Source organism: Alligator mississippiensis, chromosome 4 (genome assembly GCF_030867095.1).
Source record: "Alligator mississippiensis isolate rAllMis1 chromosome 4, rAllMis1, whole genome shotgun sequence".
Lineage (NCBI taxonomy): Eukaryota > Metazoa > Chordata > Crocodylia > Alligatoridae > Alligator > Alligator mississippiensis.
In genome coordinates, this window is record NC_081827.1 from 150,683,335 (window position 1) to 150,754,896 (window position 71,562).

Genomic DNA, 71,562 nt, shown 5'->3' on the forward strand with positions numbered 1-71,562 from the left:
TCTCAAAGATCTGTGCCAGGGGCTGGGCTATGATGCTTGCCACCTCCTTGAGTACCCTTGGGAGTAAACTGTCAGGGCCAGCTGACTGTGTGGCCTCAGCTAATTCCCTGTCGAACTCCTAGTCAAGGTCTTGATCTTGGGTAAAGGTCTGTAGTAGACTGCCACCATAGTCATCCCTGTACTGTGTTCCCCACGGATTTTCACACAGAGGGTCTCAAGTAGTCCACCCTGGGCGCCAATGTCAGCTTGCAGGGACATGGAGCTTTCCTTGACATAGGAAGCTACACCCCCACCCCTTCTATCCTCTCTCTCTCTCCTGTACAGGGTATAGCTTTCTATACCCATGGCCCAGTCATGGGCACAGTCCCACCATGTCTCCGTTAACCCTATGACATCATAATTATTTGTGTTAACCAGGAGGACAAGTTCCTCCTCTTTATTCCCCAAGCTCCAGGCATTTGTGTATAGGCATGCAAGTGTCTCTTTGGGGGCCCTTGCCTTGTCTACAGTTTTTTCCAGTGCTGAGGCAGGGGTGGTATCCCTTAAGTACCTTAGTCTGCTGGCTTTGCAAGGGTTGCCCAGTGGGTCAGCAGTGGCAGTCATCCCCGCTTCCCCCCGCAGGCTTAGTTTAAAGCCTCATGGAGAAGGTCAGGCAGTCTGGCTGAGAAGAGCCTCCTCCCCACCAGAGAGAGATGGAGGCTGTCTCTTTCCAGGAGCTCACTGTCTCTATCATCAAAGAGTGGACTGTGGACATAGAAGTCAAAGCCTCCCCAATAACGCCAGCGCCGCAGTCTTCGGTTCACTACTCACATCCTCCTCTCCCACCTCAGCCTGTAGCCTGAGACTGAAAGGATCGATGAGAACACCACCTGTGCCCCCAACCTCTTAAGATCCACTCCCAAATCCCTGTAGTGCTTCATGACCCAGCTGGGAGAGCTCCAAGCCATGTCATTTGTGTCCACACAGATAAGGTCAAGGTCCTACAATATGGTCAAGGAGGTGCATGATGCCAAATTTGTTAATAGCCAATGTGTACCACACAAGTTCTAACTTGTTGTCAGGGATGCCTTGGAGGGGGACAGACTGCCGGTGATGGTGCCAGTACCACGAACAAGTTAATGTCAAAATGCGGAAGGTGGTGGACTACTTCCACCGGAGCTTCAAGCAGGGGAAGATGCTGTGGGAGAAACAAAAAGAGCTGAACATCCCACAGCACAAAATCACTCAGGATGTGGAGACTTGGTGGAACTCAACATACCTGATGCTTGACAGGCTGCTGGAGAAACAGAAGGTCATCCATGAGATGGCCTTGCTTGAGGACATCGGGATCAGCAGCCCCCTGAACAGAGCTGAGTGGGGTACCATCTCCCTGCTCTTGCTGGTCCTCGAGCCCTTCCTCGAGGCTAGTGAGAGCCTCAGAGCTGCTGATGCCTTCCTTAGCCAGGTGATCCCCATAGTGAGGGAACTTCAGAGACAAATGGTGAGCTTGCAAGGGATTAGTGTTCCTGGATGGGGCAAGCCACTGTCACCAGACGTGTAGCCAATGGTGAGACAGCTGAAGGACGGCATCAGGAAACAGTTTGATTCCTTGCGGTCCAGTATAGTCCATGTGCTGTCAACCATGTGTGACCCCAGGGTGAAGGGCACCATATTCAGCAGCCAAATGCTGAATCAGTGGATGGAGGTGCTGGTAAAGAAAGGCAGGCAGGAAGAATGGCGGAGGTGGGGGGATGTGGAACAGGAGGATCCACTGTCCCATTCCAGCATGCCATCCACCAGCCAGTCTTGTCCACCAGCACAGGCACTGCCAATATGGGGTAAGGGCATGGCTTCTATGGCGGGGTCCAGAGCCACCAGACCCGACCACCAGGCAGGCTTTGTGGCCTCAGCAGGGGCTAGTATGCCTGCAGTTTTGACCCCACTGTGGGTTAACAGACACACACACACACACACACACACACACACACGACCTCAATTTTGCATTCAAGACCTTGAGGTACAATTTCCCCGAAACTCCTGCACCTATCTCATTTAATCTTGGCAGGCTTCATGCCCTCAGAAGAGGCTACCATTCCTGCAAGTTTCATCCAAAGAAGGCCAGAAATTACAAAGGTATAGGCTGTTTTGAGCTTCCCCATTATAGCCTCTGGGCAAAACATCAAAACAGCGTCGAAACAGCAAAACTGTTTCGATGAAACGAAATGGAACAGTGGTTTCAAGTCAAAACAAAATTCGAAATGAAACGCAGTTCCGTCTAAACGTCATAACGCAAGTCAAAGTGGAACGGTGACGTTTCGCACAGCTCTACAGTGGATAACATGATGTATAGTAATTTGTGCTCCATTGGGAGCTACGGTCCAAGCTAGAACTCGGGACTGGCTCTTTTCCAGTGGCTTGTGTCTCACCTAACCATAGCTCTTTTCACTTTAGTCTTCCATCCTGGTCCTCATGTCCCTCGCTTGGTGTCCAGGGGTCCAGCTTCAAAAGGAGGGCTGGAGACAGATTGGGATTATGTCTAACCTGTGGGTCAGGGGTTAGAGCCCTGCTTCTTGAACTCAGGGTGATGCAAGTTTAAAGGCCCTGGACTGGAGGCTCAGACTCAGATCTGATCTCTCCAAAGTGATAGCCTAAGTAATTTGGCTCTTGGGGCTAAAATATGGAGGAGTTCTCCTCCGCCCTCAATTCCAAACCCACTACTAATGGGCTTCATTTTGTGACTTATGCATGTAGACTGGCTGCACATAGCCATGCATCTGACTCCTGTATAACTTACTGAGCATACATGACACCTTGTCATATGCTTATGGGTCCATACTGCACAGGCGATGGTGGGTAACAGAATCTCAGTGCCCAGACACCAAAGAGGCCAGTTTCACAGTTGGAAAATTGTCATTTAGGTGCACACGGGGAATGTAATTCCAGCCTTCCTATGCCTCGGTTACACATACGTGACTTTCATTTGTTCTATTCATCACCTGTTTCTTCAGTATTCCATCATTTTTTAGCAGCTCATTGTGGTGCTTTCCCAAGAATGGACTGGCCCATTACCCATCCCAGATGCTACTGGGACACCTGAATCACCCGGGGCCAGGCTGACTCATACTGCCATTGATCCAGGTCGGTGACACTGTGGCACCAAGTGTAGTTACTTCCCCAGATGACCTGACTCTTTCCTGCCAGTTCACAGTCACACACAAGTCTCTGTCCTGTCCCAGTGCAGCACATGCTTCTCTGCTTCTTCACCTGCCCCATTCAGCTTAGGAAAGAAGAAAAACTTAAAAACCTCCCACAGCTAAACAGCTATAGGTAGTCATTTCCCATCATTTAGGGCTCGCCTATAATGTGGAAGGAGTGTGTCAGGGCTCTGGGGTGGACTTGAGCACATTACAACCCTTCCCTGACCCAGCTGAGTCCTCATGCATGCACTAGGTGTGAAGTTTCACCATTGAAGCTGGTCCAGACTCTTTCCAAAGACCTGCTGGAGGGGGCAAGGTCTTGAAACCAGGTACCAAAGAATGAGCTTGGAAAACGTTCACCGACTCACTCCTAGACAGGAGCATACCTGTGGATAGGGTTTGGCAGGGAGAGGTGGGGGTATGATTAGGCCCCTGGGGCCAGGGCACTGTGAAGAAGTAAGACAAAACTCACAGCATGGAGGGCCAGCAGGAGCTGCAGCTGAGGGTCTGGAGCGAGGGAGTCCACAAGACCTGACAGAATCTCTGAAGTGGAGTTGTTTAACAGAGGACACAGAGGAGGGCCCAAGGGAAAAAGAAAAACAAAACTACAGCCGCAGGTAGAGCCTTCCTGCACATGGGGGATACCCCAAAGAGACGGTGAATGGTCATAGGGGTGGAGGGTAGGCTAGTACATAGCAAAGAATGGACTATGGGATTTTTTTGTTTGGATTATGGTGATTGGGATGTTGAGCACCTGATCATGAGTAAAAGGGACATTACCAGAGCCTGACAAGAAGGCTGAGATACTTTTCTGTGTTTTTTTTTTGCTGTTTCTGTTGAGTTTCTTGAGCACAGGCCAACACCGGCCCCTGGAAGGGTGTACCCAAAAGAGGCCCAAGGACACCCTGGGGCAGGGGGCCAAAAATAAGGCCACAACAGGCAACACTGTGATTGGCTGCAGAAGAATATTGTGAACACCATCTAGAGAGCCTAGGCTGGGGTAAAGGGGAGGTTTTGGAGCCCCACAGAAGTAACAGGGATCAAGACGAGGCAGGATCACCATGGGCAGTGCCTCCCAGGAATATATATGTCATCAAAGTTGTGGCAGGAAAGAAAACAAGAGATCCATTTCGTGGCAGACCAGGTGATCCAGAGCCAAGGTCCATCCTGTCGCCCCCTGTAGGGAGACGAGCTCAGGGCAGTGCTATAATACCCTTTAATACCTACAGTTATCACAGGCACATTGCTACCATAGTTCTGGCAAGCCATCAGAGATATGGGAACACTTGCTTGCATTGTATTATTTATTCAGTTCTTATCAAAGAGTTGTTTACACATGGCTTGGACCCCAAGTACCTGAGCACGATGAGCTCCTGCTGATCTCAAGGAGATGTGGGCACATCTTTCCAGACTGAAACCTCAGCCCCTCTCCGGAACATACTCATAAAGCGTACACTTTTCCTCTAAAATAAAGTTTCACAGCAGACTCATGTTGTCTCTGTGGTATGGATTTGACCCTCACCTTTACCGTCTGGAGGCACAGGGATGTCATTCCATTCAGGCTCCTCCCCGCTGTAGTAATCCTGCTGGAAATCCCCACGGGAAGTTTCCTCTGCAAGAACAAACACTGCCCTCAGTTTCCCTTGGACTTGTCCATTTCTCCAGAATGCTCCAAGTTCCCAGGAAACCCTTCTGCCCTGGACCTATGGGTCTTTGCAGTGGAGTGCAACGAACCTCTCAGAGTGCTCTGGGTGGAAAGGGAAAGGTCATGGTCATTGGTAAAAGAGGACTTAGTCCAGGTTCAGTTCTTCCTGAATAACTAAGGATACAGCCCTGCCCAAGTGTATCCCATATTGTTGGGATCATGTGTTTTATTACAGCCAGGATCTGTGCAGGATCTCATGCAGACTGGAACGTAACTTGGTCTGTATGCTCATGGCAGGGTGGCAGGGGAGAAAAATTTTGTCCATTGATCTGGATTTGCTCAGTGATAGACTTTTCAATGCTCAGCACATTATTCCTTGTGCCGTTCCCAGCCCTTCACTGACACACAAGGAGTGTCTGGATCTGACTACCTATTCCTATCAAGAGGTTATCACAGAAAACTTTGAATGCTTTCTTAAATATGACCCAGTTCCACTGTCTCACCTTTGTACTGGCCCATGACCTAGAGGACATCCCCAGGAAACGGATTCTCCCTCTAGCTATGGGGCTCCGTTTCTGGGCTCTTCTTTGCCCCATTACCTTGCGCTGATCCAGGATCATTTCCATCTTTGCTGTCCCCAGTGTAATACTGCAGCTTCATCACAGAGTCCTCTGAGTAGGAGACTGGAGGGTGAGAGACAGTTTGTTATCCACCTGGAGAGGAGGGAGCCCACACAGCAGAGCAGAGCAGAGCAGAGCAGAGCAGTGGCTTCAGTGGGAAAACGATTCAGATGCCCTTTGACACGATGCTCCTAGCGATGACCTTTCCTGACCCATACAGAGATCTGCTCCCAGGCTGCAACATGGGCAGGGGAAGAGGAACACTGCCTAGAGTTGGGACAAGTGGAGTGTCTGCTGAGAAGGAAACTAATTTCCAGAGCTCCTGTAACAGGTTGTTCTCACCCCAGGCCCAGTATGCACAGCTGTCCAGGGCTCCCAGGACTTCAAAGTTATGGGTCACCATGGGAAGTGCCTTAGGTCTTTGTTATGCATTAGTGTTAGGTGGCTCAGGGAGCTGTTAACCCCCAGATTGTCTACACATTAAAACATGTAAACTACTTGCAAGCACCCTTAGGTACCTTTAATTTATGCCACTCCAGGGCAGGTTAATCCCTGATACGTGTTACCCAGTTTGTGTTTTTTGAATGTGAGGTCTGTGGCAGAAATGCCACCGTCGGTGCCCCTCTCCAGAGACCTGTCTCAGCCAGCCTGGGAGGCTGGTGTTTCATTCCTCAGGGTGGGGATCTCCCACCTGGTCTACATGACAAAAGCCTGGCGCCTGGGAGGCGATGCTCTGGTCACCTGGGCAGGGGGGAAAGACCCGGCCCTGCGCGGGCCCAGGTAGCCAGGGATGCTGGGGAGATTGGTCGGCTTGTGGCCAGTATTGGCAGCTTCGATTGGACTGGGCTGCTGAGGTCAGAGAGGTTATTTAAGGGCTCTGTCCAAGAAGAAGGGGCAGTCAGCCATTAGCCATTAGCCATGCGGTCATCCAGGTGAATCTGAGCCTGGCTCTCTCCTCATCACCGCATGCTCCAAGAGTGCCCTGCCTTCAGAGGATACAACAACTACCTCTGGACAATGAGAGTGAGTAAGCTACTAAAGATCCGATTAGATATTTAGTTTCAGTAACTCAGATGCGTTTAAACGGCTACCTCAGCCACCCTGGTTTGCTCTATGGGATTCCTCTGATATTCCTGTAAGATTTCTATGATATTGCTCTACCTTTTACCCTGTTTTCACCCTACCCCCTGTAATCAATAAAGTTCTCCTTTGTGACCGGTGTGGGAGACTTATTGAGGGGTGGGTCTAAATTATGCCAAGGAGGCCACTTAGGTCTGTGGACTAAGGGAGACTTTCCTAATAAGCCCCTGACTTGGGGAAGTGCCCCAAGTGCTTGTACTGGGTCTAGCACCCATTGGACGATCAGGCCTGTGTTTTCCAAGGTGCGCAGAGCCAGAAGTGAGTCCAGAGCCTTGGATGGTGGCAGCGGGACCCCCAGGCTAGCGGGTGTGCTCCAGGGAAGGGGTCGGCCGGACGGGAGGCACCCTAAGGGAGGCACTCGGAGCCTGGAAGGTGTCGGGCGCAGGGAGGTGGGCGGCTCAACGCAGGAGTGCCCCCTACTGCCCCGCCACAAGGTCATTGCCCAGAGATAAGACACCCAAGTTGCATACTCCAGCATCCCAGGATGCAGATTCCCTTCCCCATTCTTTGTAGAAAACTTTCCACTCCCTCAACTCTCCTGCCCAGGGCATGGTACTGGCACCAAGCCAGCTCTTTGTCCAGCACCTGGGAACATTATGTGGCCAGGCAGGTTGCAGAGCACAGGCTAGTCCAGGATGGACAGCTAAACGGTGTGAAGTGGGGAGCAAGGTAGGGGCCAGATCCAGGTCCCCATAAAATGGGGCTTCCCTCCTGGGGCCAGCTCCCTGTGAGGTAGGGCTACCCAATCCAAAAGCAAATCCCAATTCATTTATGCCTGAGACTTTATTTAATTTACTTAACTCTTTATTTATTTTTAAATTATTTTTTCTTGTATTGCTTGTTTTAGAGGCTTCATTGGCTGGCTGACTTCATTTCACCATCCAGCCCCAAGCCACCATTCCCATCCACTGCTGCTTTACCGGCCATTTCACTCCCCATCATTAAACTCTCCCACTTCTACCTCACGCTCCTGCCAGCATGACCCGATCTCTCCAACCCACCTTCACGGAGAGCGGGCACAGAAGCCTGTCTTGGCTCGCCAGCCCTCTAGCGGCAACTCTCAGCTCTGCAAGTTGGGGACAGGCAAAAAAGGTTTTTAACTCAAATGTTTAACTCTAACTACACTAACACTGATCAACCTTTGAGAAACTTAAAGTGTAATGTGTCACCAAACCCTTAAATACTTGCTGTGTGTTGGCAATGGGGCGCACAGACCTGAGCAACCAAACATCTCAAGCTTCTCCGTCATCAGGTTATAATCAAGCTCTTCATACACAGCGTCAGTTATGGGGCCTGAGTATCTTCCAGAGGCTGAAAACAAGTGGCAGGTTTCACACAGGGTCATGGAAACAGGAAATCTTAAGACAGGAAATATTAAGGGGTCCTACCGCCTTTCCCTTTGGAGCTCAGCTGAGCCCTATAGCACACTTCTAATGCCTTGTCCAATTTAAAGAAAAATATCCAATGTGGTACTGACCAAGCCTATTCAAAAACTTCCCTCTGGAAACCATTACATGGGCTACTCCCCTGTTCCAAAATCTTGTCATACACTCAGCCTAAATCTTTCCTATTTACTACCATCATAAGACTAACCGTTCACCAATTTCATGTAGTTGGAAACTGTAAATATATTCACACTTCCACCCGCACACCCAGATGCACACGTGCACCCACTTGCGAAATGCAAACATTGACACTGGGTTCTACTGAAAGTTATAAACTAGAGGTTGCAATAAGGGGGAATTGCCAACCCTCATTCTGCCAAATGTAAGAATTTTGTCCCCCACCTTCCCTTTTCCACCTTTTGTTTTCTTTGCTCCTTTCTCTTTTCCTGCCAGCTGATTTCCTAATATTTCCTTTCCTCATGGTATCCATCCCACTGATCTCTCTCTTCATGAACACCTCCACAAGTGGAGTGTCTAGCAGTTTTCCAAATACAAACCCAAGATAATATTTTTTTGCCATGATTTCCCATCTCTTTAATCTCCCGTGAAATCTTGCTTTGCCTTGCCCACTCTTCTGAGCTTGCCCCAGTTCAGCTTGGTTTGCGTATTTCCCGTGAGCCCTGCACAACTGTACTGCTCGGTCACTGATGGTAGGATTGATTTCACAAGCATGCTGGATCTCCCTCTCACAGCTCTTCCAGCATCCTCCCCTCCTCAGCTGTACCTCCTGTTACCTTCCAGGCCTAGGTTGCATCACAGCTCTGCCAGTGGCCCTCCCTTCACCTGAACCTCCCTCTGCTGATGCAGGGGCTTTTTTCCACAGTGAGACTAAAGAGGACTCACCTCTGCGCAGTGCCCTGGTGCTTTGCACCTGTCCCCCCAGCATGATCAGACCAGGCAGAGCAGGGCCCCCAGGACAATGCAGATGACAATGGGCACCATGTCTCTCCCACCTGTCAGAGATGGGCGCTGAGGTGGTTCTGGAAGAAAAGGAACATGTAACAGGCAGAGACTTCTGGGAGAAGCAGGGGGGCACAGGGGAGAGATGCAGTCTCTAATTTAACCACCCATGGCATCAGGTTCAGGGCTGAAACTCAGGCAGTCTGTCATGGAGGCAGCTGTGCTAGGAGCCACTGGACAGGAATGGCTCCTGCTCAGCACCCACTGCAGCTCCCACCCCTGGTAACAGTTTTGGTGGACCCCTCACTCCAGGAGTTGGAGCTCATCCTTGCAGGGTAGAAACAGATGTTGTCTTTGTGCCCCTATGAAAATGTTTATAGCATTGTAGAGGTCAAGCCAACATATGTCCATAGCCCTTGCTGCACCACAAACGTCCAAAAGTTGTAGCCACAACATCACTGAGCTGAGCTTCCTGGTGGCAGAAATCTTTTAGGTTTATGGTGGGAAAGCGTGTGCAGTTTCCCAGTGTGGGGCGGGCAGAACAGCCAGTCGAGAGGCTTCAATGGCTTCATCTTCTTTACCCCACTTTCTCTCACTGTGATCTGGAGATTAAGACCCTGAGTGTGCAGGGTGCAGCTGCAGAAACCACAGCACACAGCAATTTATCAACATGAGATATGAGCTTCCTTGAGGAAGGCCCAGTCCAGGAAGAAAGTGGTTTTCCTCCCTCTTGTTATTTTCCCGCAGATTATATCACATCTAGTAATGCAACTGTGATGAGTCTGCTAAGCAGTACACTACCAGCCCCAGTAACCCTCTCTGCTCTGCACATCCCCCTCCCTTTGAGAGAGGGAGGAGAATCTCAATGCATAGACCCCGAGCCAGGATGTTAAGTACAATTAAAGCAACTTACTATGGTCCAAAAGTGGGAGTTAAAACTTTCTTCTGGACTCATGCTAAAGGATCCCCACATCCCGTCCTTCCTACTCCCTGCCACATCAATTTTACCCAGGTCCCCTCTGCAGAATGGAGAGTGTGTGCTTGTAGCTTGAGAGACAGGGATTTATGCTTCCCTGTGTGACACGCTGGCTCAAGAACTACAAGTCCCAGAGTCCTTTGTGCATTTAGATGGAGAGGGGAGCGACAAATCACCATATAACCAGGGACATAGATCCCAGGGACAGTGTAAACCACAGTGTTGCTGGTAGGATTTACAGGCCCCGAAGTGAGTAATGAGTTAGGCCTGGTAGTCTATACTTTGCACAGAGAAGAACTTAAACAGGGATAGTGTTAGTGCCTGGAAGGAAAGGACATTTCTTTCCCTCACACACACACACACACACCCCATGTCTGGCTATAAATACAAAACAGGCAGCCAGAAACATAAGGAGGTATAATAAAGGGAACTAAAAGGAGCTAAAGGACACCGATCCTCCAGTTTTGCATAACAGACAAGGTCTGTCTGCAGTCTGGCTCAGGCAATACACTAACTAGGGAAGTTGATGAACATAAGCCATACAGAAATTATTTTAATGTAGAGATTGTGTCTGGCAACTGATGATGAAGAAAAGTTGCCAGATGCATCATTTGTCTCCAGTCTAATGCTTTCAAAATACTGTCAGGTAATGTCACCATTAGCACCAGTACATTCATAAGAAGGCTTACAAAAAAACAGGAGAGTAGTACCACTCTATTTGATTCATTCTTTTTCAAAGACCCAGGCTTGTGGCCTAAACTGATAACAGATTGTGGCTGTCAAAAAATGTTCTTTCTGGTGTCCTGATTTTTGAGGAAATGTGGAAGCTAGCAAAGTCAGTTCCAAAAGCTGTTGGTGGGCATACATTTCCTGAATTTCTTCTCAAATGTAAGATTTCCAATGGAGAACAGCTACCAAGAGACTGGCTTGTTTGGAGTCCTAGCAATCAAGTGCTGTCTTGTTTTCCATGTTGGTTACTTTCTGAAGGGAGACAAAACAACACAGTATGCTGGCAAAAAGTGAAGGGTATACACCAAATGTGAAAAAAATGGCAAAAGCTATCTAATAAATGTTCTGAACATGAAAGGAGCACAGAACATAGAACTTGCTCCTGCCAGTGGGAGGGATTAGAGCAGTCACTGCCAGGTGGACATGGAGTGGACAGTGAGGTTCAAAAAAAAATATTAACCGAAGCAACAATGTGGAAAGAAATATCGGAAAGATTGTTGGATGTTACCTTATATCTTGCTTCAAGAGGTTTAGCAATCCAAGGAGATAATGCTCTGATAGGTGACCCACACAATGGCCACTTTCTTGGAACTCTTGAGCCAATAATAGCTCATTATGACAACATCACTCGTGGCCATTTGGGCAAAGCAAACACAAGCAAACAGAAGGCAAAACAATGCAAGGACAGGCTCATTATTTCTCATGGGATAGTCAGAATGAGTTTCTTGAACGATCTGGTAAGAATGTGCAGAAGGCCATCCTTGTAGAGAGGAAATGGCCATTTATTATTCTATTGTGTGATGTTATTTCTTATGTCTCTCACCAAGAACAACACGTGTTGATATTCTGATTTGTAGTTCACAACAAAGATACCAGCACATTTAACGTTGAAGAAGGGTTTTTTGAGTTTATCAACTTTAATTAAAAAAATAGAGAACAGATAGCTGAAATGCTAATTGCCAGCTTAAAGCATCATAACACTTCTCTTGCTGACTGTAGAAGTCAAGGTTTTGATAATGGATCTAATATTTCAGGGAAAATAAAAGATGTTCTGGCCTGCACTATGTCCAAAAATGAACTTGCTGTGTATTCTCCTTGTGTTTCCCATTCACTAAATACTTTAGGAGTTAATGCTGTAGCAGTGTGTACTGAAACATTAACATTTTTTGGTTGTGTGCAGCAAGTTTTTCAACTTCTTTTGTTTTTCAGTGTTAGCCCTGTGAGGTGGAAGAGTATAACAGATAAGATACACTACTCACTCACTCCACTCTGTGTCAGACACACATTTGTTCGACAAGCTTTAGTTCAAGTATCCTGCCACCATTTTTAAGTGCAGGGACATGGATACACAAGACATAGAAGACTGCTGGAGTGCAGCAATTGCCATGCTCCAGCAGACTTGAGTAACTGCAGGGATGCTCTGGAGAATCCTTGATGCTCATGTATACAGAACTGAGAGCAAGAAAGTGTCTGGGCAACAGCCCACCTTGCTGTGCCTCTGGCCTGCTTGGGACTCCTGAATCTGAATCCAGTGTTTGATCTTGGCTTGTGACTCTCTTCTCTGGACTTTTGTCGTGTACTTTTGGCTTGCAGTGCCTAGACCTTTTTCTCTTGGCTTGTGCCATTGCAACACAGGTTGCCTACCCCAACCACCCACACCCTGGCCCCTCAAGCTGAGCATGATGAAAAGTAGCATGGTGCCTGGGGCGTGAAAACAGAATAACCCATTTTGTGGCTAGGAACACATGCTCACTCTCTCCAGGTCTTGATGTCTCACAACTGTTGACTTGACACATGTCAGATCAACGTTTGGGATACCAATATCACGGTTAGGCAGGAGGGTATGACGCAAAATTATATACACATACCAAAACTGCACATACAACAGTATGGGTTCACACAAACACATTCACATACATGCAAACACACACTTCCGTGGCTGCGTGTTGACACTAGGCGGTGTTTGGGGTCACTCGGTGGTGGGATTACTTAGGGTCATTTGGCTCCCCAGGGTTACTCAGGGTAACTTGGTGGTGGGATTATTTGGGATCACGTGGTGCCCCAGAGTTACTTGGGGGTGAAGGAAAGTCCAGGAGACAGAGGAGGTGAAAGAGCAGAGCCAGGAGATCAAGTCAGGGCAGCACAGACAAAGCTGAGCCTGTCAAAGAAACTGGGAGGAGCAGCAGAGAGGTGAGGTGAGGGGCGGTGGAGGAAAAATCCAAGAGCTAGACAGTAAAAGTCAGAGGAGGAGGAGGTTGGGAGGTAAGAAGCTGGGAGACGGAGAAGCTGGAGGCTGCAGCGGGCAGAGAGAGAAGCCGGGAGACAAAGATGCCAGGAGGTGGTGAGGGTTGGAACCAGGAGGTAGAGACAGAGAAGCTGGGAGGCTGCAGGAGACAGAGCTGGGAGATAGAGAGGGTTGGAGCCAGGGCTGAAGCCAGTAGGCAGGTTAGGATTGCAGAGTGCTGGGAGGCAGAGGGCAGAATTGGGGGGAGCTAGGAGACGGCAGGGGTTAAAAGATCAGAGAGCCAGGGAGAGAGAGAGAGGTGGGAGGAAGGTCAGAGGGGCAGAGAGCAGAAATTGGAGCAGGGCCAGGAGATCAGTAAGACTAAACCCAACCTGGGCTCAAAAATAACAGTTTTATTAAACAGACAACACACTATACAGCTCGCGACGTTCTTGGTTCCCAAACACACACACGCAAACTCTCCCACATGCTCAAGCAATGGTAGCAGGAGAGGAAAGGCTTAATGGAGGGATTGAGGTCAAGATGTGCAGAGACAATGCTCAGGACCCTTGCTTTGCGGAAGGTGGGTGATAGCCAACTATCCCAGGCTGAGAGCTGATCCTTGATGGCCAGTTGGGGTCTTCTCCAAGGTGTTGTCCAGAGGGGGTCACTGGCAGGGCCTCTGGGTGGGTAGGTGGTGTGGCATAGTGCTGGTCCAGATGGAGAGGGCATCCAAAGGAGGTCACACTCTAGCATCCCTTTTATGGGGTAGGCTGCCGGTGACTGCAATGGGAAGGACATGCCAGGGCAAGGGCCAGTCCTGTTCAGACAAGGTCATGCTGTTCCAGGTGTAGTTGCTGGTTTCTATTCTGTTCTTTGTTTCCATGTTCCTGGTTTCTTGTAGGGTCTTTATTTTTCAAATATTGGGTTTTGTCTCTGGTCCTGGGAGTAGGTCTGTGGTTTCAGGGAGAGTCAATGCAAGGCGGTTGCCCGGTCATTAAGTTGATGGTATGGTCGTTATGTTGATGGCCTGGTCACTCAGCAGGAGCTATTTTTAGTCCTGTTACCATTATGTCTCAAGAACCCTCATTCACCCAGGAACCACTTTACATAGCGGGGTAGGTATGAGTCACAATTGCAATACTGTCACAATAGGGTATGCCCGGGCAGTGGACTCAAAATGGAGACTTGACAATACAAGATGGAAACTAAACATTACAAGATGGAGGGTTGACATTACTTTGGTTAGCTTACAGGAAAAGGACTAAATCATGCAATATTAATATAAAACAGTAAAAATCAATACAACAGTAACAGAACACTATTTACAATATAAAAGGGGGCTTGTTACAATAATGGCATTCAAGAACTTAACTTACCTATGACTACCTATAGCTACTTATAAGGGATAGAGGGGGCATAGAAAGAGTCAGAAATGGTTGGGGAAGGGGAGGAAATGTATTTTTAAGTAAAAAAAAAAGAAGAAAAACCTAGGGGTTTTGCTAGACAACAGTCATGGGTGACTCTGGGTCAGTTACTCCGAATGTCACAGTGTAGGGATAAGATGTCAGCCATGGATGGCTAATGAGCAGAAGTAGTCATGATTTCTACCTCCAAAGTAGTCAGCCATTGTCCTTCTGAGCTCAAAGGGCTTTACATTTTACTTCTGAAGTAACTCTCCTTAGTGGCATCAGTTAGGGAAGAGGCCTTCTCGTTGTTGGACAGAGGGTAAAACTGAGTTACTACAATGCAGGGAAGTGCCCTGCCAGAGGGAATGGGAGAGCCAGAAGGAGAAGCCAAAAGCTCTAACTCTTGTTTTAATCAGGAGACAAGGCAACTCCACACAGGAACAGGTAGTATCCAGGAGCCCCGATTCCAGCCCCTGCTGTACACACCTCATCCCCTCTGAAAGGTGGGAGTAATTTATGCCTTCTCAGCAGACCGCTGTGCATTTGCTGGCCAGGCTTTTGTATATGAACTAAGTCAAACAAGTCCCCATAGCTCCATGGGATATAGGTATGTCACAAACCCATGTTGAAATGAGGCTGGTTTCCAGATTTATGGCATGCCATTCATTTACTGATTTGCCATTTGGTCCCTATTTGTAGCTAAATTAAGCTATGTTGAGTTCTAGTATCTATGAGTTTCTACAAACCTTGGTATTTGATGTGAATATCCTTATGGACTTTTATCATACGACTGAATTAGTTGTTAGTTAACTGTTCTAATGCAGAGACCATAACACAGCTAGCCATATTTCAGAGGACATTTTGCTCAAAGGGAAATCAATTTCTGTGTATCAAGCAGGGTGTTGGGGGTCAAGTGTATGCTAACTCTTCTAAACAATGTGGTATATGTTTCAGAGAGAAAAGTATAAACCTGGAAAGAGTTGAAGCAAAGCTGATATTTTTCACCATTGGATAGATTGAGAGTGCCTCTATAGCTCTCTAGAATAAGTGATAGCTAAGGATATTGGATTAGCACTCAAAAGGTCTGAAAACATGTGTGTGTATATATATATATATTTTTTTTTTTAATTCAATCTGGAATAAAATCTGTCCATCAGACAGATGTATATCTGGGGAAAGGATGTTATCTATTTAATATACATGTATTCCCAGAGTACCAAATACAAGAACATACCTGAGAAGATAAGGTTAGGTTCTAGAAGTGTTGATGTGAGGTAAATGGTTGTCTAAGGATACCTTGACATTGGGTGATTTAGTCCCCCAGCTGGCAGAAGCTCCCTATTGAGATCTGAGAAATGCTTTCAGACGTTTTCTAAGAGGTGAAACAACTTGAGACAGACTGCTGGTCAGAGGTAGAAGATGCAGCTTAGTGCAAAGTAAGGTCACAATTGGATATATGCTCATAGTATGTGGAAACAGATACAGCTATTTATGTAGGGTGACCATATGTCTTGGATTGGCCAGGACATTCCCATATTTTATAGGGTGTCTCAGTAGGCTGGCCATTGGAGAAAACTGAAGCAAGAGTCCTGGATTAGCATGAACCTGCCTGCACATGCCTGGTTCCAACCCTGCTGAGCTCAGAGATCCTGAACATGGAATGCAGACATCTTATTCCAGGGCAAAATAGGCCAGTTTGGGTCTTGGCCCCACCAAAGCCAATCCTGACCCAAAACATGAACATGGCATTGCCCAGACCCCTGTCTGGCCTCCTCTGTGGGCAATCTGGGAGAGAACCTCTTTGGCCACAAAGAACCATGGCTTACACCAGGGGTGGAGTCATTGCAACCCACAGAGTCCCTGCATGGAAATGAGGAATGGCTGAGTGAAAGCTGACATACCTAATGTCACAGTTCAGTGCCATTATATGGACCCAGCCCTACAAGCTCAGGCCCAGACTGGACACTTCTCACCTGGGACAGACACACTGCTACTACCTTTCCCACTATGGCTAAAGCTTCCTGGAGTGTGTAGGCTACAAATGGTAAGCAAGGAAAAGATGGAGGGAGGAGGGTAAAGGAGGGGAAAAGGCCAGGAACCCCTGGATTCCCTTTTCATTGTAGAAAATGGGGCCACTGTTGACAGGAGTGTAGGGCCGAGGCCAGTGCAGCTCCATTGTGTGGTGCTCCCCATAGCTCACATGTAGCTCCTGGGACTCAGGTGGGACCCTGCATGATAGAGCCGGCAGTCTGGCCCTCTTCCTTGCTGCCATAGCAGCTCCTGGGACTCAGTGAAGAGCAGTGGGGTGCCCCACACAGTGGACCCAGGGTGGCTTGGCCCTACTCTCTTCTGCCCCAGCTCAGTCCTGGGAGCTGCACATGGTGGCAGGGAGTGGGGCCAGTCCTCCAGCTCCATTGTGCAGGGATCCCCCCGCAGGGGCATACAGCCCTGGGCAAGTCCTGGGAGTTGCATGTGAGCCACATGGAGCCCAATATGATAGAGCCAGGCCAGACTGGGCCCACTCCTTGCCACCACATGGAGTTCCCAGAACACGGGACATTAAATATGTTATAGTAGCTGCCTGATTTTTCGTATAATATTTGTGGGTTTTTCTATTTCCATTTCCAAGATGGAAAACCACATCCTCCCAAAGGGATTATTTCTTGGGGAAAGGGGAGGGACTTCTGGTGTCAAGGGTCAGGGATTAGTGGTGGGATTTCTGGTTCCAAGATGGTGACCAGATTTGGGACACCTGTCAAGAGGTGGGGCTACCCTTGCAGCCCTCAACAGCTGACCAAAATTCATTAAGCAGTACGGCTCTGCGAAATGGAACCGTTTCATTTCGACTTCCATTTCACTGTTTCAAAGGGACAGTGTTTCATTTCATTATTTTTCTCATAGTGCTATTCTGTTTTGTTTCATTGAAACTGTTTCACTGTTTTGACGTGCTTTGACGTGTTACCCATAGGCTATAATGGGGAATCATGAAAATGTCTAAAACAGTGCAATTTCTTGCCTGATTTGGATGAAAATCACATGGGTGGTAGCCCTTACTTAGTGTATGAAGCCTGCCAAGCTTCAAGGAGATAGGTGCAGAGGTTTTGGGGAAACTGCACCTCAAACAGTTGAAAGGACAATTAGCATTGCTTGCCAGCAGCGGCAGCCTCCTGTCATCCTGTGTGCAGATCTGGGGGCCCGCACCCACAGGAGGGCTGTGGGGCTGTGCCAGGCTCCTCCTGGGGGGTGCAAGCCCCCAGATTTGTGTGTGGATTGACAGCAGGCTGCCATTGCTGGCTGGGACCAGCACTGAAGCCAGGTTTACTTTCAAAACGTTTTAAATGCTCTCATTTTGTTTTGAATCTTGTTTTGAAGCCTTTTGTTTAATTTCAATTCTGCTGTTTTGAGCTCAAAACATGTTGAAACAGCTTCAAATCGTAACACCCAGTGAAATTTCACACAGCCCTATTGTGTAGGGTCACACTGGAAAGGAGGAGCAGAGATAGCCAGGGAGGAGAAGCAGGTCCTTGCTGGCCAAGTGGAGAAACACTGAATGCTTAGCTGGATGGTATTTCTCTGCCTTTCTGTGACATGATAAACTTTGATGACCATGTTCAATCTACTCCAATATACTGGGGAGCCAACCAGGCATCACTGAGATGATCCATGGTGACTCCAATGACAATCAGGAAAAGAGAACATCAAAATAGCTTGACGCTACTTTTTCACCTGCACCCTCCAGTTCCTGCAGTTTTGATAAATACTGTGTGCATATAGGCATTGTGACATGAGAGCTGACTGAGCCAGTCACTGGTTATTCCCACAAGGGTATTGATATACTTTCCTCCCATTGGTGGAAATAAACCATCACATGGGGCTGTAGCTCAAGACTGAAGGGCTTTGGACGGGTTGGCGTGCAGCTGCTCAGGTAAGGAATTGCTGGAACCGAAAACCAAGGTCGACATACAGAAGAATGAAGGAAGGGTGTGTGAGGAAGTGAATAAAGTCTGGGCACCGACAGGCAGCATGGAAAGTCAGGTAAGCAAGGGGGAAAATATGACAATAGACAATGGCTCTATAATACTTCAGATGGGCAATAACGATCAGGGGAAATGTGGATCTGCTGTCAAATGATGAAAATGAGATGAGCTAAGAAATGCAAAGGAAGAGATGTGTCATTTCTACTTTGCTTCAGATATCTTTCTCTAGATCCCTCTTAAACACATGCACACAAATGCCTCCACTAGAAATCTTAAAGCAATAAATAACAACATTATTTAGCCTCTAGTGCCCCTAGTGGCTAACACCATTTTATTAAGGCCAAATGAAATCAAACAAATTGAACATCTTCTTTGACAGGGTAGCAGGTTTGCCAGATGAGTATGATGGGAAAAACTTACCTGAATTTACTAGGTTCTGGGGACTAAATAGGGAGATACAGGGGCTATATTTACTATTAGGTAGTTTAATCACTGAAAACAGAAGTCTTAGCTGGGACCTTTAATAACCCATCAAAGGTCTTTTGTGTGCCCATTGCTATTGAACACCCAGTCTCTTGAATGTCCCTCTCCCTTTCTCCTGGCTGGGAACACTCACCCCAGAGTCCTCCCTCCACTGTCACACTTTCCCAAGTCCCTTGTGCTACAGCCATTCAGTGTCCTGATACCATCCTTCCCTGAGCTACAGCTGTCTCTTAACCCCTACATTTCCCCTCTCCCTGACACACGCACCCAGAATTTTCCCTTCTCTGGTCTGTCATCATCAGCCACAGAAATCCCCACTTTATTTCAACCCCCAACCCCAAAAGCACATCTTCTATCTGAAAGCCCCAGAGGAGGCCCCTTTCCCTGTAATTTTTGCCTCTCTTCTGGTTTCAGGGGCTGTGTTTAACTCCCCATGATCCTCTCCACCCTGTCTGCTTGAGGGAAACTTGGATCTAGGATTCCTGCCCAACCCTGTGTGCAGGAAAGCCTGGAGTGGTGGGCAAACAAGGCAAGAAATACATCCGTTGTGACTTATCCTGTCCCCACCAGGAGTGGGACCAGAAGAGGAGGGGAGGGGAGGGGAGGGAAAGATCTGTCAGCAGATTGCCCCGAAGTACCTTTTTAAGGGGACATTGGCACAACTCCCACCCAGGAGTTTCATGCAGCTCCTAACTGACACCTTGGCTAGTATACCTTTATAGCAGAGGTTTTGAGCCAGTTTCAATGCATGTAGCCCCAGTGGCTGGACACAGAGCGGTGATGGGGATGGCATGTGGCTGGACATGGAGCAGTACAGGGGGGTGAATGGCCAGACTCAGAGCGGGAGGGCGGTGGCGTGTGGCTGGACGTGGAGCCTGCTGCCCCGGGGGTGGCAAGGATGGGGTGGGTGGGTAGGGGTGGGGACATGCGGGCGGGGACAGAGCGCTACCACCCACGCCCCACACTTGCCTGGCCCAGGCCCTGCTCCTGGAAGGTGGTGGCGCTCCATCCCTGCCTGCCCTTGCATACTCCCTAGGGCCTACCCAAGTACCCCTGGAGGTACACATACCCCAAGCTGAAAAAACCTGCTTTATAGGACTAGTGCAGCAATTGGATATAGGGTTGCCACAGCCTCTTATTACCCCATCACCCCCTTGTGTTCTGGATGCCAGTACCTGAAATATGGATCCATCAATCTTAAAGATCTCAGACTCCAGAAAGAAGATACTCTTCCTTTGGCTGGAGCTGGAGCTCAGTATTGAAGTCTGCATTAAGCAGCCTCGTCTGGTCATACTCAGTGTATGGAAAATCACCCTGGTCATCCTCTAGCACCGTTCTTTCCTTGTCAGCTTTGCAAGAAATATTCAAAACTTGTTCATAGCCCTGATCAGGCTCTCCCTGGCATGACCAGATCCAGTAATCAGGTGTGGTTGACCTCCCATTGTGACCTGGATGGCACAGAGGTCATCCACAATGCTGTCATATAGGTTAGTGGCCTCAGCCTCAGCAGGCGCTGTGTTTCGTGTTACACGAGTCTCTGCTCATAGTCCAAGTCCACCAGTACAGCAGCTGAGTGCATGTCTGCTATCACCGTGGCAGTTACTTGAGATGGGAAGAAAGGGTCATTCTGCTCCTGAGTGACGCCTTTCATGTCAAATTGTTCTGACAATAATTGACAATAACCAGGGAGGGAGGAGGTCCAGGGAAGTGACATCTCCAAGGGAGATAGCTGATGGACTACATGAGAAAAGCAGCAACTCTGAATTTACTAACAAAAATGTTTTATTTAAAAAAAAGATTTAATTGATAATAAAGAATAAAACCCAGAAAATCCCTGGAGAGCCTGAGAAGTGCAAAATGAAAAGGCAAGTTACATCTCTTTCCTTGGACACATTTAGATATCTTGGCCAGTACAAAAAGCCCAGTTCAAACAGTGAGGCACAATACTTCCAGGTGGGGTTGTCCCTTTGGCTACTATGGACCAGTATGCATATTGGACAGAAGGCTGCTGATCATCCAGCATTTACACTCCCACAGGATATTATCTCAACACAAATCCATTCTTAGAGTGATGACACAGACATGACATCTTCAACGTCAGCATAACCCGTGTCTCCAGGAAGAAGGGCTGGGTCATCTTGCACATGCTCAAAGATTCCTTCACTTTTAAGCCAGGGCATGCTCCATTCTGAAAAATATCAACAGAAACAAATTACAGAGAACATGTTTAATACGAGCCCGCACACATTCAGATATCCTGTGTGCAGCCTATAGCCTGTGCTGCCACTAGTCTCCCATCTCTTCTTCTAACTGAGCCCAGACAAGTTTCCATTCTTACTCTCTATTCTTGCAAGGCCTACGCTTACATTCTTTGCAGCACAGATGCTCAGATTCAGGACGAGGATCAGAGAATTCCTGACATCTTTTGGGCAATGCAGGAGACTCCTCTGGGCAATGGAGGATCAGGACTGGAGTACATCAGGAGGAAGAGGGCCTGGAGCACAACTCTTAGAGTTAACCTGGAAGTGCTGTAAATACCAGACAGCTATGAAACAGTTGGGTGGCAGTGGCATTAGGTCCTTGCCTTCCTGAAAACAGGAACTGGGGTTCAGAAGCACACCTAGGCAAGGATAGCTCTAAGGATGGCTGTAAGTGAAGAACAGCCTTGATCTCATCAAATCCTCTTGACTTGAGCACTGACTTTGGTGAGACACCCTCTCGAGGCTCCTAATTCCCTTCAGGGACTGTGTAGGAAGCCTAGGCACTGAACTCGGTTTATCTGAATTCCAGGCACCCAGTTATTAATCAGAACAAGGCATTAAATGGAGCTGTCAAACGGGATAATTTGGATTATATATTTATAATTCTCTCTTATTCCAAGGTTTTACCTTGGGAACAGTAAGCCATTCTAGCCTGGAGGCACCCAGGCCTGGAGTGAGGTAGGTTCTTCTCAGCTGATGGCAGTGTTTCTCAACATGAATCCTTGGCATCTTTTCACTCCAAGCACATATTCTTTGCCAGTTTCATTCCTGTGGGTTAGACAATCTTTAACAGCTGTCTGTGATTTTACACACATGGGCAAGATGCTCTGAGGACCCTATGATGCTGATAAAAAGACTGTAACTCACTCCCACATAGTCAATGATAATCTACAAAGAAAGGTGTGGGAGCGGATCGGCTCCTCTGCTGTGATCTGCTGGGTTCAAGAGAGGTGTCAGGAACTAAGGGGATAGATTCCTTCTTCTCAATGAGGGGGTCACATTGTCTTATGACAATGTCTGTAGCCCTACAGAGTCATCGTGGCAGAAGGAAACCGAAGAGAGGATGGTTTCCTTCACCACAATATATCTCAAGAGCAAGGACGGTAGAGTGGAGGACATTGCAAGTCTCACACAAAGCAGATTCACAGTTTATTCTCATTTAGATCACAGAACCATATAATCCATCCTTAGACAATTCCCTGCAGGTTGTAAGGCAGTAGCTTAGCACTTGGAAGAAAAGTTCAAGGGGCTCTTATGATAGGTACTTACATGCCCCATGTCAGCCTCTCTCAGGGTGGCTACTTTAGACTTTTACTGTAAGCTTTTCCACCCTTTGCTTTCTGTATTTGAGCCCTAAAGTTAACCTTGTTTCATGTCCTGTAGGATTCTTCTATAGAAATATGGCCTAGAAAGCTGGCTGATCTTTAAATGGAAACAGCATTTTTCTTGTGATCATTTTCCTCCAGGAGCTGAGAATTTTGAAAGACCTTATGTCGTGAGACAAGTGATGATGTTGTGAGTACTGGACATACTGCCTTTCCCTCTCACCTTTCTGTGTGTCCCTGTAAGTCTGCAAGTTCTCCTCTCTTCCTGCTGAGACACCAGTGAGTCCAGAAACAGGAAAATGTGCAAGGTCAGGAACTTCTCCAGCTTCATCATAACCATCTTCAGTGACTTCTCTAGCCAGGGGAACGGCCTCTGCAACAGAGGAAGGAATCACAGGACATGAGAGCTCCTCTACTGAAGACAGAAATACCTGACCTGAAAGGGAGAAGAACCTGAGGGGCTTCCACTGCCCAGAGCCATGAGGTAATGAGAGACCACAGCATCCACCACAAACTCAGTCACAGGATCGTTGCATAGGTCAAAGTCAGAAGCACGTTTCAAAGTTTAGATGTGTTTTTACACTATAGGAAGGAGGCAAATGCTGCAGTTCAGCTGGTGGGTGCGAGGAAGTTGTGGGAGATCAAAATGAGGAGGTCAAGCCTGAGGATGAAATTCTGAGTGCACATTGAGCATAAAAGTTTATTATTCTTTGTGCATTAACTGCAGCTCACCCTGCCATATAAGTGTTTGTTTCAGTGCTTGTATGCACTTTGGGTAATGCTCTCTTATTTCCTGGTCATCTAGGGGCACTTTTACAAGTGCTACAGAGTGGAGCAGGGAGGCACTTTAATTGGAGTGGCTCCAAGTACGGCTGTATATTTAGCACTGCTACATCTCTTACATCCGCATCCCTGCACTTAGAAATGGCAGTGGGGTGCTTGAACTAAAACACATTCAACAAGCTTGAGTTCAAGTGTTGCCACCGCCATTTTTGAGCATGGAGTCACTGATGCAGGAGACCCAGGAGTCTGCTGGAGCGCGGTAACTGTCATGCTCCAGCAGACTAGATGAATCACGTCTGCAGACTCTGCACTTGTGTAGAGGTGCCCAAAGTGTCCATTTTTGGTGCCTGTAGGGCATTCTGTCACCTATGTACCTAGGGGATTTGTAGTGGTGGGCACACAGACTTGCCCACATGGAAACATAGGCAGTCATGGGGACTTGGCATGTGAGCCAAGAGCCATAGTTCTTACTTGCACTGATTATGGACTTGTAACACAGTCTAATGATTGAAATGGAGTCATTCAAAACCCAGGACAACCAGACTGTGTGAGGCACAGAAAAAGGCTGTATGTGTCCCCCTTTTCCCCCAAAACTCAGTGGCGAGGACACTCACTGGGCAAGCCAGAGATCTTGTGTTGTAGGCCTTATTCCCCTGTGGGGAAGGAACTAAACCCTCTCAGTCTGAGCCTTTATTTTCTACGGTGCTTCTTTAAAAGTGGAGTGTGCCTGTAGATGTGCAGGGATGCTCCTCCAACATGCTGTAAATAACTGGGTCTGCTGTGTGTGTTCCAGCAGCCCCTGTGTCTCATGGACTCAGTGCCCCTTGCTTCAAAATGGTGGTGGGGTGCTTTAATTAAAGCTCATCAAATGAGTTTTAGTTAAGCAGCACCACCATCATTCTGAAGTGAAGTATGCTGAATACACAAGACATGGCGCTGTAGCCACTTTAATTAGAGCATCTCCAATAGCCTCTCTAAATAAATCCTCACCCCCCAGCCCCAGAGCATGTGTAAAGATGCACTGAGTTACTAACATTAGTTGGAGAAAAGGCATGAAGGGCATCACAGGGAGAGGTCTCCCTAGAAGGAATCATCTGAGGGTGAAGGGAGAAGGGGGGCAGGGTAGAATCCAGGTCTTCTGGGAACTCAGATAAATTGTCCAGAAAGAAAAGAGGTCTTTTTTAAACAAATTTTGTTTCCAGTCTCTTCAACTGCATAGTTACTATGGGCACTGACAGACATGGTGTCAAAGAAAAACATAGAATAAAATAAAATAAAGTGCTTTACTAGAAAAGTGGGTCCAATAAAAGATATCAAATTCACCCAAGGAACCTTGTCTTACTAGAAAAGCAGCACATTAGTTTAACTCAGATGTGCAGCAACTGCATTGATCAGGTGCTTCCACAGATCTTTTTGTGGTTTTATCTAAAATTGATTCAATCAGCTATTAGATAAAACTATCAAAAAAGCCCAACTGAAGCACCTGATCTATACAGACACTGGGTGAGCCAGGGCCAGCTTAAGTCAATACCTCTGCTGGGCATGCGCTGGGCTCAGAGTGGGGGTGCGTGGAATTTAAAGTACAGCACCGTGTTGTGTTTTGTTTTTTTTGTCTTGAAGCAGCCACAGTCACCCTCCTTTTTCAGAATACAATTCCCTTGGGTCCGTAAGTGCCAAAAATGCCCTGTAGGTGACCGAGGAATGAGCCACTTAGATGACCAAGAAAAAACAGAATGTCACCCTTTATAACACCTTTAGCCCTTCAGAGAGGAGGCATGAGCAGATGGATGTATGCTGCATGTAGTCTGCAGACTACACACTGTCCATACCATACCTAGCATCGTATTCTTGTATTTTGGCCTAAGTCCTGGAAAAGAGCAGGAGGATAAATGTGGCCCTCAGACCTTCTAACCACTACAGATGAGCTGTGAGGTTGAGCTCCCAGAAGACCTAGCTTCCTAGTATTTGGCCCACAGAAGATGGTTAGAACTGATTCTTTCTCCCCCTCCATTTCCAAGGACAGTTGCTGACCACCACCCAGGAGGCTAAGCACTACCCAGTCCTTTCCCCAGCACTCCTTTTGAAACTGAATCCCTTCAACTTGCATATAACAGTCATCAGATAAAATGCAGTGGCGTAATTTCTGCCTCACTGCGAGCTAAGGTACAAGCTAAACTTGAGGGCTGGCTCTTTCAAAGTGGCATGGATCTCACCTAACCCTTCTTCTACTAGCTTCAACCATCCCCCCTGGCCCCACAAGCTTGCCCATCTCGACTGTCCAGGGGGCAAGCTTCAAAAGGAGGGCCACAGAGATTTTTGGATGATTCCCAAGCTGCGGTCCAGGGGTTAGAGCCTTACTTCTTAAAATCAAAGTGACGCAGATTAAAAGGACTGAACTCAGGTCTCCCCTCTCCAGATTGAGGGTCTAAAGTATTTAGTCCTTGGGGTTAAGATACTGAAGAGCTCTCCTCCTCCCTGAATTTCAACTTCACTACTTCTGGGCTTCAGTACGGCTACCATTTTATGACAATACGTATACGCTGGGTGCATGTCTGGAGCCATGTACCTGATTACTGTTTAGCTCACTGAACTTTCCCAATACCTTCTCATATGCTTATGCATCCAAACTACACAAGTTACAGTGGGTATTAACATCCTAGGTCAAAAATACCAAAAAAAAGGCTGGTTTCATAGCTGCCAAACTGCCATTTATGTGAGCCCAAAAGAGTGGGCTACATACACGCAACTCATTAGTTTGCTCCATTTATCATCTGCTTCCTCAGCTTTCCATCACGTCCAAGGAGCTCATTGTGTTCCATTCCCCATGAATCGTCTCATTTGTAAGCCACTCCTTGTGCCAGTGTACACTCACGCACCGCCTGCCCTGCAGTGTTTTTATTCCCCTTTGGGAAAGCCGTTTTCCTGTGAAAAAATGTCCACCCTGCAGCCACTTCACTTTTGCACCAGAAATCCCTCCACAGGACATTTTCTGAATGGTCCCAGCACTTGGTGGTTGTGTCCCTGTCGTGGCATGCAGCAGCCCATGCTTCTCTGCTCCTTTGTCTGCCCCATTCAGCTCAGGAACCTTCCACAGCTAGACCACCACTGGTAGTCATTTCCCATCATTGAGGGCTTGTCTATAATGTGGAAGGAGGGTGTCAGGGCCCTGCAAGGACCTCAGCACATCACTAATCTCTGCTGACCCAACCGAGTTCTCAGGAGACCTGAATTCTCAGCACGGAGGCTGCTCCACAACCTTCCCCAAGGCCTGCTGAAACCACGGGTTGGACAGCAGATGTGGAGAGATGAGCTTAAAGCTCTCTCATTGACCCATTCCCAGACAGGAGCAGATTTGTGGATGGGGTTCAGCAGGGTGAGACTGGGGTATGATCAGGCCTGTTGGGGCCAGAGCATATTGGTGGGATAGTACCAAGCCGCTCTCTTAGATACTGGTACACTTGGCTGCATAGTATTACAGACTTAATACTTAAATAAACAAAACTAATTAGCATGTTGCAGCAGACTAGATTAAATTATGCTAATTAGTAGGCATTGCAACAGGTGTTGGGCATGTGTATAGGTGCTCCTCCCCCCTGGGGGTGGATTTACTTCTCACCTTGACTGTCTGGAGGTACATGGGCATTACTCAATGCAGGCTCCTCCACACTATCGTAATCCGGCTGGAAATTCCCAGAGGCAGCTTCCTCTGCACAAAAGAAATACCACACTCAGCTTTCCTTCCCCAGTGCCCATTTCTCCAGGCGTCTAGTTCCCCAGCAAATACCTGCTGTCTTGGACATAGGGCTGTTTTCTCTGGCATTACAAGCAATCTCTCACAGTGATTCAGGTGGAAAGGGAAGAGTAATGAGTGTTGGTAAAACGGGATTTGGTCCTACTTCAGTTCTTCATGAATACCTAAGCATACAAGCGTGCCCAAGTACATCCCTTACTCCTGGGATAATGTATGTGACTAGGGTCAGGATCTGTGCTGGTGCTGACTAGCATTGGATACCTTCAAAGACTGTAGCATCAGCACCTGATCCAGCCTTGTCAGAGTGAAACCACACTCTACCAGTTCTGGGTTCAAGTCCTCTTGCAGATTAGTATGCAAGCTGGGCTCTGTGCTCATGGCAGGGAGGCAAGGAAGTAAGAGCTTGGCCACTGATCTAGGTTTGCTCAGTGATAGTTTTTTTATTGCTCAGCATCTTATTACTTTGTCTATTCCCTGCCCAAAACTCGCATGCAGGAAGTGTCTGGATCTGACCCCATATTCCCATCAGGACGCTTTCTGAACATCTTGTTAAATCTGACCCGTTCCACTGTCTCACATGAGTGCTAAAACAGGAGGAACGTACCCAGGAAATGCCCAGGAAACTGAATTTCCCCCTTGGATCTGGGCCTCAATCTCTGGGCTCTGCCTTCCCCCATTACCTTGTGCTGATCCAGGGTCATTTCCCTCCTCACTGTCCCCAGTGTAATACTGTAGCTTCATCACGGAGTCCTCCAAGTAGGAGACTGGAGATTGAGAGACAGTGTGTTATCCACATGAGCCCTGTTGAACTGACTGGTGGCTAGACACCTGGGGAGGAGGGAGCCCACACAACAGAGAAGTGACGGCAGTGGGAAAACTATTTAGACTGCCCCTGCCCCTATGCTCCTACGGATGACCTCTTACAGTATCCATGCAGGCTCTGTTCCTAGACTGCAGCATGGGCAGGGGGAGACAAATGCTGCCTAGAGTTGGGACAAGTGGAGTGTCTGCTGGGGAGGAAACTCATTTGCAGAGCTCCTGTAACATCCTGTTCTCACCCCAGGCCCAGTACCTGCAGCCTTCCAGGGCTCAGAGGGCTGCAAAGTGAGGGTATAGCTGTTATGGAGGTGCCCTTTAACATGTTTTACTTGCAAAAGCACATTTACAAATAGCAAGTGTTAAACTTGTGCAAAATAGTTATGGATATAAGTGTGATACATTGCGGGATACAAAACCCCCCACAAAGAATATACTGAACTTGTCAAAGCCACAAACATGTACAAACACCTTTAGACACCTGCTGTGTGTTGGCAATGGGGCAGACAGACCTGAGCGACCAAACATCTCCAGCTTCTGCCTCCTCAAGTTATAATCAATCTCCTCATACAAAGCATCAGGTAATGGTCCTGAGTATCTTCCGGAGCCTGAAAACAAAAGGCAGGGTTCACATAGGATCATGGCAAGAGGAAATGTTAAGAGGTCCTCCAGCCCTTCCCTTGGAGCTCAGCTGAGCCCTACAGCACAGTTCTGCTTTCTTGTCCAGTCTACAGAAAAAAAATATCCAGTGCGGCACTGCCCAAGCCTATTCAACAACTTCTCTCTGGAGACTGTTCCAGGACCGCTCCTCTGTCACAAAACATTTTTATATACGCAGCCTACACCTTCCCTTTCTGCTACTTTCATCTTAGTACTCCTGACACTTCCCCAGTTTCATCTATTGGAAACCTGTAAATATATTCACACATGCACATGCAGGCACAATAGTTACATTGACTCTGGTTTTCATGGGAAGTTATAACCTCCTGATTGAAGTAAGGTAGTAACTGCCACCCAGCACTTGGCCAAGTATAAGGTTTTTTTTTCCTTCTCCATATTTCCTTTTCCCCGCCTTGCTTTTTCTTTGCTTCTTTCTCTTTCATTGCAAACTGCTTCCCTCATATTTCCTTCCCTCATAAAGAACAGCTGGACCAAAACTATGTTCATATTTCCAAACTCTTTCATCTCCTTTGTTATCTTGCTTTGTCCTGACCACACTTGTGAGGCTGTCTCAGTTCAGCTTTGTCCCTATATTTATTTGTAGCCCTGTTCAATTCTACTGCAAGGTTACTGATGGAAGGCTTTATTTCACAGACAAGCTGGATCTCCCTGTGGCAGACTTTCAGCATCCTCCCCTCCTCAGCTATACCTCCCGTTACCCACAAGGCCTAGGTTGCATCACAGCTCTGCCAATACCCCTCCCCTCACTAATTATTTATATATATTTTTTCTATGCTCAGACCAATGAGTCTCACCTCTGTGCAGTGCCCTGGTGCTTCTCACCTTTCCCCCCCAGAATGATCAGGACGAGACAGAGAAGGGCCCCCAGGACAATGCAGACGACAATGGGCACCGTGTCTCTCCCTGCTGTTGGAGATGGGTGCCGAGGTGTTTCTGGAAACAAAAGAATATGCAATATGCAGAGACTATTCTGCGAGAAGGAGGTGGGCATAGGGGGAGGACATGGGCAAGCTTGAGAGAGTCCAGAGAAAAGACACCCGTATAGTCAGAGTCTTGCACAGCAAGCCATATGAGGAAAGGCTGAGGGACCTGGGATTCTTCAGCCTGAAAAAGCGAAATAAGCTCCCTTCAGTAGTGGTGCAATTGCCAACCCTGGAAATCTCAAGAGGAGACTGGACGGTCACCTTGCTGGGGTCACCTGACCCCGGTTGTCTTTCCTGCCTGGTGCAGGGGCTGGACCCGATGATCTTCTGAGATCCCTTCCAGCCTTACAATCTAGGACTCTGTAGTCTCTAATTGCACCACGCAAGGCATCAGGGTCAGTGCTGGAACACAGGCAGTTTGTCATGGGCGCAGTCATACCAGGAGCCACTAGACAGGAATGGCTCCTGCTCAGCACCCCTGCAGCTCCCACATCAGGTAACACTCATAGTGGACCCTCACTCCAGGGGGAGAAGCTCATTTTCTCAGGGTGAAAACAACATTGCCTTTGTGCCACCAAAATATATGTTTATGGAAGCAAAAAGGCCAAGCAGATAGATGTCCATACCCCTTTTTGAACCACCTATGCCCAGAATGTGTGGCTGAGACTGGTGTTATCAATTTGCATAGCTTTATTGTGGCCAATGTCCATTATTTTTATCATAGGATAAAGTATGTCAGCAATAAGAGAAAGATCAAGGAAAATGCGATGCCATTACTGAATGGGGGAGGGAACCTAGCAGCACATGATGCGGAAAAGGCCCTAGTACTCGGTTCCCTTTTTAAACTCATTCTTCACAGGCAAGATCAACTCCCAGACTACTGCACTTGGCAGCACAGTTTGGGAAGGAGGTCAGCAGCCAACAGTGGTGAAAGAACAAATTAAAGCAGTGATGGGCAATTACTTCAGCTGGAAGGCCACTTGATGAGTTTTAGGGAACGTTGCAGACGAGATGCACTTGAGAGTGCTGAGGGAGTTCGACAATGTAATTGCAGAGCCGCTGGCCATGCTCTTTGAAAACTCATGGTGACTGGGAGAGGTCCTGCACAATTGAAAAAGGTGAAAAAGTAGTGTGTATCTTTAAGAAAGGAAAGAAAGAGGATCTGGGGAACTATAGAGTAGACAACCCCACCTCAGTGCCTGGTAAAATCATGGAGCAGGTCCTCAAGGAATGCATTTCTGAGCACTTGGAGAAGACGAAGGTGATTAGGAACAATAAGTGTAGATTCACCAAGGGCAAGTCATGCCTGACCAACCGTAGTCCCTTCTCTGGTGAGATGATTGGCTCTATGAACGGGGGGACGGTACTGGATGTGGTATACGTTGACTTTAGCAAGGCTTTTGATACTGTTTCCCAGAACATTCTTGCAAGTAGGGCTAAGGAAGCATGGATTGGATGAATGGACTGTTAGGTGGATAGAAAACTGGCTGGATCATCAGGCTCAATGTAACGTTGGCAGCTGGTATCAAGTGGAGAAGCCCAAGGGTCGGTCCTGGGGTCAATCTTGCTCAATATCTTTATGAATGACCTGGAAGATGGGATGAAGTGTACTTGAAGAGATTCTGCACATGACAGCAAGCTCTGGGGAGTAGATATGCTGATAGATATGCAGTAGATATGCTGAAAGGTTTAGCAGGGACTTAGAGAGACTTTGAAAAATTGGAGGATTGGATGAAAATAAATCTCATGAGGTTCAATAAGGAAGAGTGCAAGATCCTGCCCTTAGGATGAAACAATCCCATGCACTGGTAAAGGCTGGGGACCTAATTGCTAAGCAGCAGCTCTGCAGAAAAGGCCCTGGGGGTTACAGAGGACAATCAGCTGAATAGGAGCCATCAGTGTGCTCTTTTTGCAAAGAAAGCTAGCTGCATCCTGGGCTGCGTTAATAGAAGCATTGCCATCAGATTGAGGGATGTGATATTTCCCTTCTAATTGGCACTGGTGAGGCCACACTTGGAGTACCGTGTGAGGTTTTGGGCCACCCACTACACAATGGATGTGCACAAATTGGCGAGAATCCGGCAGAGAGCGACAAAAACAGCTAGAGAGCAAGGGCACATGACTTCTGAATAGAGACTGAGGAAACTGGACTGACTTAGTCTGGAGAAGAGAAGACTGAGCAATAACAGCCTTGAACAACCTGTAGGGTTGTTCGAAACAGGGCGTAGCTAGATTGTGTTGGCAGATGACAGGACAAGGAGAAATTGTGTCATGTTACAGAAAGGGAAGTTTAGGCTTGGTATTATAAGATGCTTGCTCACAGGAGGCTAGCAAAGTACAGGAACAGGATACCCATAGACGTTGTGGGATCTCCATTCTTGGATGTTTTTAAGACCTGGCTGGGCAGAGCCTTGGCTGTGGTAAGCTAGTTGGGGATGGTCCTGCATGCAGGAGAGGGTTGGACTGGATAACCTTCTGAGGTCCCTCCCAACTCTAACTGTCTATGAGTCTATGATCTCTATACACAAGAAACAACACTCATCACACAGGATACAAGGCCCCTGACATGCCTGAGAATGGTAGATTTGTGTTTCACTCAATTAAGTCAGCTGTGAAAGGACATATCCCACCATAGCTGATCCACTTCAGATGGCCACATCTTTTTATACCCTCAGGCTGGAGGTTAGAGGTTATCCCCCGGAGAATTCAGTACCAGTGAAATGTAACCCAACTGGGATGAGGGCATTTTTTACCTGTTTTCTGTGGGGATGCAGTGGTCTCTGTCCCATCTGCAAAGAAAGAGAGAAGGAGAGTTGAAGTCTAGAGTAAGACAGAGATGACAGATTTGTTACCAGGAGAATATCACCTCCGAGAGTTAAAATGAAAATCTTGTATGCGGAGACCCAGTGAAGACGAGTGTGCAGTGGGGCAATGGGCTATCACTGCTTCATTAATGGATTTGATGCAAGCTGACAGGGAGCTGACGGCTAGGGTCCCCTTCTCAGCAGCCCTCTCAGGAACAATCAGGAAATAGTGTAGACATAGCCTGTGTGTTTGCACACCTCACCTGCACATCACATCTACACTCTGCCTCCTTCTGGGAAATGCGGATGGCAAACCTGTAAGGTCTGCTGCAGAGCTGAAGTCAGATATTTTCAGCTCATCTGTTCCAGAGGGTAGTGTCTTTAAAGCCACAAATCCAGGGCTATCCATCAAGAACAGAGTCTACTTCTAAGAAGACAGCAACAAATGTGCGAGTACCTCTGAGCTGATACAGACTGGAAGCAAAACTCAAGACCAAAAACCAAGTGTTGGAAACAGCCAAACACCAACTACACTCAAAGGTAGCAGGACCCCAGGATACTGTAAAGATCTTACTGCTGACAACTGGCACACACAGCCAGCCCATGCACAAACACACAGTGTGTAAAGAACAGGCTGGGTTACATGGAGACACTGGTGATCAAGAAGAGGCCCATTCCCTTTGCCACTGGGAGGGATGAATAACACAGCAGCACAATGGGGCACGTATATATGTATATGTGGGGACTGGTGCTACATGGGCTGATGCCTCGGAAAACTGGGCCCACAAAGGCATTTTCCCAGCCCAGCCATAAGACAGCTCCATCAAGGACATGGGGTCTGTTCTGTGGCCAGTCAGGAGGATCTAGCCAAGGAAAGACATTTCCCACCCCACCTCCAAACCTGCATCATGCATGTAAAAAACTGTCACTCACTGGTGCAGATCACAGCAGCATCTTCCTTATGCTGGCATCTACTGTTTCCCCAGGGCTCAGCAGGGCAGTCCCACAGAGACGACTCCGTTCCCTTGCAGTTCACCTTCTCCAGCCAGATGGGGCCAGTCCCCGCCCCGAAAGCAGCCTCACCCAGGGCAGACACAGCAGCTCCACAGCCCCCTTGCTTGCACACAACATTGGCATCTGCGAGGTCCCAGGAATCATCACACACCATTCCCCAGGAGCCGCGGTGCCAAACCTCCACTCTCCCCGAGCAACTGTCCTCTGTTCCCACAATGTGGAGCTTCTCTTTGTTTGAGAAAGGCAAAAAACTCATGTTACTAAGACAGCTGGGAACGGCCTTAGAAATGTAAAATGGAGACGCAGGGAAAGGCAGAGGTACCTGTGCAGTCTGTGGAGTTTGGACATGCAACAAACCGTGTCAGCGTTGTGTTCTCTTTTTTTCCTAGGGAGAAAAACGGTAAATTCTCTGAATGGAGTGGCTAATATGTGTACGCACCATGGGGAAGAGTAGAACTTAGCAGTAGGGTAAATCCTAATATCACTCTTCTATCAATATGAATTTAAACTTGCTTAAAATAATAGATAAAGTGTTCTTGTATTCAGATTGTAATGGTTATTATGCAGTTGTCTGCAGCTCCCTGCTAGCTGTATTGCTGTATGGGCATCTCTCTCTATGTGCAGTAACTGTAATCCCTAACAAAGAGTTTTGGGCAATTACACACACAGACACTTTCCCCTTAGCTGCACTTTAACCATTATAATGGGAATCCTTAGCAAGACATAGTGTCACAAGAGCTGGTGTGACAAATAAAATTCTGATCCAAAATCCACTTTCTCTGTACATATACACTTTATATTCACAGGTGTGTGCAGAACAGAAATGTACACGTGTACACAGATGGAAAGTTAATATACACTGAAACCTCACAGCCTGGCCACATGTAGGGCTGCACATGCCAAAATGTCTAAGTCCCACACAGATGCAAATATGACAGTATAAGCAAAGAAACTTTTTTGAATCTCCCTACGTGGCTCCACTTTAGAAAGCCAGCTTCATTTGTAATCAATTTTCAAGTTTCTTTTCAATGGGATATTCTTAGTCCTCTCATAGCCAATGAGAAACGTTTTTTTTCTCATCGGTTGGAATATAAAATTGTATACATTAAAAAGAAAAGGAAAAGCAAAATCAGACCATTTTAACTGAGCATGTGATGGACTGTGTGCGCATATGTGCATGATTGTGCCCAAGTGTGCTTGCATACATGTTTGTGTGCAAAAAGTCTCAAAATTACCAGCACAAGTAATGTGGGTCTCTTCTCCCCGGTCATGACATGAGTGAGGGTCCCATGGCTTTGATGGACACTCCCACAGGGAGCTGTGCTGCTCACGGCACTGAACACGGTCGAGCCACGTGGGGCCAGAACCTTGTCCATATAAATAGTCTTCTGCAAATTCTCCTCCATTCCCGCAGCCCAGCTGCTTGCATACTATGTCCACAGTGGCTTGAGCCATCGAACTGGAGCAAACACTCCCCCACGTCCCATTGTAGAAAACCTCCAGACGACCGGAACAATCATCACCATTCACCAGCCTCAGATCCATGAACTCTAGAAGGAAATGCACAGGAAATGAAGAGAGATGTGAAGAGTAAAACCCTGGAGATGACTAATATTCCTGTATGCTTCTGTACACAGGTGCCACAGAAGATGACTCCAAAGGTCAGTGACTCTTCTAGGCACTGCAGGGCCGTTACTAAAACCTGACAAGGAATGATGAACTATGAACATCACATTTCCCAAAATTTACAACCAGTTATAGATGAGCTAGAGACAGCATTGACTGCCCACTCTAACACTAGGGAAGGCCAAAGATTTCTCCAGTACTCTCAGGTGGCAACTGATGAGTATCAGGATAAATATGGCCAGGCAGATAGTATGATGACCCTGGTACGTTAGTCAGAGAAACAAAAAGGAAAGAGATGTGACCCAGCATTGCCAAGATCCTGTCCTTTCTCCTGGAACTATTTGCCACATCCACAGTTAAACATGCGGATCCTCAGATCAGCCTCCTCAGTCATGTCTAGATTCACGAATGGCCGTTTTTGTAGATGATACTCGGGATGTCTTAGCTGTATTTAGAACAAGGGTGTCCACGTGTTCAGGCAGGGCAACTTGGGATAAGTGCAATCTTATCAGAATCGAGATAGTACCTTTTGCAGGAAGAGTATCTCCAGGTCAAATTAAGTAGTGTGTGCTCTTCTGTTATCTGATTGCTCCATTGATATAATACAATCTGCAGCTTCTGGCCTGGGACTGCTGCTGGTCACTGTAACAGGATGGTTGCCCCAGGGGCAGCCATGGCACCCCGTCTTCTCTGTTCCTGTTCTGCCCTGACAATTGTTACCTTCCCTCTATTCTCCAATATGCCATGCCTTGATTTTCTTATTAAAGTTTGGAAAGTAAGGCTGGCCCCAGAGCCTTAGAGGAAAGTTCACTATGGCCTCCTGCAGACAGATCTCTACAGATTCTGTTAGACTGACTTTGGTCCTCACCCTTCATTGGCCCTCCCAGCCCGTACTTGTCCCCCAGGAAACTTATTGCCTTATTCGCTAATCACAGCCTCTGAACCTCCCCTACAGGCATCCCCATGCCTCTTAGGTGTTTCCAATCGTTACAAAAATGGGCACTTAGCCCAAGCCACCAGGCCGCCTTAGACCTCCGCCCCTTATTGGAGTCTCAGCCTTCCTGGCTTCTGCTGCTCTGCCTTGGCTGGTCCCTTTGCCTTAGCCCCACTGCACTGGGTCTAGCATTTCAGGTTCCAGCCCTTGTTTAGCCACTTGGACTCTTAACTCCATCCATCACCTTCTAGATTGCCTATTATAATCGAAAGAAAACATGTCCTAAGTCTTTCAAATGACAAGGCCCTATGTCCTGGAAAACTGTCATCCTTGTATTGATGGACTGCTGACACTATGTAAGCAAGGAGGAGACAGACAGAGACAGCCAGGGACAGTGCCCAGCATTCTCAGCTCTCCCCGAAAATGTGAGCCCCCTCCCTTAAATCCTTGGTACCTAGGCCCACAAGAGCAGTCACACAACAAACCTGAGCAGAGCACTCCTGCATCCTCCTTGTGTCTGCAGTCGTGCTGCCCCCAGCCCCTGGAAGGGCACTCCCAGAGCTCGGATTCATTTCCAGAGCAGTTGACATCATCCAGCCAGATCTGTCCTGAGCCTTCTCCATAATGAGCGGAGGCAGCTACATCAACGGCATGTCCACATCCCAGCTGTTTGCAAACCACGTTGGAGTCAGACAAGTTCCAGGAATCATCACACACTGTCCCCCAGGTGCCCTGGTAGTAAATCTCCACTCTCCCAGCACAGCGACCCATCGCATTTACCAGTCTGAGCTGCCTGCTTCCTGCAGGGAGAAAGCCCAGCTCTTAATGGTGAAGGGGTGATGGTAACTGAAAGCTTTCCTGCAAATCAATATTCATGCTTCATCGGCTGAAACACTAAAATGCTTCAAGATTTGTTTTGAACGAGAATAACAGAAACATTGCAAGAAGTCTACAGACTAAGGAAATAATGGAAACTTTCTTGAGGAGCCATTGATTCCAGTCATGTAAGGAAAGGACCTACTCCTGAATGTCTTCCTTAGCATAGTAGTCTTGGTGCAACATATATTTGGCTAGAATTAGTCAAGTGGTTAGGGATTTAATGAACCTCTGTTCTTTGAAAACCTGAGTACTTTCAAATGGTTTTATTTGAGAATTACCAAATATGTCCTGTGAATTTATTATTAGCAAGGTAATTTACTTCCCCCCCGCCCCAACCAAAAAAAAAAGAAAAAAAAAAAAAAGAACATAACAAACCAAAAACACAAACACAAAACCCCAAGCCCCAGTAGCTACACCACCATGATATTCATTTGAATTGATGAACAATTTCTGAGAAAAGAGCATTAGGGAGAACAGATGTGCCAGCCATATTGGGCCTGGTTACATGTTGCACTTTGAGCTTCTCAAGTGGTGTTGGGTGTTAGTGAGATTGGAGGAGTCACGCTATACGGCTGAAAACCTTTGTCTGCTCCCCACATCTGCACAGCTGTGACTTGCCATGAAAGGGCTGGTAAGCAGGGGCCCAACTAGGAGCTACAGTTGTGAGCTACCACTAGAGAGCCAGTGAGCAAGGGCAGGCAAGCTTCTTTGGGTAAATCCCATATCTTTAATTAAATCAACCCAAATAGTTAGAAGCATTCCTTTTAGCAAGCTTTCGGGCACAAGCACCCTTTGTCAGGCTGAGGAAGCATTTGCAGATGGCCTGTGCTCTTCCTGAACAGAGTGGTAAAGCAGCCAGAGGTATGCAAGAAAGCCAGTCAGTTAAAACGGGTGGGGGGCCAGGTCTTTCAAGACAAAAGCTTAATGGGCACTTTAGTTAGGGAGGGTCTGAGATCCGCTTTTATTACAATGTCCACAGTCTCATGCATCAGTGCTTCCATGCTTCAAAGCGGTGGCCGGGGCACAGTGTGGGGGGAGTGGGCAGGGCGGATCCAGGCCCTGGATGGTCACATTCCTCTTGCCCAGGGAGAGCATGTCTGTAGGATTTTCAGGGGAAGTTACCTGAACAAACAACACCAACATCCTCAGTGATTCCTGCCTGCTCGGTCTCAGACAGGTTGGTGTTGCAGAGTGTCAGATTGGATTCGTGTCCTGCACATCGCACACCTCTAAGCCCCACAGGGCCCGTCCCTTGATCAGACTTTGGCAGGTTGTAGGCGCTCTCAGCAACTCCGCATTGCAGCTGCCTGCACACCACGCTGGCATCCTTCATGTCCCACTGATAATCCAGGACTCTGCCCCACATACCGCCGAGGGAAATCTCTACTCTGCCATCACACCGGCTCTCTCCTGTCAGCAGTCTGAGGGATTCAGATTGGCCTGGGTCCAGCAAAGGAGGGGAATGAATGGAATAAACTGTTATACATCAGGAACGTTACTGCCCATGATGGGGTCTGTGGGGGCATCTACAAGAGACGTTTACTATGGAGCTGCCTAATTAGGTCCGCAGTAAAATATCCACATCTACATGTGCAGCCTCATTAGTCTGCAGGAAACTAATAAATGTTGCCATAATTTAGTAAATGTAAATATAAGTACTAACATACAGTGATGTTATTTAGTGTGCTGCAACACATGTGGAGATGCTGATGGGGCTAGCAGGGCCAATAGGGTGCTTCAGTGTAGGGGCTGCTTGCTGGCCCCTCTGCAGCATGTTTTGCTAGGACAAAGCGGTTCTGGGCCGTCAGGCTGACTTCACCACCACCCCAGGTCCCCTGCCAGCAGGGGCTACTCCAAGCCAGCTCGATATGCTGTAGTTCTGAGAGCACGTGGAAATGTGGCACCCAGGAGTAATAGCCTCAATAACATATGGTAAGAGTAGTGACACTGGGTGTGCTGCTCTGATACAAGGCTGTTCTTCTGCCACTGGGGCATTATGTGAACCAGTAACTAGGCTGTTCCTAGAGTACTAGAGCACTCTGCCACAATCAAGACCTATCCTGTAACATCTGAAGACACCAAGGCCACCTTGACACCTCCAGCTTCTAAAGAGGAAGACTAGGGAAGGGTCTGAAGCAACCACCCCAGAGCACAAGTGTCTCATACTATGGATCCCTAATCCAATGCACTAGGTTAGGTTGGGGGAAGTGTCTGAATATAAGGGGCAATGATCCAAGCTCCTCCTGCAGTGCACTACCTCAGGCATGGGAGGGGACTGGAAACTATTGGTCGGAAGATTCTTACATGAGAAATCCCTGTGACTTGGACCCAAACTTTCATTTAGGCAAGAGCAACACAGCTAGTATTTTCCTGAATAATCCTTGAGTTAGGGTCCAGCTCACCCTCCTTTGCTCAGCCCAGAGGTTCCCCTTCCCTGTAGGGCCAACACCCCAAGGGGCAGGTGAAACACCCTTTATTGCTCCTGAACTTACCTGAGCAAATCACACCAGCATCATGGTCATGCGAGCACTGAGAGGCCCCCAGGGCAGTAACAGGGCAAAACCCCAAATGAGTTTCAGTTCCCTTACAGTGAAATGTGTCACCCCAGACAGGGCCAGTTCCTTTCCCAAAATGCCCTGCTCCTGGAGTGGACACAGCAACTCCGCAGTCGAGCTGATGGCAAAGAACGTGGGCATCAGATAAATCCCAGCGCGAGTCACAGAGGGTGCCCCAGGCACCGAGCACCAGGACCTCCACTCTCCCTGAACACATGGAGGTGCCGTTCACCAACCTGAACCCTGGGGAGAAGGGAGAGGGCATTTAAGAGAAGGGATAAATAGCCAATGGGCCACTCTAAATCAAGCAGATAAAAAAGTTGGAGGGATGTTGATTTCTCTCTCCTGGTCTTCGATTGTTTAGATTTACCAGGAGCTGATCCTAGTCATTATTCCCTACAGAGTGATGATGTGGGCAAGCGACCCATGTAGCCCCCTGTAAAAGGAGGTGTGCTTTTGCAATGCTGCAGCTGCTAAACTGTACCTGCCCATGAGCCAGCAATTACCCTATGGTATTTTGAAGCCTGATGAGAGACATCTTAGACCACAGTGGAAGAAGTGTGAACTGTCACCAGTTACCTTTTGCTTATCATCAGGTAACTGTGTACAAACAAGAAATGTCTGGGAAGCAGCTCACACCTAGTGACACCCCTCCCCCCCCCCCCATTTTCCTACAAGGAAGTTACTTGATTTTATAGCTTTTTAGTGATGCACCCTCATCTAGAACACACATCCATAGAGTTTTAGACATGATGTTGAACACTTACGTGAGCATATGACACAAACTTCATTTCCATGTGAACATGATTGATCTACATATGGTGGCCTGGGGCAATAAAAAAGATGAGACTCATTCCCTACACACTGGAACTCTTCAGTCCAAATGGGCCCTCGTCCTTCTCTGAAGCGAGCTCCTCCTGGGGTGGATACAGCTGTTCCGCACTGTAACTGATTGCAGAGGACACTGGCAGCCTTGAGATCAAAGTGAGAATCACAGATGCTTCCCCAGGTGTCTCCCCGTTTTATCTCCACACGTCTTATGCAGGTCCCATTCTCTCCAACCAGACGGGCTTCAACATGACCTAGAATGTCAGCAAAGGCAGGTGTTTTCAAGGGGTCTGGGTACCGCTGGGTAAGAGCTGGGTACTGTTCCCCTAGAGGACATTTGGTAAAAGCTCATTGTCAAGGTGTCAATGAGGCAGACCAGCTTGGGCAAAAGGCTGTCAGGAACTCTTGCAGCAAACCCCAAGTAATTAAATTTGCCCCAGCTTAGGAGCAGCAAACATCCTGACTGGCTGCTGGGAGCATTACCTATCAACACAGCACCAGCTGCGGGTGTGGATCTTCAGGCAAGTTAGCAGTCCTGCACCTCCTAGTTCCCAACTCTTGTTTTCAGCTTTTTTCTGGACTTCTGATTTGGATTTCCTGATGGCTCTGGTTCCTTGCTTCTAACTTTGGTTTGGGTCTGGTTTGCAACTTTGCCCTGTGGATGGCCCTGTGGATTGGTACTTGGCAACTGACCCCCACATCCTAAGCCTGGACTCTGCTTCTGGACCTCCCTCTGCCTTTGGTATATGGCTTCTGCCTCTTGACCAGAGCCCAGGCCCTATTTTCTCTTGCTGGCCTGGTCATTGTACAAGACTATCTACAAATGTTCCATGACACCCATCCTGATTCACAGTGAAGTGACTGGAGTAATTAGAAATAAAAAGACCATATATAATAAAGAAAGGGAATAGTAGCAATCTATATAAACCAGAGACTCTGTGGTATAGAAAGCTAATAAGGGATGACAGGTGCAAATTAGATAGGTCTCCCAGGAGTTTGGGGTATGGGGGCTCTAGTCCTGGAACTGCAAACTGTAGCCAAAGTCAAAACAGGCCAGAATCAGAAGCCAGAGCTGGAAATAAGTTAAGCCAAGGGTTAAATGATCATAAACCAAAAGCCAGAACTAAAGTGTGAACCAGAATCAAGAGCAGAAAATGAGAATGAGGGGGTGCCAGAGGTACTACCAGGACCAGAGGTTGGAGGTTGAGCCAGGAGTCAAATCCAGAGATTCAGAAAGGAAAAGCACAGAGGGGAAAGAATAAGATCTTTTGCCTATGCCCAGACAAAGTAATTATGGACTGGTCCTGGCTTTTAAGGGAAGGAGCAGGTGAGGCCTGTTGTCTGTGGCTTCAGGGGGCAGACTGCCCTGACTGCTTCACTCAGCCCAGCTGGGACCAGGGTGCTGCTCTAGGCTTGTTGCAGCAGATACCTGTTCAGCAGATGAACTGAGCTGCCTCGCTGATTGAAGCTGACTAGATCTGGGACTCTGCATTGGCCTCATGACAAGAAACAAGGGAAATCCTTCCAGGGATAGCATCCCAAGTCAGGTCAAAGGTCTACCTGAACCCTGTAGCTCTGTGGAGCTTGTGTGGCTGCTTTCTGTAGACAACAGCATGTTAGGGTAGCTTGTTACGTTTAATGCTTTGAAGTTGCACCTGCTTATAGTCTTGTTTAGATTTAGCCTTATTTAATCATTGCTTAAGTTTTTCCTTATTAACTTCTTATTTATTTATTAGCTGGCTTTGAGTTGCTTTTGTAGAGCTCATAGGTGCTCATTGTATTATATCTTTTCTTTTTTATCATTGTATGGAGCTCTTTTAACATAACACAGCAATGGCATTTTTATCAGCTCCAATTAACTGAATTTGGCACTAAGCAGCTGAATTAGGGGGCTGAAAGGATTGGATATATTAATGAAAGGTGATGAGGGAGACCAATGAACAATGCCCAAACTAAGACACTGGACAAAGGCAAAATTAAGAGGTGTGCTTGTGATAGGTCTGTTACACAAAAGAATATGCTGATGGGATAAAAGATGAATGGTATGCTGACTGCAGAAAGACCAACCTGAAAGCAGGGTCAAGGGAGTGAAGTTGAAGAAAGTCATAAAAAGCGGGGAGCAAGAAAGTTAGTCATCATCATCAATTCAGATTTCAACACTTGTCCGGACTGTGCCAGCCCATGACATTTGCTTCTAGGAACTGAGTGGCTGTCTTTTCTGTTGAGCAAAGTAATATCTGGGATTCGGTGAGATTATTGTACTGAATATTTGTCTCTCTCTGAATATAGAAATTACTAAGATAATACTTATTGTTTTAATACAGTTAGACTCTTTGATTTGAAGACACTGAGCTGTCTGAATTCGTATTTCATGTTCTATTTAAGGGTTACTTGTGCTTTAATTATCCTTAAGTGCTATCTGGGAGACAGTGTTTCTAAGAAGCACATAAGGGAGTATTAGGGCTGCCTTTGACTCCTGCAGACTGAAGACCTGGCTTCTATCACCGCTTGGTCAGCTGGCAGTGGGCAGTGTCTTCATAGATTAATAGATTTCATAGACATTAGGGCTGGAAGGGACCTCGGAAGATCGAGTCCAGCCCCCTGCCCAAAGGGCAGGAAGTCAGCTGGGGTCATAGGATCCCAGCAAGATAAGCATCCAGTTTGCTCTTGAAGGTGTTCAATGTAGGTGCTTGAACCACCTCCAGTGGCAGGCTGTTCCAGACCTTGGGGGCTTGGACAGTAAAGAAATTCTTCCTTATGTCCAGCCTGAAACGCTCTTGTAGTAATTTATGACCATTCGACCTACTCGCCATCCCTTGGGGCGCTCTGGTGAACAAACGTTCCCCCAGATACTGGTGGTCACCCTTGATAAACTTATAGGTGGCCATCAGATCACCCCTGAGCCTGCGCTTTTCCAGGCTAAAGAGCCCCAGGGCTCTCAGCCTGTCATCGTAGGGCCTGCTTCCCTGACCTCTGATCATGCGCGTGGCTCTTCTCTGGACTCTCTCAAGCTTCTCCACATCCTTTTTGAATTGTGGACCCAAAACTGGACGCAGTACTCCAGCTGCGGCCTCACTAAGGCCGAGTACAAGGGGAGAATGACATCCCGGGATTTGCTTGAGAAGCATCTATGGATGCAAGCCAGCATTTTGGTCCCTTTACTAGCCGCAGCATCACACTGCAGGCTCATGTTCATCTTGTGGTCAATGATGACTCCCAAGTCTCTTTCTTCCTTAGTGCTAGCCAAAATAACACTGCCAAGCCTATAAGGATGCTGCGGGTTTTCTTCCCAAGGTGGAGAATCTTGCATTTATCGGCTTTGAACACCATCAGATTCTCATCCGCCCACTTGCTGAGCATGTCCAGGTCAGCCTGGATCACCCGCCTGTCTTCTGGTGTGGATGCTTTGCCCCAAAGTTTGGTGTCATCGGCGAACTTGGCCAGTCCGCTTCTGACTCCAGTGTCCACATCATTAATGAAGATGTTGAACAGTATGGGTCCAAGGACAGAGCCTTGGGGGACCCCACTGGTCACAGGACACCATGATGAGTGACTTCCATCAATTACTACCCTCTGGGTCTGACCCCGGAGCCAATTTTCAGCCAGTGGATCGTGGAGGACCCAAGGCGACAATTGGCCATTTTCTCCAAGAGGCGATCATGGGAAACCAGATCGAAGGCTTTTTTGAATTCAAGATATATGACATCCATCTCTTCTCCCTTGTCCAGGTGATAGGTCACCTGGTCGTAGAAGGAAATGAGATTGGTCAAGCAAGACCTACCCGCAACAAACCCGTGCTGGCTATCCCTTAAGGTGTTGGTGTCGGCCAGTCCATTAAGGATGGCCTCTTTAATAAACTTTTCTAAGATCTTCCCCGGGATAGAAGTCAGGCTAATGGGCCTATAGTTAGCCAGATCCACTTTCCTCCCTTTCTTGAAGATAGGCACCACATTGGCCTTCTTCCAGTCTTCGGGCACTACACCTGAGCGCCAAGAATTTTCAAAGATCTGTGCTAGAAGCTGGGCTATGATGCTCGCCAGCTCCTTGAGTACCCTGGGGTGAAGATTGACCCTGGATACGGTTCGATGTGTGTGCTGTCCAGTGCTCCCACGCAGTTTGGGAAGCCCCTCTCCTTGAATCCTTCCACCACGTCCCCAGGGTAACTGAGGCAGATTAATTTGTTTACTGCCAGCTCCTGAAGCAGCATGCTGACCTCTCTTATTGCCACCCCTGCTGTGCAGGAGCCATGTCAAACTGATTTGCCACCTGGCACCGACTTGCTGGGGTGGCCAGTTTCATAACAGCCATGGCAACACGCTTTTCTGGGGCAATTGGTTTCCGCATGACATTAGTCTGGTGCTCAACATGCAGTGATAGCACACGAACTATGTGGTAGAAGGTGTCCCTGCTCATGTAGAACGTCTCCAGCCACTGCTGATCTACCCAGGTCAGCATAACAATGTGTGCCCACCAGTCAGAGCTGCTTTCATGTGCCCAGATCTGGTGATTCTTGCCATTAAGTATTTCTACAACGTCACTATATTCTCAAGACTCCTAAATACATCTTCTTCAAAAGACAGCTAATCTCTTTAACAATTTCTTTGCCTCCATTTTTCTGAGCAGGGACCAGGTCATCCCCCCCCCCCCCCCGCCACTGGGATCCGTGATGGTCCCAGGGGAGGGGCAGCCAGGCCCAGGGTCAGTGAGGACCTAGTCACGGAACTTCTTGTGGGACTAGATGTGCTTAAATCAGCAGGTCTTGATGATCTCCACCCCAGAGTGCTGAAGGAATTAGCAGAGGTCATTGCAGGACCCCTGGCATGGCTTTATGAGCACTCATGGTGCTCTGGCCAGGTACCAGAGGACTGGAAAAGGGCCAATGTGGTCCCCATTTTCAAAAAAGGGAAGAAGGAGGACCTGGGAAACTATAGGCCAGTTAGTCTTAGATATGTGAAAGTGTGCAGGGCCAGTACTGTCACGGCCTACTTGCTTGATGGGCTACAGTAACAAGGACCTCTAAGACACTTGTGGGAGCACTGTGGGAACCCTGGGTTGTTCAAAACATTCAATGCATGGTAGAAAGACCTCAGGGAAAGTCAGGAAAAGTTGCAGGTTATTGCCCAAGCTAGGGCTGGCTTCAGATTACTGAAGCTGTGAGTACAGTACATTTACTAACAGAAAATGGTTTCAGTAAAAAAAAAAAAAAAAAAAAAAGAAATTAATTAACTTGATTCAGTCCTCAAGGAAATAATCTGCCTGATCTGTAGGCAGAAAAAATTTGATCCATTCCCCATGCTGTGGAAAGGCATTCATTACACCAGGAAGCTAGCAACCAAATTGAAAATGACCTGGATTTCCCAGGGAATCCAAGTGGCACCTGGTGGACAAATCATGTCAGAACGGGGGAAATGGTGATTTCAGCTGTGTGCAAGAATGCAGGTGACAAAAGTATCATAATAAAATTAAACCTGGTGGAACAGTTAGCCACGGTAAAACTAAAACGTGTTGGAGGTGGTCTAACTTGCCATGATAAATTGAAACCTACCACAATTAAAAAAAAAAAATATCAACATGCATTTTCACACGCAGCTAACCTAGTGAAACGGCAATTTTCGGTGCCTTTTCATAACACGCATCTAAACAACACACATCGTGTAAAAGGGCCCAGGGAGCTGGGCCAGGGGTCTCCTTGCCTTTTGAATGCCTGGCAGGTGATGCTGAGCATTGTCCTTGCTGAGTGATTCACAGCACCTGTGCCTGCATAGACTCCTGCTGCCCCGGTCAGCCCCAGCCCCTCCATCCTCCCACCCTCCTCTCATCACTAGGGATCCTGGTTTTCTCTGATAAAATCATCCCCAATTTTTGGATTAAAAAAAAAAAAGTAACCCAAAACCCACATTTTCCTGTGATTAAAATAAAACACCACTAATATGTATATATAGAGAGAGATACATAGTGGTCTTTCATTTTGATCACAGGAAAATGTAGATTTTGGGATACTTTTCTTAATCCAGAAATTGGGAATTTTATTTTTTAAACACAGAGAAGCAGGATCCCTGCTCGTCACACAGCCTGAGCAAATAGGCCCCAACCTATTCCTGGAAAACTCCTCCTAACCTCTCACCCCTACCAATGAAGCAGGGAAGGAGTACCACTTCTGTCTGCCTAGGCCAGGGATGGGCAATTATTTTGGCTGAAGGGACACTTCAGGAGTTTTGGTTCACTTTTGAAGGATGGAGGGTGACGGAGGGTAAGCGGGGAGGGCAGCGGGGATATGACCGAGCACTCATGGCACAGTGGGGCGGAGTGCATGGCAGGAAGTTACCAATTTATCCTATTTGTGCCAGGGCCCACCTGCCCTGCACCCACGTGCGTCTGAAGCAGCATGTCCAGATCGAAGTGCTGGCTTCTTTAGGCTTTCTGAAGTGGTTCAGACCTTCCAAACTACTTTGGAAAAGCTTCAGAGCTGCTTGAGAGGTCCACTGGGGCTACCACCCCTGCAACTTTCATTCAAATCAGACAACAGGCCAAAAAGTTATAGATATTTCATTGATTCCCCATTATACCCTATGGACGAATCTCGAAGGGGGTTCCGAAGCTTGGAGCCACTTGGGCCAGATCAAAGCAGGATCCCGGTCCGGAGCTCCAGATCGGATCGCTGGCATCCGAAGTGGCTGGATCCGAAGCCGGATCGAATAGCTGCCTACTCGCACAGGCCTAACAGGCATCTCAATAGTGAATTCTCCATGATTACTCTACAGAAGACTCTGATTAGGCTTCGTTTGGCAGCCGACACCCTCAACATTAAGTTGCAAGATTCAGGGTACAGGCCCAATGTCATGAAAGCCATAGGACTGCACGATGTGTGGGTGGTCTGTGGTTGGTGCAATGTCAACTCTGATCCATTCCCAAGTGACTGATGTGAAACTACATTTGACAGCGTGCATCATGTCGGGATATCTTTGATTGACCCCTCTACTGTGGCTCCCAACCCTCAGCAACATTATTCCCCCTCATATCTGATGGAAAATTGCAACTAACAAGCTACTGAAGAAGATCTATGCCAATCCAAGCCTGCTGCTGTACAACAATCTCTTATATCCACCTGCTGCATGTCTACCATCACAACACCCACTGTGGTCCAAACTGCTGCACCAGGACCACACAGTGGAGACCCTCCGGTGTGAGGAATGGAGGTTGACATCACCACCAAATAAGCTCCTTGTCACAGATCCTACAGTCTGCCCACCTGGCTTCAACCTGCCATGCTGTCATTGGCCCTTGCTGAATAGGTCCCAGACAGAGTGAAGTCTGTGTGCAGCCAATCTTCACTGCTGAGGTCTTCATGGCCATTCAGATTGTAGCTGTGACAAAACACACACCATCTCGCATGTAGTCATTGACTGCCCACTAACTAAGTTCAATGGTGGACTAGAGGAACTGGACATGGCCACTGAGGACGCTATCACATGACCTGGAGATTATGCATATTCTGATTCACTGACTCTACAAAAGTGTGAATTATGTTGTCTGAAAAGGAATACTTAATCTAAGAAATAAAACATTGCTTTATGGAAGCCAAATGACAAAATTACAAAGTTACAATTGTGCTACAAATGGTGATATTTATGAACATAAAAATGACATAAAAATGATAAACCAAAACACAGCTTAGTATTACTTACAAATAGGTAAGTAATTCACTGTATCAGTAAATTTCAGGAAAACTTTCAGTAAAATACAGGAAAATATCTGTTGGATGTCATCTCATAAGCACCCAAAACTGTTCCTTCTTTTGGGATAGGTTTCCAACTTAGGGATGGGGCCAGAAGAAGGTGCCATGAAGAAATATTCCTTTCCATACACCACCCCAAATTCAGTAGGAAATATGGAAATTACCTGGTGCCCTGCCTTGCCCAGAGCATGGTGGTTAGGCACTCTTTGTAAAGTGTGTTCAGCCCCTGCCTGGATGAAGGGGTCCTGGAAGCCAGCACCCCATTTTTGCTAGGCAGCAGCTGTTATTACTACTTCACTGGGCAATAGGCAGGCAGTGCCATGACTTTTTTTGTACCGAGCTGCTTAAATGACTTCAGAATCCATAAGTCACTAATCATACTCAGAGAACAACTAGGAAAATCGGGAACAGAATTGGAATTGATGTGCCTGTGAGGCAGAAAGTGGTCACAGCACATTTTGGGTAGGAATAGATACAGAGCTAAATATCTTGGATTAAAGGGTGGGGTCAGATTAAAGTAACTCTGTTCACCCAAGAATCTTAGTGTCGTGCTCTCCTGCTCCTCTCTGGCAATGTCCAGGTCCAAGCATGAGACCAAACCACAGTCGAGTCTTAGCACGTTTCTAGGAATGAGTGGGTATCAGCCCAACGTTAACTGCTCCAGAAAATGCTCTTTGCTCTGGAATCCCCACCTCCTGCCAGCCCACAGACTGAGATCTGGACACACCAGGCATGATATTATAGTCTGTCTTTAGCAACATCTTTGTTTTTTTCTTTAAAAGAGACTGATTTTGAATGTCATCTTCAGCTCTTTATGCTTCAGCTCCACAAGAGCAGTGAACTCACACACCAAACTCAGAGACACTGAAGACCTCCACAAACTCTGTGTTAATACCTGGGAATCAATAAAACCCTGCTGGTGCTAGCCCAGCATGTGCAACAGGCACAGCACAGCAACATGACTTTAATTACTACTGACAATCTATCTAGTCTTTTTTCCAGCATTTGTGAACAGACAGAGGGGTGGTCAGAGAGATGAGGGAGTCAACATTGCAGAAGCCCTTTTGACTTACTTGTGCCTCATTTTTAATCAAGGATTTCTAAGCAACGATGCTCTTAGTCTCACTGAAAACAGCTCCAGACTCACTGTGCTACAGCAACAGGGTATTTAAAGCAATATACACAGACTCCAACTGGGAAAAACTATATTTAATGCAAATGTATAGCCCTTTCCATGCAGGAACACCAAAAGAGAAATAACCAGAGACACAAGTGTACTGTAACATAGCTGCCTTCCTACCCTGAGTTTCAGTGATTCGAGGAATGAAACACCAGCTCTAGTGGAATCAAACTACTTTCCTAGTTCTAGTTTTCTCAGCTCAGTCAGTGAAATAAAGCAGGTACTTACCCAGGCTGGTCTGGATGAAGAGGAGAAGAAGCCAAAGCCACTGAGCTGAGAGATGTCCCTTCACTGCCATCCTACCCCTCATCCCCTGCTGGCGCTGCCCTGCCTTCACCTCACACTGCCAAGGCTCCTCTGTGTCTGACAAACTACGAAGCAGGGGAGGAAATATATAGATTCAGGAGCTGGCACCAGCTGCAGGGAGGAGCCAATAGAAACCACCTTCACCTTTTTAGACATTATCAGAGGGTTTATCTCCAGTGTTTCACAGCCTAAACCTCCAATGAAATGGTGAAATTCAGCCTGTGACCATATATGAGAAACGACCGCGCTTCTGATGTCACATTTGCAGATCACGTAACCACAGTTCAGGGGGTAGGTAGGAGAGAGCAGTGGGGAAATGGCTCTATTTATTGGGATAAGAAATACAGTGACACTGAGCACCAGCCAGTTTGTAAATGTGTATGCACAAACAGAGGTGACAAAAAGGAACCTCTAAAACTCAAACCCACAGGGGACCCTGGATCCAGATGTCTCCATGCCATGAAAAGCTTGGACCTGGGACTTGCTGCAGGGATCAGCCCTGTCAAAAAATAAAAGAAAATTACCTCTATAAAACCAGACAGATGGCCACCCTAATGGTGAGTCTCATTTGGGGTAGATTTCCTCCCCTATTCCTAACCCTTCGTGGACATATACAGAATCCCCCAAAGGAGCAGTCATGACCCCTCACTAGCTCTAGATGAGGGGCAATAAGTGGTGGATGGTCAGAGTCACTTCATATCCCCCTACTTCTTCCTCCCCCTCCAACACCATGGGGGATGGGGTGGGAGCAGAACCACAGCCTCATGCTCTGCAGCTGGCAGGGGGAGGTTCAGACATGGGACAACAGCAACATCTGTGCAGGCAACACTGTCTTGGTGGTGAGGGCCAGCACTGACCTGGCATGGAGTGCAGTGCCACCTCCCATCCAGGGATCTCCTAGGATTTTCCGTGCCTTCATGAAGCCTCTCAGATGGAGCCTCCCAAATGGTGGATGATTGGGGACCTGCCTTTTAGCTTGCATCCAGGAGGCCATCCTTTCCTTGGAAGAACTAAAAAGGCTTCCTGCCCCAAGTGTCCATGATTCTCAGCTCTGGAGGGCAGGCTGAGAGCAGCAGCACCGGGGCACCCAACAGCCAGGAACCAGCAGACACTGTCAGCACAGTCGCCATATAAGCCTGTTAATTAAATACTACTTTGAAACAGATGCAGAGATCTGAATGTAACCGAGGAGCAGGAACAGGAAGCAAACTATGCAGGGTCACGCTGGCAAGCAGGAGCAGAGATAGCCCAGGTGGAGAGGCAGGTTCTTGCTGGCTGAGTGGAGAGAGGCTGAATGCTCAGGTGGTTGGCATGTCTCTGCTCTTCTGTGACATGATAAATTTAGAAGAAACTACATCCAATCTGCCAGGGAGACATCCAGGCATCACCACAATGATCCCTAATGGTTATGGTGACAATCAGGAAATGAGAACTTCAAAATAGCTTAACACTGCTCTTCCACCCCGACTCCCGGCTCATGCAGTATTGAAGAGGACTGTGAGGTCCTGTGACATCAGAGGTGACTGAGGCAGTCACTGCTTACTCCCACAAGGGTATTTGCACTGATGGAAACAAACCATCCAAAGGGGCCGCGGTGTAGGCTGTGGATGTGGTCAATGACTGACAGACCACAGCGAATAGTGTAGACCACAGACTGAGCAAAAGCCTGAGTTATGACTGAGACATGCTTAAGCATATGTACAATCAATCAACAAGATTAGGTTAAATCATAATCAGTAGTCTGGGAAAGTAGAACAAGAAGCTGTTTATCAAGCCAATAATATTAGACTATGAGCAGAATGAGCAACTGCTTTTGAAAAAGTGTGTAACAGGATCTAAAAGTAACAACTGATGTTTTGCCTTGTTATAAAAATCGTGTTGTATGCAGGCCGAATCCTACTGCAATACTGTTTTCACCTGCTGTCAACCGTGGCCACTTCCAAGGGACTTATGCTAAGTTGCAGAGGTGTGGCTAGAGGAGACTAGAAAGCCTGTTCCAGAGTGAATCTTTGCAGACATTAGACGTGGCCTAGTCAGTGAAGTGAAAGAAACAGGACATGGCGAGGAGCATTTTGTGGTGGTGAGGGAAAGAGATAAGACATTCTCCCTCCCAGAACTGTATTTTTCTCAAGAACAGACCCCAGCTAATTGGCATCTTCCAAGTCTACAATAACACTGGTTCTGTCCAGTTCTCCAAGTTTCAGTGAAACAAAGCAATCAGAATGACACCAACCAGAATACTTATCTAAATAACCCACATAGCCATACGGGGTGTTGCAGGCCGCTTGCAAGTGCTGCTACAGGGTACGACTAGGGGCCTACTAGTGCCTACATCCTATGGCCTCTCTCCTAGCCAGTAGCCTCATCCACCATGCCTTTCTGTTGAAATTAGGAGGGGAAGCTATACAGGGGAGGGCAAGGCATGCATTTGGAAAAGAGGGTCCCAAGGCTCCCCCCTCAGCCTCATCCCAATTTTACTCTTGCTGAGCCCTCTGGCCTGGGAGCCACTGTTCAGAGCCACAAGCTCCTGGTGCAGATCGGGTCACTCCTCTTAACCTCAGGTTCTAGCGCCTGCGCTATCCAGTACATGGGCAGCTCAGGGCCCCCGGACACCTCCGGTCTCACAGTTCAGTCAAATTTAGCTTCCTGTGGCTACAGGACCCACTCTAGCCATCCTCTGTGATCTCAATTTCCACACAGTGCAACCTGAATTTTGAGATGCCCCCTGTCACCAATTTCTGTGGCCTCCTCCATCCCTACAACCACAACTTGGCCCTCCAGGGTGAAAGAGGCAACTAAAGCCCGTCTCCTTTTCTGACTTGGGTGGTTGTAATGCTTTACTGGTTAACAGGGAATGGAAGAACATTGGGAAATGTGACTGTATCTTGACTTTATGTACAAAAAGGGTAATCAGTAAGGCAGCTTCTTTAGATCAGGAGTTATGTTTGCTTGGGAAGAGTGAGGCCTGAGAATTGCACTGTGGTTCCCTGTATGCTGCTGGCTCAGGTCAGATTTTTGCCCAATCCCAACTATTTCAGCCAATCAATACAGTGCCTAGGTGGGACTTCATGGAGTGGCCTTCTGAATGATCTGTGATGTCATAGTGCCACCATTCAGGTTTCTTTTCTGGCAGCACTAAATGGGCACTGTCAAAGGGAGAAAGGAGCCAGGCATACACCAGGGTGAGGGTCATAGATAGGGATGGTGCTTCAGGGTGGGAAAGGGAAGGAGGAAGTGATGAGTGCAATTTTGATTCAGATTGCATTTAAACTTAGAGCACAGACAGAAGTGACATTTATCAGACAATCAACTCCTTGACATTGCTCTACAGCCTTCCCCAAACAAAAGTGCACAACTGCAGAGCATTTTAAAAGTGCCAGCTTGCATGACAAATTAACCCTCATTATCTGTCAGATGAAACAAATGCTCTCCAAAGTGGAGTGCCTTCATTAACTTTTGCTTGATCAGGGTTGGGCTGATGTGGCCCAGCTCTGCCCCTAGTGCTGTCTGCCTCATGGGAGTGGGGAGAAGGGAGAGGAGGGACCTGGGCTTGGCTTAGCCTGCACTGGTCAGGGGAAGAGTGGATTTGAATCACTGACCTTGAGGGAGCTCCAGGTCAACTGCCCCCACTACTGACTGGGGGCACATGCATACACTTTCCTTGGTGCACTGTGCTGTGCCTTATTTTACTGCACAGTAACCTTACTGGGCATTAGTGCACATGTAGACACACCCAGAGTGTATTTGTCACAGGAAAGGAATGGCTTATTTCATCCATTGTAAACATTATTATTCTGGGCCAGTCAAATCTTTGAGTTTAAGTATTCGAAGTCTGCACAGTGCACTACTTGCCAGTATCTCAGCCTTCAACATTTGAGGAGATATCACCAATGTACTCCCTCCATATGACTCCTGCAGATGTAAGATACCTATACTTCAGGACTACACTTCTGGTCTTTTTCTGAAGCTCTCCTTAAATAGAAATCACAACATAGGTTTGAAATGATCATAGAGCCTTCCATTTCTATCATGATAGCCATCTATGAGGAAGATGCTGTCTCCATAATCCTACATTATACCCCTCTGTTCAAATGGTCAAGGGTCACAGTAGGTCTTTGGTATTACTGCATTATTATTTGTGAATTTCTATTAACAAGAATGGTTGGGCAGTGCCCACACACACCCAGAGGGGAAACTGTTAAATGACACAGGTGCAATCAAATGCTCCAGAAATAGTGTTTCAGGCATTAAATATAAACTCCCCAACACACTTTCTCTCACTGTGATCTGGAGATTAAGTCCCTGAATGTGCAGGCTGTGGCTGCAGAAACCACAGCACACAGCAATTTGTCAAAATGAGATATGAGCTTCCTTGAGGAAGGCCCAATCCAGGAAGAAAGTGGTTTTCCTCCCTCCTGTTATTTCCCCGCAGATAATATCACATCTAGTAATGCAGCTGTCATGAACCTGCTAAGCAGTACACTACCAGCCCCAGTAACCCTCTCTGCTCTGCACGTCCCCCTCCCTTCGAGGGAAGGAGGAGAATCTCAATGTATAGACCCTGACCCTGGATGTTAAGAACAAGGCATCTTGCTAGGTCCAGAGGTGGGAGTTAAAACTTTCTTCTGGACTCTACTAAAGGATCCCCTCACACTCTCCTTCTTACCACACCCCCCTCGCCCCCCCCCCCACACACTCATCAGTTTTACCCAGAAGTTGCTGACCTCTGCCACTGCAGCACAGGGAGTTATACTTGTGATGACAGGGACTCAGAACGGGTGGAAAACAGGGTGTCCAAACTTTAGTTACTGCAGTAAGAAGCACAATTGTGTGCATGTACGAGTGGTCCTCAGTGTGCACGTCTAGATCCAGTGCATCTGGCTGCCTCCCCAGACTAAAAGGCAACTTGGAAAAGACTCTTGGAAAGGTCATAGGTAGAATTTCATAGACAAGGGATACAATTTTCAACCAGTTTTCCTGGCACCTCTTCCATCTTTTCCTGGCACCTCCTTTATTAATGGCAGACCTCTGCTTCAAGCAGTGTGGGCCTGAGAGCAGCAACATTGACACAAGGTGGGTGACTAATGCAAGGGAGTGTTTGTCAAATCTGAAGCAAATCACAGCCTCTGGCAATTGCCATTTCTACCTCCTCCATATCTACAGCTCTGCCATTGGTTCTTTAATATGCTGCCCCATAGTTTGGGCTCATGGCAAAGCCACCTATGAGCATTCAGATCTCATTACTTCTCGAGACTGCATACCTAGGTGGCAGGGGTGGAGATTTATGTTCAGACTCAGCAGGTGGAGCTTGCTTTAGGGACAGCATGAGTGTTGGCCACAGTGACATCTGCAGGTGACCTGTAGCAAGAACTAATAATGACCTTGCTAGCTCATGGAGTGAGGTCACCATCTCATTGCTGACCTCTGTTGCTATCTTTTTCTGTGACAGCCCAGCCTGCATGACCTTGAGCATCCTGGAGATCATGCTCGCACTGTCCTTGACACCCTGCACAGGGCCACAACCTCCTGCCTTTCTACCAGGCCAAGGCAGAAAGGCATGTGATGCCATTTTATCTGGCCTGATGCTTGTGTGCTCCACTGCTTTTACTGAGAGATGAGGTGTGAGTAGCCCAGGACAGCAGCCCCATGGGGGAAAGTGTTATCCTTGCCCTAAGGCCTGGAGCGCTTGAAGACTGTGGAGGGCTTTCACCACTGGCATCACCTTTGGAGTGGCTGAACTGCAGGACTATGGCTTCCTGCTTGCAGATGTGACTGTGAAAGCAACTGCCAATTCAGGAGTGCCTGTGCTATCTCACTCTGTGCTCCATGATCCCTAGGACTGATTTGGCAGGGACTACTGATTGTGTTCCAATGAGGTCAGGGAAGATTTCCTAGGATGGACATTGGCAACCTATGGCCAGTGGGGTGGATCCAAGTGAAGGAGCCATTGATACTGCCTGTGAACATGGCAACATTCGGAGTTGGGGGGATTTGGCATCAGTTGCTTTCCCTGTCCAACCGCAAGGGAGAGCACAAATAGCAGCTGGATCCTAATGCCCCAAACTGGGTGAATAGGGCCTGCAGCCTCACAATCTTGCTGAATTGTGCTCTATGGTGTTGCTGGCACCCAGCTGGCAGGGAGAGTTCTGGGTAATGGGGAGGTAAGAGCAGGGTTTAGCAGGACTGCAATCAATGGGGATCCAGAAAAGGCTGGGATCCCCCCAAAATAAGGCAAGCAGGTAGCTGGTTACTCTTGGAACGCATGCTGTGCACAGGGGCAAGTGATGTGAGTGCTGCTGGGCACATCCCTTGATCCCGATGATCTATTGAGGTCCCTTCCGACCCTAACATCTATGAATCTATGAATCCCCCAACATATTGAGGGAGATGCCCATTACAGAATATGTTGGTCAAGAGGACAGTGTTGAATGTTGACTTAGAAATCGTATTTAAAGGTTGCTTCTTGGGAATTGGTTCAAAGGTGTGTGTGTGTGTGTGCGTGTGTGTGTGTGTGTGTGTGTGTGTGCAGGAACCAAGCAGCATTGAGGGGGAGGGGAATGGTGGGAACAGGTACACTTTACCAAGGCCCAGAGATCCATGGGGCCCCAGCTGAGTCTGCAACCCTATTACCATGAGGAAAAAACCCCAAAGGCTAAACTGTAGGTCATGCTTGAGGGTGTGTATGGAAAGTTATGCACCACATATATGGGGTCTCTATTGTGAGATTTGCTGGAGCCAGTCAGAAATAGAACAAGAGACATTGTGAACAGTGAGTTTCTGGCCAGCCCAGGGCCCTTCTGCAGAATGGGGAGCATGTGCGTGTGCAGTTAATTCTAGGACGTGTAGCTTGAGAGACAGATTTATGCTTCCCGGCGTGCCATGCTCTCTCATGAGCTACACATCCTAGAGTCCCTCGTGCATTTAGATGGAGAGGGGAGGGACAAAGCACCATATAACCAGGGACACAGATCCTAGGGACAGTGGAAGCCACAGTGTCGCTGGTAGGATTTACAGGCCCCAAAGTCAGTAATGAGTTAGGCCTGCTGGTCTAAACATTGCACAGAGAAGAACTGAAAAAGGGATAGGGTTAGTGCCTGGAAGAAAAGGGCATTTCTTTTTCTTTCTGTGTCACACGCACAAAATTACAAAGAGTGTGCTGAAGGCCATCCCTGCAGAGAGAGAAATGGCCATTTATTTTTCTATCATGTGTGATGCTACTCCTGATGTCTCGCACTAAGAACAACATGTTTTGATATTCTGATTTGTACTTCACAACAAAGATACTGGTGCATTTAACATTAAAGAAAGTTTTATTGAGGTTATCAACTTTGATTTAAAAAATAGAAAACAGATAGCTGAAGTGCAAACCGTCAGCTTGAAGCATCATAACATTCCTCTTGATGACTGTAGAGGTCAAGGTTTTGATAATGGCTCTAATACGTCAGGGAAAATAAAAGGTGTTGAGGCCTGCATTATGTCCAAAAATGAACTTGCTGTGTATTCTCCTAGTGCTTCCTGTTTCCTAAATCTTGTAGGAGTTAATGCTTTTGCAGCATGTACTGAAACCTTCACATTTTTTGGTTGTGTGCAGCGGCTTTTTGTGTTTTTCAGTGCTAGCCCTGTGAGGGAAGATTATACCAGATAACATACACTGCTCACACACACCACTGTCTGTCAGACACACGCTGGAGTGCACGTGCTGGTGCTCTCCGTCCACTCACAAAGCATCTTCCAGGTATCCTGGAAGCACTGGAATGCGCTCTTGAATTCAATTTGACGCACGAGCTCAATCACAGCTGGAAGCACTGAAAAGGTACTTCAGCTCATTTTCATGCCTTTTGTTGGCTAGCTTCCGGTACAAGGTTCTTTCAAGTATTGATGACAGAAACAAGATTTCACAAGCCAGGGGAATCTCTCTTGAATCAGAGGCAGCTCTCATTGCTGATATTATTGAAGAAGTAAAACAACTTAGATACAGGAAACATGTCTTGTAGCAGAAGGCATGGGGATTTTGCCACAATTACCAAAGAGGAGAGGTAAGAAGTGGAAAATATTTTATGATGACACAGCTGAGGAATCACGTTTTACCATTTCTGAAAATGATCCAGAATCTTTATTCAGAAGGAAAATTTTTGATGCAGCTTTGGACAGCGTTATCTATGGATCAGAGCACAGATTCAAAGCAAGCAATACCATTTGTTTTACATTCTCTTCAGTCCTGAACTATGTGACACTAGAGCCTGAGGAACTGGACAAAGCTTCTAAATGTCTACCTCACAGGTACGCTACAGACCTTTCTGGGAATTTGTCTTGTGACATGTTGCTTCTGAAAAAAATCTTCAAATCTGCTTTTGGAAAAGAGTATGAATTATCCTCACTTATCTTATTAAATGAGATTTACAAAAAACAACTGCAGCTAACTGCAAGTGAAGTGTGCATAGCCATAGGGATCTTCTGCTCACTGCCAGTGACTGTAGCAGAAGCTGAAGGAAGCCAGCACTCATCCCAAACTGCCGGCGTTCTACTCTGGGACAAGAACAGTTACGCCACCTTGCTATTTTGGCTTTTGTCTGTGAACTTGCAAGAGAAATTGACTTTGGGGAGAGAATTCATGATTTTGCAATCAAAAAGGCCAGAAAATAAAGCCTTAAAGTGAATTGCTCCATTTATAAAATGTTTGCAGCCATGTTGGTCCATTAGAACAAAAAAATCAAAACATCGACTGGATAACACCATTATTAAGACCAACAACTAAAAAGTTACAAAATAGTCAGCAATGTAGAAAGTAAGTTCAGAATTAAAATAGAAAATTTTCATTCATGATTCATGACATTATCTGTATGTGGCATGGTGTGTGTGTGGGAGGGGTCCTGCCTTACAAGTTTGTACTGGGCCCAAAGAAATGATGCTTGGGGCCTGACTGGAAGTAACCAGGAACTGGGATGAGTCATCCCCCAGAACTACAGGATGTCAGCTCTACCCACTTAGGTCTTTCTGGGCACTTTTACACGTGCTCGTGGGGTGGTGCTGCTGCTCTAAGTAAAGTGGCTCCAAGAGCCACTCTAATTAAAGCGTCTCTATGCCTTGTGTATCAGCATCCCTGCACTTAAAAATGGCAGTGGGGGCACTTGAACTAATGCTTGTTCAACAAGCTTTAGTTCAAGTACCCTGCCACCATTTTAAGCGCAGGGACACTGATACACAAGATGCAGGAGGCTGCTGGAGTGTGGCAATTGCCATGCTTCAGCAGACTTGAGTAACTGCTGCAACACGCTGGAGAAGCCTCAGTGCTCATGTACAGGCTCCCTGTACGGCCAGAACAGAAAGCAAGGAAGTGTCTGGGCAAGAGCCCACCTTGCCGTGCCTCTGGCCTGCCTGGGACTCCTGAATGTGATTCCAGTGTTTGATCTTGGCTTGTGACTCTCTTCTCTGGACTCTTGACGTGTACTTTTAGCTTGCACTGTCTAGATCTTTTTCTCTTGGCTTGTGCCATTGCAACACAGGTTGCCTGTCCCAACCACCCACACCCTAGCCACTTATGCTGAGTGTGCTGAAAAGCAGCATGGTGCCTGGGGAATGGAAGCAGAATAACCCATGTTGTGGCTAGGAACACATGCTCACTCTCTCCACGTCTTGAGGCCTCACAACAGTCAGGGGTGACTCGGGGTCAGTTACTCCAAATGTCACAGTGCAGAGATAAGATGTCAGCCATGGATGGCTAATGAGAAGTAGTAGTCAGGATTTCTACCACCAAAGTACTCAGCCATTATCCTCCTGAGCTCAAATGGATTTAATTGTTACTTCTGAAGTAACTCTCCTTGGCGCCATCAGTTAGGGAAGCGGCCTTCTCGACAGACAGAGGGTAAAACTGAGTCACAGTGCAGGGAAGTGCCCTGCCAGAGGGAATGGGAGAGCCAGAAGGAGAAGCCAAGAGCTCTGACCCCTGCTTGAATCAGGAGACAAGACGACTCCACACAGGAAAGGGTAGTATCCAGGAGCCCCGATTCCAGCCCTTGCTCTACACACCTCATCCCCTGGGAGTAATTTATGCCTTCTCCGCAGACCACTGTATATTTGCTGGCCAGGCTTTTGTTCTTCAAATTAGTAAAATGAGTGCCCATAGTTCCATGAGATATAGGTAGGTCCCAAACTCACATTGAAATGAGGCTGGTTTCCAGATTTATGGCATGCCATTCATTTACTAATTTGCCACTTCGTCCCTATTTGTAGCTAAATTAAGCTATGTTGAGTTCTAGTGTGTTTGAATTTCTGAGGGCAAACTGCCCAGCTGGGGCGGGGGGTCTGCATTACTTGGGGAGGGTTGTGGCGGGGCGCCGGATGTGGGATGCAGGCGCAGAAGCACTGGGAGTGGGGGCTCTACCCTGCTGCTGCTTGCCCAGCCAGGGCACGGGTGGGGAGGAATGCAGGTGCAGCTCTCTCCAGGCGGCAACAAGGCATAGCCTGTGCTCCCAGCGCTGCCACGCCTGCATCCTGCAGTCCCTGCCCTGGCTGCCACGTGGCTCGGCAGGACACTGCACTCTGTCTGGGAGCTGGGGCACGGAGCTCAGCAGCGCTCAGCCCCGGCAGCCCCAGCTCCCAGGCAGTGCACAGGTACCAAGTGGCGGGTTGATCCCCGCTGCGCCCCACTGCCCCGTGCTGTGTGGGGTGGGGGCTCTGACATGAGTGCCCAGAGGCCCCAATTTCCGTTCCTGCATCCAGTGTGTGTGGGGCTTTTTTTTTATTTTTATTTTTTTAATTACCAGGACTAGGCTGGGGCCAGGCAGGGGGTGGGGCTGGGCAGGGCAGCCATGGGGACTTCTCCCATGGCTCCCTCTGCCCGGGAAGATGCAGGCACAGCCAGAGGAGCTGCCCAGTTGTGCCTGCCTCTCCCTGACTGATCCAAATCACTGAATCTGTCCGAATCAGCGCTGAATCTTCCAGAGCTAATTTGGGTGAATCGATTCAGGACGTTGATCCAAATCTCCAAATCAAATCACTGTCCTCCAAATAGGCTGAATCTGAATCAAATATTTCCCTGTTCATACAGTCCTATTAGTAGCTTATCTTTTCTTTCTTCATATGTATGTCTCCAGTCAATTCTTCAAGAGCACATGTATTAGACCTCTGTTTTCTTACACCAGAGAGCCAACCTATCTGACAAGTTAGGTGTCTTCTTCAGTTATTATTATATTCACGAAGTATGATTATATTACTATAAGACCTTAATCATCTTTTCTTCTGTTCATCTTTGTTCAAAATGGGGAGAAAGATTTTCTCAGAATGAGATATTCTTTTAAAATTCACTTAGTACCCAAGTAAACAGAGGCATTTCTATGTGAAATGTAACTACTAACTGCTTGCTAGGCCCTCCAGTGCACAAAAACATACAGAGTTTGGCCACCTCCATGGCTAACAGATATGCATGCCCATACTTCTCTTGTATGCAGGTAATGATTGTCTAGTGATGAATATGCTCAACCTCTGATCTACTAATAAACCTCCTGATCATCTTTGTTTAAATCATATTATGAAAATGCAAAGATACATTCATAACAGAATTATGGTTCATACAAACCTAAAAATGATAAAACTGAACACAGTTTAACATTAGCTGTTAACAGAGACTAAGGGCCTCACAATACATTAATTTTAAGCAGCTCCTGGAGCTTTTAACTGCAGGATTGTCCACATATTACCAACTGAAAGTAGTTTTAAGCACACTTTAGGTTTCTTAAAATTATGCCTCTCCAGGGCAGGTTTATCTGTGATCCGTGTTACCCTGCTCATGTTCCATTAATGTGTGACTACTTCCCAGAGATAATCCACCAAATTTGCAGTCCTCCAGAACCAAGAAGTCTACTGATGGGGGATGGGGGTGTTTCTGGCACCAAGCCAGCTCATCCTCCCATCCCCAGGGGTGCAACCGTGTGCCAACATCCTGATGAGCACATACCATGCAGCCAGGTTGCAGGGCACAGATGAGTCTGGGAGCATGGCCTAGCGGGTGTGGGAAGTGGGGACCAGGTAGGGGGCCAGATTGGGTCTCCATGACCTGGGGCTTCCTTCCCAGAGCAGTAGGGTTTGGTGTGATTTGCTCATTTTCCCCGCACCCCCTCCACCCCACCCCCTGGTGCACTCATTATGAACCTGTGACCATCACTCCTACCCCTCTTCTGTTTTGATTTGTCTCAAGTAATCAGTGATGTGGCCTTAGTGGCCCCCGTTGACAATGGGGGCTTATAGTTTTACTTGGTAGATTTAGGCCAACCATCCCAATGGAATATCAAAAGGCCGGGACAGGTAGAGTAGCTCCTTTAAAACCATCTTTCCTCACTGCTCCCAGTCCCCAGAGGAAGCACGACCAGCATGGCTTGAATAGGGATGAGTCTGCCTTAGGTAGGTGGTTGGATTAGATCACGTCTGGAGGTCCCTTGCAGCCCTACTTCTAAATGACACACTGCACACCCCGATCCCAATCCCAGTCCCAGTTCCAACCCATTAATATATGAGACCTTGTTTCATTTACTTCCTCTTTATTACGTTTTAAGTTTTTTTTACATGTTATTTTATCTTTCAGTGTCTGACTTCCTTTGTTTCATCCCCCATCCCCATTTCCCTCCTACCTTCCATTTCATTACTACCCACCATCCTATTAACCTGCAGCAAGGATAGAAGCCTGCCCAAGTTCACGAGCTCTGCGGTGGCTACTCAGCTATAGCACTAGACCAGACCCTGCTCACCTGACCTCTAGTGGCAAGTCACAGCTGTGCAGGTCAGGGATCGTTTTTAGTAGGGCTGTGTGAAGTTTCGCCTCCAGTTCTGTTTTGATGCTGTTTTGACCTGTTTTGAGGTTGAAACAGCAAACTCAAAATGAAACAGATATGGTTGAAACAGCCTTGAAACAAAACAAGACAAGTCAAAATGTTTCACCCATAGGCTATAATGAGGAAGTTCAAAACAGTCTATAACTCTGTCATTTATGGCCAGATTTGGATAAATGGATTTGCAGAAATGGTAGCCCCTTCTGAGGGCATGAAGTGTGCCAAGTTTCAAGAAGAGAGGTGCAGTAGCATCGGGAAAACTGCACCCCAAAATCTTGAGAGCCAAACTTGTGTCTTGTATATGTTAAGGCACAGTGGGGTCAAAACTACAGGAATGCTAGTCCCTGCTGAGGCCACAAAGCCTACCAGGTTTCAAGGAGATAGGTAGAAGGAGTTCAGAGAAACTGCACCCCAAAATCCTGAAAGCAAAACTCATGTCACATGTATGTGTTAAGCCACAGAGGGGTAAAAACTGTAGGCTTGCTAGCCTCTGCTCAGTCCACGAAGCCTGCCAAGTTTCAAGGAGATAAGTATAGGGGTTTGGGGGAAACTGCACCTCGAGCTGCAGACAAGCAAACTTGTGACATAGGTGACACTGGGTGTGTTCAAGCGCAGCAGGGTGAAAGCTGCAGGGATGGTAGCCCCTGCAGAGGCCAAAAAGCCTGCCAGCTGTCAAGGAGCTAGGTGCAGGGCTTCTGGGTTCTGGGGCCCCGCACCTCTGGCTGCTGACAGACAAAACTTGTGTCATGGGTGCTTGTGCAACTGTGTGTGTCTTGGGGCACAGGGGAGGGGAAACCACTGCAAGCCTGGCTGCTAGGCCCTGTTGCAGCCACTAAGCCTCCCAGCTGTTGAGGAGATCGGTACAGGGGGGTTCTGGAGCACTGCACCCCTAGCTGCTTACAGGCAAAACTCCTGTCATGGGTGGGTGTGCAACTGCTGCATCTCATCAGGCAGCAGGACTGAAGATACCCCATCAATTGCCATGACAGACCTGGGGGTAATAATTAACCACACTATGAAGATGAGCCAGTAGTGCGATTCTGTAGCCAGCAGGGCCAACAATATGCTGTCATGCATCAATTGATGCATCTCCAGCAAAACCAGCAAAACCATTGCAAAGAAGTGATTCGCCTGCTCTACTCTGCTCTCCTTAGCACTGGTGAGACCACAGCTGGAGTACTGCATCCAGTTCTGGGCTCTTCACCTTAACAAGGATGTGGTAAAGCTTGAGAGAGTGCAGAGAAGGGCTGCCCATATGATCAGAGCCTTGCATGGCCAGCCATACAAAGAAAGGCTGAGGGACCTGGGACTCTTCAGCCTGAAAAAGAGAAGGCTGAGAGGGGACTTGGTAGCAGCTTACCACTACATCACAAGCATACATCTAGGGCTCGGGGAACAACTGTTCACCAGGGCATCACCTTGGCAAAAACTAGGAGTAATGGTCACAGTCTGGACACCCTTCTTGTGAAGTAGTTTTTCCTAATGTTGAGCCTGAAATGAGTTTGAAGCGATCCTGCAATTGATACTTGCCAGCGTATTGTTGGCCCTGCTGGCTAGGGCTGTGCGAGGCTTCGGACTGTGCTTTGCATCCAGAAAAGGTTCAACATCCAAAGCAGCATGTCTGGATCAAAGAACTGGCTTCGTTACGCTTTCCAAAGTGGTTTGGAGCTGCCAAACTACTGCAGAAAAGCTTTGGAGCCGCCAGAGGGGAGCTTCACCTGCCTCTGGATGATACTTGTGAGTAAGCTACTTGAGATCTATTTAGATATATAGCTTGCAGTGACTCAGATGCAAGATCAAAGGCTACTCAGCCATGCCAGTTTGCTCTATGGGATTTCTCTGATATTGCTCTACCCTGGACCCTATTCCAAACCTACCCCTTGTAACCAATAAAGTTCTCCTTTGTACCTATTGTGGGAGATTTATTGGGAGTGGGTCTATTTTATTCCTTGGGGTCCCCTTGGTTCGGCTGACTAAGGGAGACCACTACTTGTGCTACTGAGTGAGGGAAGCATCCCAAGTTCTTGAAGTGAATCAAGTACCCTCGAGGGCCTGTGTTTCCCAGGATGCACAGAGCCAGAATCAAGCCCAGCCCTGGGTGGTGGCAGAGGAACCCCCAGTCTAGTGGGTATGTTCCAGGAAAGGGGTCGGCCAGACATGAGGTGCCCCCAGGGAGGCACTCGGAGCCTGGAAGGTGGTTGGGCACAGTGAGGTGGGTGGCTCAAGATGGGACTGTTCCCTACTGGCCCGGCACAGCATCAATGAGACGATTCATGGTGACTCTGATGACAATCAGGAAAAGAGAACATCAAAATAGCTTGATGCTACTTTTTCACCTACACCCTCCAGTTCCTGCAGTTTTGATACTGTGTACATAGAGGCATTGTGATAGGAGAAATGACTGAGCCAGTCCCTGGCTATTCCCACAACTGTATTTGTATACTGTGGAAGTAAGTTTAACTAGGCCTCTTACTTGACTAAGAGGAGAAACAAAGAGAGAGAAAGAGAAGAGAAAAAGATGCTGATGCTATGTGCTTCAGAATGTTCTTAGATAAGGAAAAAACTTCATGCCTGGTTTTGTCTGTGTGCAGATGTTAAACTTCTCCTTTCCGCCAAACTAGAAGCTGATAACTGTTCCCAAAACATAGTGGTTTTTTTAAATAAGTAAACTGCTTATGTGTGACAAACAAATGATCAACATCTTTCTGTTTCTCTCAAGGTTGCTTTGTCTGAACCCTGCATCTTTTTTCGCTGTCTAACTTATAAATACACTTGTAAACTTGTAGAGGTTAGAGTTCCTTTGAGAACTCTCCCTGTGATCACTTGTATAGCTTTAAATAAACCTAGATGGCTCTGCCAATTCTAATACAACCACAACGCGAAGTTTGATTTCTTCCACAATTTGGTGCCGTGACTCGGATAGAGATGCCCGGAGTGATCGGTTGAGATGCAGACCGTCTCCTCACTGATGCCCCGGCTAGCCAGACTAAGGTAAGAGACCTTTTAAAACCTCTATTGGGGCTTTTCAGTGAGAGACTGCCTGTGTGTCTTCCTGTTCGCTGCTTGAGTCTTACCCTATCTGACCCTTTTGCTGCCAGAATTGTCAGACCCACTATGTAAGTAGGAACTGTGAATTAAGGTTAAAGAAAAGAGTAAAGAAACTGTGTTGCTGTTGTCAATGAAAGATTTCCCCATGTGAATTGAGTTAAGTTCTGCAAAGAACTATGAGGTCTTTCTGGAGCTAGGAGTGGAAACCTTGTGCAGCCGCCCCGAGGACACCAGACTGTGTGCTCTTTGAAAGCAAGGGTACAAGGTAGAAACTCTTAGACTGAAGGAGATCAGGGTTGTGTGACAAATTTTCCCTACCCCTACTCTTATGAATGAGCCGTGTCTAACAGTGAGCAACTGCATTGTGTGCCGGTGCTATGGATATAAGCCACAGCATTTCTGTGCTGCTAGCAGATCTCACGACCTGACTGGACACCCTCAATAAGCCTCTCCTGTGTGAAAGACCTGTGTGAATTGAGGTTAAGGGTATGGGGAGAGGAGGGTCTAAAGACGTACTGGCTCTGCCAGAAGGGACTCCAGCATTGTACATGTACACACACTATGGCCATAAGAATTGTAAGTTTCTAGGCAAATGGAATTGGTATACCAGAGATGATGCTAGCTTGCAGTTTCCCCTGGAGGGAACATTTGATTTAAGTAAAATCCTTCATCTCCACGGAGCCCTTGAGTCGAGGCAGTAAAACACCACAGACTCAGTGGGATACATTTTTGATTGGTATGCAGAAGCTTCCAAAAGACTTCAAGAATCTCAAGATTGCAGCCCTAAGGACTCCCAAGAAAAACTAAAATCTCAGATAAAAGAATTAAAACAGAAAGTACACCAAAAGGGGATCCCCCATCAACAACATTATCAGCACCAACACAACTTTATCCACAATTGACTGAGAATGAATCTGCAGAAGACATAATTGATTTTTTTAGTGTGCCACCCCATACCAACCCCAGGAGATCTCCTAAACCCTGTTAAGCAATTCCCCAATATCAGGGAAGAACCCCAGAAGTTTAGAGAGGAATTGGAAACTGTAATCAATTGTTATGAGCCAACATGGGCAGCTTTAAACCAATTAATGAGAAGTGTTCTGCCCTCTGTGGTCCGTAACCAGCTCATTTCACAGGCTAATTGGCCTCCTCAAGACCCCGGAATGGGAGGTCGCTTAGTAAGTGCCCAAGAACGCCTTCTTGAGGCCGTGCTTAAAATCTTCCCCAAGAAAACTGACTGGGCCAAAATAAATAACTGTAAGCAAAACAAAGGAGAATCCCCAGCAGACTACATGGATCACTTGAAACTTGTATTTGAAAGACATTCTGGCGTTAAAGATGCAGCTGAAACTGCCCCAGAAGCTGTTGCCGCCGCTTTTGTCCAAGGACTTCTTTCTAAAGTCCAGGAAGAGCTTCTTATAATTGCTGTAGGTTGGCAAACTAAGATGCTTACAGAATTAGTCACCATTGCTAATCACTGTACAGCCTGCCAAGAAAAGAAAAAGGAATCCACAGAAACTAAGCCAATGTCTTTACAAATACAAACTTTTAGCAGAGGTAGAAGCCGAGGTTTCTATCAGGGACAATTCAGAGGCAGAGGACATAGTCGTGGGATGGGACAAGGAGAATTTCAGTCCCAAAATAATGACAGTTGTTATTATTGTGGCCAACCAGGACACTGGAAGGCTCAATGTCCTCACCGGTCTGGCCAGCCGGGGATGACATTTAACCAGCCACCACCTCCTCTCACTCAATTTTCTGTCCTGAACCAAGAAGCCTCCTGTTAGAACAGCCTGAAGAATGATAACATCATCACAGCCCTGCTTCTCTCACTTAATCAAGAGGATCCCTTTGTTTCCTGTTTAATAAGTGGTACTCCTACAAAATGTTTAGTAGATAGCGGCGCAAGTCGCTCCACTCTCCGAGCTGAAGAATTTTCTACAGCCCCCCTCTCCTCTGCTGTTGTAAACGCTGTACGAATTTCTAAACAGATTGTTCCTCATCCTGTTTCCCAACCCTTACATGTTTCTCTCGGTCCTGTTTCTGATCAACATGCTTTTCTCCTCAGTCCTTGTTCTGCTGTTAATTTGTTAGGCAAAGATTTGCTTTGTAAACTCATCTGTACTATTTATTGTTCTCCTAATGGTGTTTATTTGGATGTTCCCTGTGTTAATGAAATGGCTGTACTTGCTACCCTTGCTAGCTCACCTCCTGAGCCTGAGTCCCCTAATCTTTCTGTGTTACAAGAGGAAATCATAAAGGCTGTTCGTCCATTTCTCTGGTCCCAACATGCTAATGAAGTAGGGCAAATTCATACTGCCCAGCCTATAACAATTAGATTAAACCCAGCTAAGCCATTATCTAAAGTTGCTCAATACCCTTTATGCCCAGAAGCCAAAGAAGGGATAAGCCCTGTTATAACAGCTCTTTTGAAGCAAGGTATCATTGTCCCGACTAAAAGTCCTTGTAATACACCTATTCTTCCTGTAAAGAAACCTGGAAAGAATACCTATCACTTTGTACAAGACCTCTGTGCAGTAAATTCTGCAGTTTTACCTACTCTTCCTGTTGTACCAAATCCAGCCACTATCTTGTCCTGTATTCCTCCTAATGCCTGTTATTTTACTGTTGTTAACTTGTGTTCTGCGTTTTTCTCTATCCCTATACACCCCGATAGCCAGTTTCTCTTTGCATTTACCTATCAGAGACTTCAGTATACCTGGACTTGATTGCCCCAAGGCTATACTGAATCCCCTTCTCTTTTTTCTCAAATTCTGAAGAAGGATTTAGATGACATAATATTTAAAGAAAATTCTGTGCTTGTACATCTGTGTGTATATTGATGCTTTGCTCTTAGCATCTACCTCCCTTAAAGCCTGTAAAGCCAATTTTTTTAAAGCTCTTCTCACCTGTCTTGCCCTAAAAGGCCATATGGCATCTAAAGAAAAGCTACAACTTTGTCTCCCTCGTGTCCACTATTTGGGTCATGATATTTCCGCTGGAGAACGACTGCTTTCTTCCTCCAGGATAGAAGCTATTCTTAAAATGCCTAGACCAACTACTGTGTCCCAAATGAGTACTTTCCTAGGCATGGCTGGCTACTGCCACCAGCAGATACTTAGCTATGCCTCTATAATCAAGCCCCTGCAAAACCTGACTCTTGTTAATACCCCTGAGCCTTTGCGCTAGACTTCAGAAGTCAAAGCTGCTTTTGCCTCTATTAAACAAGCTCTGTCGCAAGCTCCTGCCCTAGGCCTCCCCGATTATACTAAACCCTTTATTCTTTTTTGTCATGAAAAAGACGGATTTGCACTTGCTGTGCACATGGAGACAAGCACCGTCCCATTGTTTATTATAGCTTTGCTCTTGACTCAGTTGCAGCCGGACTTCCTCCATGTCTTCATGCTGTAGCTGCAGCTGCTATTACTGTTGAACTGTCCTGTACCCTTGTATTAAGTTCTCCCCTTACTGTTGCTGTTCCACATGCTGTAGCAGCCCTTTTACTAAAAACTAAAACTTAACCCCTTTCAAATACTAGATTGACTAAGTATGAAATTTTGCTTCTTTCTGCTGGAAATATTACTTTAACTAGATGCCCTGTTTTAAACCCTGCCTCCCTGTTGCCTACTCCTTTAGATGGTGAACCCCACGATTATATTGCTGTTACTGCCCACCTAACAATGCCCCACACTGATCTAAAGGACACCCCCTTGCAAAACCCAAATCTAGTATTTTATGTTGATGAGTCAAGTCAAAGAAACTCAAAAGGTTCTCTTGTTGCAAGATATGTAGTATGTTCCCAATATGATGTTATAGAAAGCCATCACTTGCCCAATGTGTATTCAGCTCAAGCTGCTGAGCTTGTGGCCCTTACCAGGGCTTGCACCCTAGCCTTTGGTACCTCTGTTAATATTTACACTGATTCTCGTTATGCCTTTGGTATTGTACACGATTATGGTCAACTTTGGAAGCAAAGAGGCTTCCTCATGTCAAAAAGTGCCAAAATTAGTAATGGTTCATATGTAAATGCCTTGTTAAATGCTTTACAGTTACCTTCTGCTGTTGCTATTATTAAATGCCAAGCTCATCAGAACCTTTATGATGATGTTACACATAGGAATGCTCTGGCAGACTCCGCTGCCAAAGCTGTGGCTATTTCCACTCCCCAGGCTACGCCTGTGTTTTTGTCTATCTCAACTAACCAGTCTCCATTGGCAAGTCTTTATGACGTTGCCCTCCTCCAAAATCAGGCTCCAGAACCAGAAAAATATACGTAGAGACTGGCTGGGTGTTTGTTACACCCTGACCATTTGTGGCGCTCCCCAGATGGCTGCCTGGTTGCCCCAATAGTCCTTCTTCCCTATCTTGCTCGCATATACCACGGCATAGCACACGTGAGCAAAGGGGGATGATAGAAGCTGTTAAGCTTGATTAGTTTGTTCCAACTTTTTCATCTGTAGCTCAACAATACTGCTATACCTGCCCTATTTGTCAAGCCCATAATGTGGGAAAACCTGTAAAAACAAAAAAGGCAGCACATCCCCCACCTTGGGGTCCATTTGTAAATTTACAAATAGATTTTATTCAAATGCAGAAATGTTGTTTTTAATAATATGTTCTTATTATTGTATGTATGTTCTCTGGATGGGTAGAAGCCTACCCATGTTCAAAAGCTGATACCATCATTGTGAGCAAAAAGTTACTCAGAGACTTTATTCCAAGGTTTAGTATTCCTTTATCCATAAACTCTGATAGAGGAACTCATTTTACTGGGCAGATAATGAAAGAAGTCTGCAAAGTCCTGCAAATCCAGCAGAAATTTCATTGCCCGTACCATCCACAGGCCTCGGGCCAAGTGGAACACCAAAATGGCATTTTAAAAAATAAGCTGGCCAAAATCTGTGCTGAAACTCACTTGAAATGGCCAGATGCACTTCCCATAGCCCTTATGAGTATAAGATCTACTGTCAATCAAAAGATCGGACTTAGTTCACATGAAATCCCGATGGGAAGACCCATGAGGCTCCCTGCCTCACCACCTGTAGCCTCCCACTTTTGCGATATACATTTACTTGATGATACTATTTTAGACTACTGTACAGCACTAATGAAGTGTGTTAAGGCTTTTCATTCACAGGTACAAGCAACTCTCCCCAAGGAACCAGATGAGCCATGCCATTCCATCCTGCCTGGTGACTGAGTTCACGTAAAAGTCCATCAACAGAAGTCATCGCTGGAACCCTGCTGGAAAGGCCCATTCCAGGTAGTCCTGACAACCAACACTGCAATAAAATGTCAAGGACTCCAACTGTGGATCCATGCTTCACACACTAAGAAAACATCAGCCCCGTTAGACAGAGTCTCCTCCATATCAACCTTGTAATCAGCCTCCACAGACTGGTAGTGAGCCTAGCACCTGCCAACATGAGAGCTCAAGACCAGTAGTGAGCCAAGCACCTACTGGCGAAGAGGACTTACCACTACAGAATGAAGAAAATGTACCCCAACGACACCACTATGCCCTTTGGGAAAGGAAAAAGGCCTCTATCTAGTTCCTGGTTCCCGAGGTGGGGTTGGTTAGTCGTGACCTGGGTACTTCTCAGTCTTTCCTTTTGGATTGTCTTATATGAACTTAAAGGCTCAGCAGCCAAAAGAAACTTTGTAAATCAGACTAGACTTCAAAACAGGTCAAAAAGATCACTCCCACACTGGCATGCTCACCAAAATGCTTTTTTTTTCAACTGTCTTGTCAAGATGCAAAGAATTTAAATGTTTCCAAATGTTAGATATGTTCCCACTTGCCTCCTAGTACAAGCATAGGAGTGCCCATGATTGCTTTATCCCTTAAGTAGACCAACTTTTGTGATATGTATGACCCACAGCACAACTACAGTGAGTGCCAAAGATTTTAGTCAAATCAGACCTTTTCCAAACGTCTTCCTCCCTCTTCTGATCCTGCTCCATTTTTAGTTCCTTAGGCTCTACAGTTATTCATAGTCTGTTAATATTGTTTGTTATTTTTTTTTTAGAATATACTTAGTACTTATGCTAATATGATGCTGCTTAAGTTGTGCTGCTAAGCAAATGCAAAATATCTTGTTAACCTCTGTGCAAAGAAACTAAGTGTATAATATGTATGTTGAACTAATGGATGGTGAAGAGACAGAAGAATTAGAAGTTAAAAGGCTCATGGCTATAAATATATAATATGTTAGGCCAAAAAGGCCCAAAAGGGGGGAATGTGGAAGTAAGTTTAACTAGGCATCTTACTTGACTAAGAGGAGAGACAAAGAGAGAGAAAGAGAAGAGAAAAAGATGCTGATGCTATGTGCTTCAGAATGTTCTTAGATAAGGAAAAACCTTCATGCCTGGTTTTGTCTGTGTGCAGATGTTAAACTTCTCCTTTCCGCCAAACTAGAAGCTGATAACTGTTCCCAAAACATAGTGGTTTTTTTAAATAAGTAAACTGCTTATGTGTGACAAACAAATGATCAACATCTTTCTGTTTCTCTCAAGGTTGCTTTGTCTGAACCCTGCATCTTTTTTCGCTGTCTAACGTATAAATGTG

The 71,562-nt window shown here is 47.0% G+C and overlaps 2 protein-coding genes across 2 annotated transcripts; both read right to left on the minus strand.

The window, feature by feature from the left end:
- Window positions 1-29,054: 29,054 nt before the first annotated feature.
- LOC132250070 (scavenger receptor cysteine-rich type 1 protein M130-like) lies at window positions 29,055-33,338 on the minus strand. Its single transcript, XM_059726233.1, has 3 exons — window positions 33,002-33,338; window positions 32,018-32,053; window positions 29,055-29,274 (listed from the first exon to the last, which is right to left on the minus strand). The coding sequence occupies exons 1-3, from the start codon at window positions 33,336-33,338 to the stop codon at window positions 29,132-29,134; spliced, it is 516 nt and encodes a 171-aa protein (XP_059582216.1). The 3' UTR covers window positions 29,055-29,131.
- A 25-nt stretch (window positions 33,339-33,363) lies between these two features.
- Window positions 33,364-49,161, minus strand: LOC132250071 (scavenger receptor cysteine-rich type 1 protein M130-like). Its single transcript, XM_059726234.1, has 7 exons — window positions 49,048-49,161; window positions 39,844-40,158; window positions 39,014-39,319; window positions 37,644-37,961; window positions 36,128-36,442; window positions 34,318-34,632; window positions 33,364-33,467 (listed from the first exon to the last, which is right to left on the minus strand). The coding sequence occupies exons 1-7, from the start codon at window positions 49,127-49,129 to the stop codon at window positions 33,364-33,366; spliced, it is 1,755 nt and encodes a 584-aa protein (XP_059582217.1). The 5' UTR covers window positions 49,130-49,161.
- Window positions 49,162-71,562: the final 22,401 nt, after the last annotated feature.

Excerpts from the sequence above, each read along its gene's own strand:
- LOC132250070 (XM_059726233.1), bottom strand. The coding sequence starts at position 33,338 with ATGAGTTTTTTGCCTTTCTCAAACAAAGAGAAGCTCCACATTGTGGGA. Across the intron at positions 32,054-33,001 it reads TGCTGCTGTGATCTGCACCA|ATGGGACAGAGACCACTGCA; the intron begins GTGAGTGACAGT and ends CTTTCTTTGCAG. Across the intron at positions 29,275-32,017 it reads TGCATCCCCACAGAAAACAG|AAACACCTCGGCACCCATCT; the intron begins GTAAAAAATGCC and ends TTTTGTTTCCAG.
- LOC132250071 (XM_059726234.1), bottom strand. The coding sequence starts at position 49,129 with ATGAGGGGTAGGATGGCAGTGAAGGGACATCTCTCAGCTCAGTGGCTT. Across the intron at positions 39,320-39,843 it reads AGTTTGTGTCATATGCTCAC|GGTTCAGGTTGGTGAACGGC; the intron begins GTAAGTGTTCAA and ends CCTTCTCCCCAG. Across the intron at positions 34,633-36,127 it reads TGCAGGAGTGCTCTGCTCAG|AGTTCATGGATCTGAGGCTG; the intron begins GTTTGTTGTGTG and ends ATTTCCTTCTAG.